This window comes from Sorex araneus, chromosome 3 (genome assembly GCF_027595985.1).
Source record: "Sorex araneus isolate mSorAra2 chromosome 3, mSorAra2.pri, whole genome shotgun sequence".
NCBI classification, from domain to species: Eukaryota; Metazoa; Chordata; class Mammalia; order Eulipotyphla; family Soricidae; genus Sorex; species Sorex araneus.
In genome coordinates this window covers 214239630-214308870 of record NC_073304.1, presented here as the reverse complement: position 1 = coordinate 214308870, position 69241 = coordinate 214239630, and the positions used below count along the sequence as shown (strand labels likewise).

Here is a 69241-nt window from a genome sequence, read left to right as displayed (position 1 = left end):
ACATGCTCAGGGGTGACGAGAGACCCAGGTGGCTGGCATGCAAAGAGCAAGAGTAGCACGTAGTGTGACAGGTGGGCAGAGACTGGCCACTGGAGTCCAGGAGGGCACATTGTGAACCTTGATCCGAGAGCAGAAGCAGGTACCGGGCAAATGGAGTTGTGCTGGGGGGTAAGAGGATGGTCTTACCGATTGGGGGTGGGGTGTGGATCCCATGAATGACCTCCAAGGCGAGTGACTGTCAGGTTTTGCACAGTTGCCCTGGTCCAGGGGGACGCCTGATGACTTGCTCCACTAACAGCCCCTGCCTTGGCCGGCTTCTCCCTTTTCCTCTTTTCGAGACTCAATCGGTGATTTGAGAGTGGCTTTGGGGCGGGGGTCTTTGTGCTTTCACCCGCGTTGATGGGGTTGATGGACTCGACGCTCTCCCCCACATGACACAGGCTCAGCCTCCCTGGCATACTTGTCCCGACACGCGTTTGAGGGTGTCTTGAGCCTTGTTTTATTGAGAACCCGATTTGTCACGGGTCTGCTTCCCGGGTGCCAAGGCCTGCGTAGATTTGGCCAGACTCAAGGGCAGGACTCGGGAGTACTCCAGTGCTCCCCTTAACCCATCTTGGCCCTGTGCTCACGCCCACTGCTGCTCCAGCTCACAGGGCAGTGGGCAAAGGTACCACCTGCCATTTTCTGTGGTTCTGAGGGTCAGGGGTCGGCAGCAGTCGGGCCCCAGAAACTGGGCAGGAGCAGCCATGCCTTTGCCCTCTGGCCAAGGTTTCACTTGGAAGATGGGCAGGTCAGAGCAAGTCCCCGGATCCAGCCTGGATGTTGCCCCCAACCCGTTGGGTGCCACCTTTAGGGTCCTTCGGATCAGAAAGGTGGGGGTTCTGCTGTTCAGTAGAGCCATCTCTCGACTTGGCTTCCTGAGAATGGACAATGGGTAACTGAGATTTGTTCTTTGATTTGCTGGAATCCTGCAGCCCCTTTGTGCAGGGAGGCGATCTCTGGGTTCACTTTGGGAGGGACTGGAAACTCCATCCCCCTGCGCCCCAGGCTAGGTTTAAATGGAGTCCAACCCCCCAGCCACCCCTCGCTTTAGAGCTAGCCCACAGACAGGTGGGTTGTCTAGCTGGAGGTGGGACCAGGTCGCTACCCTATTTAACAACCATCAGGGGTTCTCTGTTGGTGCCAGGATGAAATCCTTCCTCCCCATCGCCTCTCAGCCTCTGTCCACTCCATGCTGCTGACTCCAGCCCCCTAATTCTCCCTGCGACCACCCTCCACACTCCTGTCTTCCACCCGCTGTGCCTGGCACATGCTTGACGTTTTGCTTTTGTTGCTTTGAACTGTTTGAAACCGTTTCCTCTTGCTGGTTTACCCGACAGATTCAGCTCTAACTTCAGGTCCAGGCCGCCCAGTCAAGGCTGGCCTGTGTTCTGAGCTGCCACTGGGGGTGTCCCGTGCTGTGCCCTGCCGTCTTTCTCAGGTTCCCTGACCCCTTCTCACAGGCCCCAAGGTAAGCGTCTTTTCCCTGCCTGCTAGAACTGGAAGCCAAGACCTGGAACGGAGAGGAGGAGCTGCTGGCTCTGGTCACTCTGCCGTTGGCTGGCAGTTCCGGAAACCCCCGCTAAGTCATGGTGGCATTCTGCCTGACCATCACCTTCTCAGAGGCAGGCACTGGGACTGTTAAGGAGGTTCGAGGTTGGGTGGGCGGGTGGCTCAGTGGTAGAGTGTCTCTGGGTCCAAGTCCTAGCACTACGATGGAAAGTAGGGAGGAGGGGTGGAGAAGGAACCCGTAATACCTCTATTAAAAGTGCAGATTAGGGGCTGGAGCGATAGCACAGCGGGTAGGGCGTTTGCCTTGCACTCGGCCAACCCGGATTAGATTCCCAGCATCCCATATGGTCCCCTGAGCACCGCCAGGGGTAATTCTTGAGTGCGAGTGCAGAGCCAAGAGTGACCCCTGTGCATCGCCTGGTGTGACCCAAAAAGCGAAAAAAAAAAGTGCAGTTTAGAGGGCTGGGGAGAGAGTACAGCAGGAAAGGAGCTTGCCTTGCCTGTGACCAGCCAAGTTGAGTCCCCAGTGCCCCAGACGATCCCCTGAGTTTCTCCAGAAGTGATCCTTGAGCACAGAGCCAGGAATAACTCCTGAGCACCGCTGTGTGTGGCCCCAGACAAACAGGCAAACAAACAAAAAGCCAATACCTTCTCTTACTGACTGAAGTCTGATTTATTTGTTCAGCTTTGCTAAGGTGGGTTTTTTTTTTTTTTTTTTTTTGCTTTTTGGGTCCCATCCAGCAATGCTCAGGGGTCATTCCTGGCTCTGCACTCAGGAATTACCCCTGGCCGTGCTCAGGGGACCATATGGGATGCTGGGAATCGAACCCGGGTCGGCCGCATGCAAGGCAAACGCCCTGCCCTCTGTGCTATCACTCCAGCCCCGTGGGTTGTTTTTTTTTAACCTTATGTCCCATTTCTCATCTAGGCTCTGAGCTCAGGGACTCCCTGGGTGGCCTCAGCTGACAGATCTCAGAAAAAAAAAAAAAGATTGAATTTGCATTCAGATCTTTCTGGGGAAAGTTTGAGAATTTATATATTTTAAAAATTTTTTTGTGTGGGGATGAAGCGATAGCACAGCGGGTAGGGCGTTTGCCTTGCACTTGGCCAACCCGGGTTCGATCCCCAGCATCCCATATGGTCCCCTGAGCACCTCCAGGGGTAATTCCTGAGTGTAGAGCCAGGAGTGACCCCTGTGCATTGCCGGGTTTGACGCAAAAAAAAAAAAATTGTGTGTGTTGGGGCCACACCAGGCTTTATTTTGTTTTTGCTTTTTTGGTTTTGGGATGATATCTGGCAGTGCTCAGGGTTACTCCTGACTCTGCACTCAGGAATCACTCCTGGCGGTGCTCAGGGGGACTGGGTGGGATGCCAGAGACTGAACCCAGGTTGGCAGCATGCAAGGCAAATGCCCCAGCCGCTGTACTATCTCTCTAGCCCCTGTGCTCAGGACTTACTCTTGGCTCTGAGCTCAGGCTTTATTCCTGGCCAGGCGCAGAGGACCATGCATGGTGCCAGAGATCAAACGGCATTAGATGCATTTGAGGCAAGTGCCTTACCCCGGTACTATCTCTCCAACCCCAGGAGTTTGATCTTTCCAGGGGTAGCACCCGGCAGTACTCCGGGGATCAAGCAGTGCCAGGGATCAAACTGAGGGCCTCGAACAGGCTCACTTTATGCTCTACTATTTGGGGTACCTGCCCAGCCCCCAGAGCCGTTTGACTGGCCCCTGTTACAAGTGGTCACTGAACTGGGCGAGAGAATGTTCTTACGTGGGAGAGGCTGGAAAGGGGGTGTTGAATTCCACCTTGGCCGTATCTGGTGGAACAGAACTGGAGAATCCATCGAGGAGCCGCCACCGAGAGGAAACCGGAAGAAGCCAAGCTGGGGTCTGTGCCGGGACCACCGGGCCTCACGGAGGGACTGAGGGAGAAAGCAGGCATGGGGGGTCCGGTGGTGAAGGGCCAGTCTGGCTTGAACGCGGCCGGGGAAGGGCCCGGGAGATGTCCCGCAGGCTCCCTCGGACCAGCTGCTCCCTCCTGCCCCCACCAGCTCTTCCTCTCCCGAGCACTAACCGGGCCCTCGTGTGAGAGCAGCAGATGTTTCCAGATGAGGCAGATGCCAGATGCGGGTCCCTTTGGGCTTGGAGGGGAGGGAGATGAGGCAGGACAGGAAATGAGTACGCAGGGTGTGTGTTCCGGAGCCAGCCCTCTTTCCCTCCCCTACACTCCCGCAAGGGGGGCAGCAGGTGTGGGGTCTTTTCTCCCTTGTTCTTTCGTTAGGGTTCTGGGTCCCACGCAGTGGTGCTCAGGAGCTAGTCCTAGTGTGGTGGTTGCTCAAAGGGTCTCTCTGCGGTGCTCAGGGCGTATTGGGATTCGAACCCAGGCCGCCTCCCGCTTGCTGAGTACGGTTCAGCCCACTGAGCCACTCCACTGTTGGCTAACCTTTTTTTTTGTTTGCTTGTTTGTTTTTCGGCCGCACCTGGCATTGCTCAGGGCTTACTCCTGACTCTGTGCTCAGGGATCACTCCTGGAGGGACTTGGGGGACCAAATGGTGGTGAGAGAGATTGATTTGAGTCAGCCATGGTTTTTTTGGTTTTTTTTTGTTTTTTTGCTTTGTGGGTCACACCTGATGATGCACAGGGGTTACTCCTGGCTCATGCACTCAGAAATCACTCCTGGCGGTGCTCAGGGGACCATATGGGATGCTGGGAATCGAACCCGGGTTGGCCACCTGCAAGGCAAACACCCTACCCACTGTGCTATTGCTCCAGCCCCTCGGGTCAGCTGTGCGCAAGGCAAATGCTTTACTCACTGTAGATGGGTCCGGCTCCTGCCAGCCCTTTCATACTAGGAACGAGCTGAGACTCTCGGCGCTGTCCCAGTCCACCTGCCCTCCCACCCTCCCTGTGTCCCTATGTTCTTTTCACAGTCTCCCCCGAGACACCATTATGCACGTGCATGCATGCGGGAGGGGTGGGGGACCAAGTCACAGCTGTCTTCAGGGCTTACTCCTGGCTCCGTGCTCAGGGATCACTCCTGGCAGTGCTCAGGGGACCATAAGTAGTGCTAGGGATTAAACCCGGGTCAGCCGCATACGAAGCCTCACCCACTGGACTATCTCTCCCAACCCACCATCATTCCTTTAGCTTCGCTCCACTTCTCTCCTTGCTGCCTCCTCCGAGAAGCCTGCCTGAGTCCTCCTTCTCACAGTTCTGTCCTGCTGGCCTGGCCTGTCGGCTTCTTCCATCTGTCAGCCCGGGAGCCCCTGGGAGCTCTGACTACTCCTTCCCTTAGATCCCCTAACGACTGCTCACTTACAGTCCTCGTGGAGGGGGCCCCACAAGACAGACGCCGGGCATGGGGAGAAGTACAAAGGCAGCCGCTGGGCCCCAGATGAGGTGAGAGTCTTGGCTGCCTCCCTTGGCCTGTAAAGGATGTTAACGGCCTCTTAGGGAGCAGGCGAGGAGCGATCAAAGGGGCAGCCAGGGGCTCCCTGCCCAGGAACGGGCCCACGCCAGCACCTCCTGCCTGCCCTGCCACGTGCAGCATTGCATTCTGGGGGCTGTACCCCCGCAACCCTCCGAGTCCTCTGCCCACCAAGTAGGCTGGGCTGGGGAAGGGGGCAGAGTGAGCTGGAAGATGAGGGGCACAGGGTGGCAAGGCCAGGCTGATCTTCAGCTCTGCTGCCCGTAGCCTCATTCTGCTGGGTAACTCTGCTGCCAGCCGACAGATTCCAAACCGGGGTCTCATTGAGGCTGGAGGTGAGAAGGAGGGGAGCGGAGGGGCTGTAAGAAAAGGCCCCTTTGGAAAGGGGCCCTGAAAAGTTATCAGGCAGGGAAGGAGCCCCGGGCTTGAGGGGATTACACCTGGGTGGATGGTGGGGGGCAGTGAATACCTGGGGGCTTGGGCGGGAGGGGTAAACAGAGGCTGATGAATCCTGGAAGGAATGGGTACTGTGCCCGGCTCCTGGCCCTTCGTGATGGGTAAGAGTTGGTAAAACAAAGGCTCAAAGGTCAAAAATGGACTAGCTCCTCAAATCACATGTTCACCCGTGGCGGGCAGAGGAAGGACTGGAACCCAGGTCTGGATTTGGGGGGCATGGGGACTTGTTGCCAGCATCATGTGCCTATTTAAATGTGCCTCAAAATGTATTCTCGTTTATTGAAGGCCAGGGGCTCCCCGCCCAGGAACTGGCCCGCACTGGCACCTCCTGCAAAGTGATGCTTTGTATGTGTCTGTATTTGGGGCTCAGCCCTTACTCCTGGCTCTGTGCTCAGGTATCACCACCCGGGGTACCCGGGATCCAACTGGAGTCAGCTGCGAGCAAGGCAAGAGCCCTCCCTGCTGAAGCACCTCTCCAGTGCACGGGTGATGAATATTTCCATTGCACTCAAATTGTGCCTGACCTTTTCCCGCCCATAGTAGGCCCGCCTGCTGGAATCTCTCCACCTCTCACCTTCCTGCACTTTGTCTGTGTAAGCCCTGCACCAGCCGAGCCAGGGAAGAAGACACGACAGGTGTCTCCTGTTTCCACCCCCCCACCCCAAGCTCAGGCTGGCCGACCATCGGAGTGTCACAGTTAACCAGATCACAAGAGCTAGAGCCATCCTCAGCCTGTGCGGGCCCTGCCCTCCTCCCCTACCCGCTAGCCCCTCTCACCAGCCGCTGCCTCCTCTAGGACCTCTGCTTGTCTGCGCGGGCCAGCCCTCAGCATGCACCTCTGGTTTCTCCCTCGAGTTCTGTCCCACATCAGGGCCATCTTCCAGCCTTGGATCATGAAGCTATGAGCTCCTCAGAGCTGGACAGGACCTTAGAAGTGTCACCTGGCTTCCCCATCAGGCCCACCCTCGGCAGACAGACAGGACCCATGAGGCCCACCCGCAAGAGGTGACTTGCTCAGGGTCTCACCTTGCAGCCGAGCATCCAGACTCCCTGATTCCATTGTTTTCCGACTTCCGAGGTTGTCCAGCTCAGCTCCTTGCCATTCCAGACATCACAGAGGGCAGGGCCCAGGACCCGCAGGAGGGCTTTCCCGCCAGCCTCCTCTCCCTGCCTGGCTTCGACTCAGAGTGACTTGGGAAGCCCAGGAGGTGGCATCGAGAAAGTGGAGCGAGGACAGCTCATCGAGCCGTCAGACCTTGATGGAACATCTCGAATGCACTACACACTGTTAGGAAAGTGAGGCTGAGCAAACTCGTGGCTCTCGGGCTCTCGTGCCACGAGAGGGGGTGGGGGTGGGGTGCAGAGGGGAGCTGAAGCCCCTGTAAGCGAGCTACCACCAAGCGTGGAAAATGCCGAGTTAGCAGCTTGAGCAAAGTGCTATGGGAGCACAGAGGAGGGAGTAATTCATCTGCCTGCGCAGGGCAGGGCCATCCGGGGAAGCCTCATCTGACAGATGTTGGAAAGGGTACAAGCTGACAGGGTGGAGGGAGGGAAAGCATATTCCTGGCAGCTACACAGCAGGAGCAGCGGGGTGGGGGGCAAGTACCTGCCCAGCAAGGCTCGCTACCCAGGTGGGCATTAACTCCCCAGGTGTGGGAGGGAGGGAAGCAGCCAGAGGCTGCTTTAGAAAGGGGTGCTGGGGACCAAAGAGATAGTACAGCGGGCAGGGCGCTTGCCTTGCGTGTGGTCAACCCGGGTTTAATCCCTGACATCCCATAATGTCCCCCCGAGCCCGCCAGGAGTGACCCCTGAGTGCAAAGCCAGGAGTATGCCCTGAGCTCAGCCAGGTGTGGCCTAAAAACAAACAAACAAACAAACAGAAAGACCTGCTGGGGAGACTCCCGAGTGCTTTGTCTTGAGGCAGGGGAGCCCACATTTTGTATGGGGGCCACACCCATTGAGCTCAGTCATCGAGGGGGTGAGCTTGGAGCTCAGGAGACCATCTGGTGCCAGGGCTCAAGCTTGGGCTGCCAGTGTACAGAACCTGCTCTCTGGCCCGCTGAGCATCTCTGGAGAGCAGGAGCCAAGACTGCCAGGGCAGGAAGGGAGGATGCGACTGCCTCCGAGGAAGCACGGTGTGGCGGCGTGCTGGGAGAAGGAAGCACGAGAGAAGCGGAGGGTGCAGAGGAGGCCAAGCAGGCGGCGCAGGGCCTCGGCCACTGACCACGCCTGGGAGGGGGCGCCCGAGGGAGGGCTGGTGCCGGGCAGGGCGGACCAGATCCCACACTGCTTGCCTGCTTGCCTGGTAGGGTGCGGAGCAAGGGCGGGAGGATGCATTTCTGGGTGGCTGGCGTGGGCGGCCAGTGGTGGTGCCATTTGCAGGAGCGAGGACTGGGCTGGGAAAGACAGGGAGCGTGAACTTAGAGTTCTGGACCCCACTGGGTTCGAGGTCCCAGCAGGATGTCCGGTGGGGGAGCGGAATAAAGAAGGCTTCATCCAGGACACGTTCAGAGTCTTCTGTGCTCTAGCACTGAAGTCAGCCGGCCTCTGCGGGGTTGGACTCAGTCCCCGCGCTCTCTTGCTATGGGAGCCTGGACACATCCCTTCCTTCACCTTAGTCATCTCATCTGTAAAATGGAGCATGTCATTGTCAGGGTCACCTGAGCCGGGCCTTTGGCAGTCCTGGTCACAAGCATCTGCCCTCCGGCTCTTTCTGCCTCGGCAGTCTGACTCCCTCCCTGCAGCTCGCCCTGGACCCAGGCAGAGGACGCGTCCTTCCCCCGCTGTCTGGACGCCTGTCCCTGAACCAGGCAGCAGAGTCCAGCTGCGGGGCTTCAGGCTGCTGCAGAGAACACGGACGCAGAGACGCCCCCAAGGGCTGAGGGAGGTGTCCTGGGCACGGGCTCTGCCGGCCGCCGTGCGGGGTCACTGCCTGCCTGCTAGAACGCCGGTAAGGCTCTTAACCTTCCCTGGGCTGCTTCCTGCCCTCCTCCCTCAGACTGCCAGGGCCAGAGGACCAGGAACGACCTGGCTGATCCTTGAAGGCAGGTCCAGGGCTCGTGTTTCATACCCCCCTGGCCCCAGAGGATGGGAGAAAGGGTCATTCAGGCCAAAGGGTCACGCACCAGGTCTTAGGTTGAACCGTCTGATCGAGGGGTGGGGTGGGTGGGACGGCAGGAGGGCTCGTGCCTGAGAACATCCAGTGTCCTGTTCATGCAAATGCCATGCAAAGGATGCGAGCACCCTCCACCCTCACGGTGCACACACGGCTAGGGTCTTCTCAGAGGGAGGGGCTCTGCAGAGAAGACCATCAGGAGGTGGGGGGAGGACACCCCAACCCCCCACCCTGGCCCAGACCCCACTGGGTGGGGGAGGGGCGAGCTGGTCCCACTAATGGGCTCATGATTCATCGCTGGGCTCTTGTCTGTGCTAATTGGCTCTGCCGGGCCGCCTGATTCATGGCAGGGAGCCGGGCTCTGGGGGACCCCGGTGTCCCTCCCCCTCCTCCCACCCAGGATGGCTGCGTGAGGCTTTTAGATCCAGGATCTGTTCCAAGGGACCGCTGCCCAGCATCCATCACTGCTGACAGAGAGGGGCTGAGGGGTGGGGGCAGGGCTGCGGCAAAGTAGTGCTCTCTGAGGCTGCTGACCCCCCGCCCTACCCCCGTCACTAAGGGGCTGGGGTCGGGGCTGGGGCCCCTCGCTGGACCTCCAGGCTAGGCATCCCAGAGGAGGGGGCTGGGTGCGGATGGAAAGGGGAGGAACCCTACAGCAGGGGAAGGGTCCGGCAAAGGCCCGCGAGGGTCTGCGGGGAGGGAAGGCTGTGGGGAGGCAGGAGTCTGGACAGACAGACAGGGCTCAGTTGTCTGCAGCGTGTCTTTGGCTGCCCAGAACAAAAGAGGCCTGTCTGAGGAAGTGCTGTGTGGCCTTGGTCAGTCTTCACCAGCCGGAGCTGCCGCCGCATCTCGGGACCCTTCATGGCAGGTGCTCTGACCCCCAGATGCCCCACAGTGGCAAAAGTGTCTGCCGACACTGGGCCTTCTGGATACAGCGACCGACCGGTGGGGGCTCGGCTCCCTGGGCAGAGACCCCCACACACCCCGCCCCTCGCCCCCCCATCCTGCTCTCCCCTCCTCCAGAGCTTCTCACCCTTCAGAGAGATTTTTCAAGATCTCCAGGGCCACTAATGTCTCTGCCTGAGGGCATCAGTCCCCCTCTCCCGCCGGGAGCAGGGCAGGAGCTGGGCAGGGCAGGATCGGGCTGGCCGGGGCTGGCCAGAGCTCAGGAAATGCCTCCTGTGGGAATCCTTGAATGAACAACAGTCCGGCCGCTTCCTCCGAAGGCCTCACAGCGGGAGATGAATGGACAGAGCCAGCCGGGCCCCAGCAGCCTCCCGACTGACTGCTCCGGCCAAGAGCCCCGGCACCCTCTCTCCATTCGTCCCTGTGACCCCCAGCCACCTCCAGTCGTCAGCAAGGCCTGCTGGCTCGAATTCGAAACCAAACTCAGAATCAGCTCTTCTCTCTGTCTCCACTGCCGCCAGCAGTGGCTGGCTGGACACTGCAGCAGCCCTGGCCGGGCTGACCTCGCCTCCCAGCCTCCGCCCTGGCCCCGAGTCCTCTCTCCTCGTGGCACCCAACAGCACCTTCTCTTCTTTCTTTGGCGGGGCTGGGGACAGAATTCGGGTCCTGTGCACGCAAAGCTTGTTCTCCGGCCGCGGAGCTCCAGTCCCCGGCAGTGAGAGCTTTATATTTTTCATTTTGTTGTTGTTGTCGTTGTTTTGAATTTTTTTTTGAGGGGGGGCACACCCAGTGGTGCTCCTGGCTCTGTGCTCACTCCTGGCGGGATGGCGGAATTCAGGGGACAATAGGCGGTGCTGGGAATTGAGCCCAGATTAGCCACATGCAAGACAAGCGCCCTGCATGCAGTACTATCTCTCTGGCCCCTGTAGCTTTTTTTTTTTTTGCATTTTGGGTCACACCTGGCGATGCACAGGGGTCACTCCTGCCTCTGCACTCAGGAATCACTCCTGGCGGTGCTCAGGGGACCATATGGGATGCTGGGAATCGAACCTGGGAATTGAACCTCCAGCCTCGCCCCTGTAGCTTTTTTTTTTTTTTTTTGCTTTTTGGGTCACACCCAGCGATGCTCAGGGGTTACTCCTGGCTTTGCACTCAGGAATTACTCCTGGCAGTGCTTGGGGGACCATATGGGATGCCGGGGATCGAACCCGGGTCGACCGCGTGCAAGGCAAATGCCCTACCCGCTGTGCTATCGCTCCAGCCTCGCCCCTGTAGCTTTTAAAGGTGTAAAACAGAGCTCAGGGGCTGCAGCGATAGCACAGCGGGTAGGGCAATTGCCTTGTACGTGGCCGACCCGAGTTCGATCCCCAGCATGTCATGTGGTCCCCCAAGCACCGCCAGGAGTAATTCCTGAGTGCAGAGCTGGGGGAGTAACCCCTGAGCCTGGGCATGACCCCAAAAGCAAAAACAAACAAAAAAACCCTAGAGTTCAGCAGCCCCTCACCCCGAACCCTCACCCCAAACCCTCACGTGGTTTTCTATCGCTCTCGCAGAAACCCCCGTCTCCTTGGCATGCTTATATAGGCCACCCCTGGCTCCTGTCTGCCCCACACCAGCCCATCTCACCCACACCACCTCCAAACTCGCCCTGCCCATTCCCAGCTCGGGGCGTTCTCACGGCGTTTTCTCTGTCTCCCCCCGCGGTTCTGCCCATAGATGCCGCCTTCTTGGCTCACAGGCCGCCTCCTTAGAGAGCCCTCCCGGACCCCTCCATCTGTTTCCGCTCCTAAGCGCTCTGTCCCATTAATCTACTTTATTGGCTCCAACCCCTTAGGACTACCAAATAAATTCTTCTTTATTTGTTTAAAAATCTGCTCTCCCGGGGATGGGGAGATAGATGCCCGGAGGCCTGGTGCACATGCTTTGCATGACGGAGGCCCAGGTTTCACCCTGGGCACCCTGTGGCCCTCAGCAGCCCCAGGGCAGTTGGGAGTTGTCCCTGAGCACCACCAGGTGTGACCTGGAAACAAAAACAAAACAAACAGACAAATGATCTCCGCCCCCTCCCCCCCAACACACACACACACACACACACACACACACACACACACACACACACACACACACACACACACACACCTTCCATTACTGAGTCTTCCCTCTACTGGCCACTGTCTGTCAGGGAGGTGGGTCTGGCTTTCAGGAGACAACCAGTGTTCCTCACATTCTCCTCACAGAGTATCTTTTCTTGCTTCCTTGGAAATGTTTGCTTCTCCTTGTCCTTCGCCTGCCGTGTGAGGAACCTTGGATGCTCTCTGAGATGCGTCCTCTGCTCCCTTCACTGTCCCCTCCCTTCACTGTCCCCTCCCCACCCCCCATCACTGTCCCCGATGTCTCCTGGGGCTGAGGTGGGGAGGGGCAGCATGCCAGCAGTGTCCAGGTTCTAGCACCCTCCCTCCACACCCCTTCCCTACCCCAAAAGGAGGCCCTGAGGGTGGCGGCACCCCACAGGCTGGAGACCGTCCTACCCGGCTTCCATCACTTCGCTCACTAGACAGGGACCTCTCAGGCGACCCTGGCGACCCTGACCCTCCCAAAGGATTTATTTCCGGCCCTGCTTCCACCACAGAGGAAACTGGGGTCAAGGGTGAGGGGAGTGAGCCCAAGTTCACGTGCGCTCTCTCAGAGGAAGGCCACCAGGGAAGGGCTCGGCTGTGACCCAGGAGGGCCATGCCAGCTGTGGGGGAGGGGCTGCTGTCTCTGTGGCTTGCTCAGTGGCCCCCAGCCCCCTCCTTCCTCCTGGAGCTGGCAGGCGGGCAGGCCCCCCTCCCCCACAATGAATGTCTCAAAGTACTTTCTTGGGGCTGGAGCGATAGCACAGCGGGTAGGGCGTTTGCCTTGCACGTGGCCCACTGGGTTCAATTCCCAGCATCCCATATAGTCCCCTGAGCACCGCCAGGGGTGATTCCTGAGTGCAGAGCCAGGAGTAACCCCTGTGCATCGCTAGGTGTGACCCCCCCAAAAAAAACACAAAAAAGCAAAAAATAAATAAATTAAAATTTTTTTTAAAAGTACTTTTTTGATGGAACTCCTCGTCACCAGCCCTGAAGCAGCGCCTCCCCCACTCCCTCACCCTCCCCTCCACCCCTAACCCCCCCACCTCGGCATGAAGGCGGCAGCCCTCTGCAGAGTCAGAGTCTGAGGCGTCCCAGGGGAGGGAGGACGCCGGCAGGAAAGGAGAAGCTCTCAGAGGGACAGGACTGTGAGGAGGACATGAGAGAACCACCGAGAAGGCACACCAGCCTCTGCCCGGGACATCGCCCTGGCGAGCCTCTCCCTGGAGGGGCAGTTTGCGTAAACCCCATAAAACCAACGTTACAGGCGAGCAGCAAGCAGTGCCTGTCCGAGGGTCACATCTCAATGTGACGAGCACATCCTTTCTCCCACCTGGGGGAGTCCCCTTGGCACAGCTGTCCCCTCCGGAGAGACCCCCTCCCTCCTTCCCTAAATAAAATGGTTTTACTTCCCCTCCTTACCTCCTCCCGGAGCTCCGTGAGGGCAGAGACTTGGGCGGATGTCAGGTCTGACGGCGTTTCCCGCCAAGTGCAACCCCTCGCTCCATGAAATGACGGCTCCCCGAGAACTCGGCTGGTGGGGACCAGTGCCCCAGCCCTGCGCACGAGCAGCGAGCCTCAGGGGAATCCTGACCGCCGCCCTGTGGGGCTGGGGAGCCTCCTGGGAGACAGAGGGGTCGGCAGGAAGGCGGGGCTCCCCGTCTACACTCACCCAGTGCCCACAGCCCTGGAGGCTGTATCACCTGGGGGGGCCTGAGCTCAGTGGGCCCAGAGTTCCTCCAGATCCGAAACCTTTTGCTTGAAAAAGTCCATCTACTTGGGGATCTGGGGTGGGGGTGGGGCCTTCCACACCCTTCCAGGGAATGGGGGGTGCTCCAAAGGGGGCCGGTGGAGGCCATGGGCGCATCCCGAGGCTTCAAACTATTCCCACGGCCATGCTCCACTCCTCTAAGTTCCTTCCTTCCTTCATTACTGCCCTCCCCTCCCCTCTCTCTCCTCTCCTCCCTTCCCCTCCCCTTCCTTCCTTCCTTCCTCGATACCTTCCACTTCCCTCCCTCCCTCCCTCCCTCCCTTCCTCCCTCCCTCCCTCCCTTCCTTCCTTCCTTCCTTCCTTCCTTCCTTCCTTCCTTCCTTCCTTCCTTCCTTCCTTCCTTCCTTCCTTCCTTCCTTCCTTCCTTCCTTCCCCTTCTCTCTTCTTCCTTCCTTCCCCCCTCCCTTATTCCTTACTTTTGTCCTTCCTTTCTTCCTTCCTCCTTCTTTCCTTCCTTTCTTTCTTTCATCTTTCCTTTCTTTCATCTTTCCTTTCTTCCTTCTTTCCTTCCTTCCTTTCTTCCTTCCTTCCTTCCCTCCTTCCTTCCTTCCTTCCTTCCTTCCTTCCTTCCTTCCTTCCTTCCTTCCTCCCTTCCTCCTTCCTCCCCTCCTCCCCTCCTCCCCTCCTCCCCTCCTCCCCTCATTCCTCCTTCCCTCTTTCCCCTTTCCCCCCTTTCCCCTTCCCCCTTCCTTCCTTCCTTCCTTCCTTCCTTCCTTCCTTCCTTCCTTCCTTCCTTCCTTCCTTCCTTCCTTCCTTCCTTCCTTCCTTCCTTCCTTCCTTTTTCCCTTTTGGTTTTTGGCAATGCTCAGGGCTCACTCCCGTGTCTGCACTCAGAGGTCACTCCTCAGTCTCAGGGAACCACAGAGGTCGCCAGGAATCAAACCTGGGTCAGCCGTGCGCGAGGCAAGCCCCTTACCTGCTATGCTGTCTCTCTGACCCCTCTCCTCTGAATTTTTTACTCACTTCCTTCCCCTCTGTGCAGGCCCAACCTGGGAGACTGAAATAAGAGAAACCGGGGTAAGGGCCAGGGTTGAGAGCTGCAGACAGCAGACCCCTGGCCCACCAAACCACCTCCCCATCCTGCTCTAGCTGTCCGCCACTGACCATCTGACCCCACTCGCCCATCTTGCCGATGATGAAGGGGAGGGGCCCCCGCTTGGGGGATGACCCTGAGGAGCGGGGGTCTCCTTGGTCCCAGGCAATGTTCCCCCCGAATCTGCCGGCACGGAGATGCAGAGGCCGATACTCCTCCCGCACCAGGACAGACTTGGCAGCCGCCCCAGCCCCTGGGGCTCCGAGAGGGTGAGACAGGGGTCTGGGACCACCCTGGAGTGAGCCACTAAGGCTGGGGCAGGGGGGATAGGCCCGCTCCTGGGAGGGCACTGGGAAAGGGGCAAGAAACCCAACAGGTTGAATTTCCGCAAACGGCACCAGGATCCCGCAGTTTCCCAGGCACCCCCAGTGTGGTTTTAAATGGAAAACACAGCCCACGGGCCGGAGCCTGTTTGGAGGGGGGACCCCTCCCTCCCGCCCTCCTGGAAGCCTGTTTTCTGCTGAGACAAACATGTGATTATATTTATTTCACAGGCCTGGGAGGCCTGATTGTCACCCCTCCCCTCCTCCCAGCTGGGGGCACACAGATTTGGGGCTCACCACCGGCGGTTTCTTCTCACGGGGCCCGGGGAGGGGGGTGGGACGCTGCTGGGCTCACAGGCAGGGGAGTCTGGGTTCAGCCTCAGCTTTGGGTGATTGGGGGGGGGTGTTCCGAGGGACACCCCCCTGTAATCAGGCCTCTCAGCGTAGCCCATCCCCAGTGAGGTGCCCCCCTACCCCAGTCACCTTCTGATATTCATGTTGAGTCAGGCCAAGAGAGAAAGCCGAGGAATATCGCTGAGACGACGGTGTGACTTCTGAGGAGAGCTCATCACAGACCATGTCGGGGCTGGGGAGAAAGCTCAGCGGCCAGGGACCCGAGTTCAAATCCTGCCACCACATGCTCCCATTCCGCCCCTGCCCCCCTGTCCCCAGCATCACCAGTGATAGCCCGGGAGGCCCCCGAGCACCACCAAGTGTGGGCCTAGTGACCCTCAGACACTCTAGGGTGGTTCTGGTGGCCCCTCGAGTGCCAGCCCAAACAGCACCCCATTGCCTGACCCAAACACTGGACCATCAGTGGAGCTGGCCTTGTCTTAGGAGGCACCAGGTCTCCTGAGCACAGTTTGGGAGCACCCCTACCCGCCCCACCCAATACAAAATCTCCCTGTGTCCTCCTGGACCTCTAGCTGGGAGGGTGCTGGGAGGCAGATGCCAGTAGGCTGTGCTGTGAGCCGCTCGAGCAGCCTGGTGGGGGGTCCAGGGGCTGAGGGTGGAGGGCGCCCTCTCGGGTGTGGATCCCTGCACTCAAGCTTCAGCAGACTGGAGCCCCAGGGCCTTCTGGGAGAATCACCCAACAGCCATCCTGCCTCAAAGAAACTGCCAGAGGTAACCAAGAATTGGATGTGTTTCAACTCTTACCAGCAGCAGGTAAGAAATACACCCCACTCGGGGCCTGGAGCAATAGCACAGCGGGTAGGGCGTTTGCCTTGCACGTGGCCAACCTGGGTTCGAATCCCAGCATCCCATATGGTCCCCTGAGCACTGCCAGTAGTGATTACTGAGTGAAGAGCCAGGAGTTACCCCTGTGCATCGCCGAGTGTGACTCAAAAACCAAAAAAAAAAAAAAATACATCCCACTCAGCCCCCTCCTTCTGCCTCAGACGGCACCAGCAGTGCCTCCGCCCTGGGAACTTTGGGTGTCTGTATGTTTGCTGTCCTCTTCATGCTACGGCTCTCCTTTAGCCTTTGTCACCTGTCACTGACTCCCACACTCACCTGGTACCCTGTTCTAACATGTGGACCCCTTAGGGAGTTCACGTCTCCCCCAGCACTCAGGAATTACTCCTGATGGTGCTCGGGGGACCATGCAGGATGCTGGGAATCAACCTGGGTCGGCTGTGTGCAAGGCAAACGTCCTACCCGCTGTACTATGGCTCCAGCCCCATCCCCCAGCAGATCTTATGATCTAGCATCTCTGGAATATTCCAATCTCCATAGAAGATGCTTGTGCAGCGCCTGGCACACTGTCGTTACTCAACAAATATTTGGCCGTCAAAGTTCACCTTCTCGCCTCCTCTTCTCGGGGCCCTCCTGGGCACTGTGGTCAGCGTGAGTCTGTTCCTTCCTCATTCCTTTGTGGTGGGGGATGCTGGGAAGGCGGGCAGCTGAGCTTTGAAGCCAGCCTCTTCCCCTCCAAAGCTCACTCTGCTTCTCCACAATGCTTCCCACGGAAAGACACCTTTGCCGGCTGTGACTGGTGTCCCCAAAGCTCACTCTGCTTCTCCACAATGCCTCCCACGGAAAGACACCTTTGCCGGCTGTGACTGGTGTCCCCAAGGGACATTGTCATCCAGCTCTCCCCACTGGGCTCATTCGGATCCAACACTTAGTCCTGGGCCTTTCCATGTGCCAAACAAGCTCTCTCTGTCTCCGGCCACTACCTTCACCGCATTTCACCCCTGCTTACTCCCCACCCACACCCCTTCTCTGCATCCCAACAAAGCCGGTGGCTCCCTCAGTCAGGCTCCTGCTGCAGCTTCCCCTCTCATCCCTGGGTCTCTGTTCCCAAGTCTAGGCTGGGATGCCAGGAGTCTGACCACAGACCCCACCCACCACTGTCTGGCAAAGTCAGGGCTCAGTTCTCACTTTGGAAGCAGGCATGTGACTGGGGGTGGCCAATCATTGGGTTTCTCCGAGCATCAGCTCTTTCCTACACTGGACACCTTCAGAACCTGCTTCCGTAGATTGTGGTGAAGGTCAGATGAGCCTGTGACTCCGAGAAGCAACTTATGAACTGTAAAAGGCTGTGGAGGGAGTGTGAGGTAGCATTATGGCTAGGTAGCATTATGATCCTGGCACCACATGATTCTCCCAAGCATTGCTGGGTGCAGCTGGAGATGCCCAGCACCTGAGTTGGTCCAGGTGTCCCTGGCACTGCAGAGTTCAAGCTCTGAACTGGTGGTCCTATTGGCTAAGATTCACCCGGTGGCTGGGGGCCCCCCCGGATCTCCTGGGCACCAATTGGAAGCCTCCCTCCCCCTTAAAAAGATTGTACAGATGTAAAGGGTTTGTACATAGAAACTTAAAAATATGGGGGCTGGAGAGATAGCACAGCGGGTAGGGCGTTTGCCTTGCATGCGGCCGACCAGGGTTCAAATCCCAGCATCCCATATGGTCCCCTGAGCACGGCCAGGGGTGATTCCTGAGTGCAGAGCCAGGAGTAACCCCTGTGCATTGCCAGGTGTGACCCAAAAAGCCAAAAAAAAAAAAAAGAAAAGAAACTTAAAAATATGCTTTTACTCAGTATCAGGATCTCAAACTCAGAATGGAAGGAACAAAGTTAATGCTCTGCCACTAAGTCACATCCTCGGCAAAGAGAGCTTGAAAAATATTCTGCCTTTGCCTACCCTTCCCATACGCAAACACACTCTGGCACCCTATACTCTGGTTCAGAAGTTACATTAATTCTGCCCCAAAGTAGCCCCGGGTCTGGGCTTATGCTTTACTACCTGAAAAGTTCTTTCCTTTCCTCTCCACCTGGCTGACTCTTATTCACTCATCTCAGTCCAGTTCAAGTGTCCCTGCCTCCAGGAAGCCCTCCTGTGATGAAGCTAGTGACTCCCACCCCCTCACCCCCCCCTGCCCTGTGGGTGTTCTGGACTGTCCCTGCCACCTTGCTCATGTCTGTTTCTAGACTGACCTCCCCCGGTGCGCTATCTTATGTCCTCTGCATGTATGTACACAGCAGGCACTCCATAAATGCACAGTAGCTTTGCCTTCCTTGCCGCCACACGTGAGCCTGACATGTCAGACACGTCTGTAGATCTTCCTTGCTATCCACTAACACTTCTTCTTCCACATAGGTCTTCAGGGTTCACTCCCCGCCTCCCTGAAAAAAATCTCCATCAATTACCTGCCCTTTGCAAAAAAAAAGAACCAAAAATGAGGCGTGACTGTGGTCTGGCACTCGGCCTCCCTCCTAGGGCCTGGGACAGACAAGAAAGGCATGGGGAGGGTGCAGGAGGGTGAGGGGCTCCAGGCCCCCATCCCCCATTCACGGGGAATTGGCTTTGGCTCCAGTGTTGTGGGGAGGGGTTTCGGGGGTAGGGGGGGTCAGTGTTTGGTTTTCTGGCATTTCATTTATGCCTTGGAAGTTGGCTGGGGCTGTCAGAGGCTCTGGGGAGGGGAGCCGGGCTGGTGGCAGGGGGTGTCTCCACCAGCAGTCTCTGCCATCTCATTGGCTTCCTCCCAGCGCCGAGGGCAAGATCAAACATCAAACGAGGCCCCGGCTGGTGCCTGGGCTAATGGAGCTGGGCAAGCGTCTTCCAGATGTGCGCAGCTGTTTTCTCCCACTCCCCACCCGGAGCCGGGGGCTCTGAGACCCTCGGCAGCTGCTCTCAGGGATGGGGGTGTCCTAGCTTTGAGGTTGAGAGGGCTGACCTCCCCTCCCCCCGCCCTTGACCTCTGCTCTGTACCGAGAGAGACACACTCTGCTTCCAGGCGCATTCGTCTAGTGGCGTCCCCAGGGGGGTTTCCTTCCCGCACACAACCCTGCCCAAACAGCCCGTCTCCGGGGGCTGCAGGGAGACAGACAAGGAGAAAGTCCGGCAGAGAGGAAGGAAAGAAAGAGAGAGGCTTGGGAGGATCCAACAGGGGGAAATGTGGGCAGATAATGAAATATGTGAAGCTCAAGTTAATTTGAAAATGGGAGCACTCCACTTCCGGGCACTCAGCCGTGCGCGAGGATATCAGCCTCTCAGCCGCCCGAGTCCTTCTTCCCAAATGCTATAAGCTTCCAATAAGGATGGAACACAATTGAATTTAGTGCAAACTTAATTGTTTACAGAAATGGACCCAGTCGCAGACATGGGCCGGGAGCATTGACCCAGTAGGAAGATGGGAGAGCTGGAGAAATAGAGGAGGAGGTGAGGGATAGGGGACGCAGGAGGGAGGGAAGAGGAAAGGGGACCCGAGGAAGCGGACACAGCTGAGGAAAAGGACTTGGGCCAGAGCTTTTCAGAGAGAAGAACAGAGGAAGGCAGAGGCGGGAGAGGAGAGGTGGGGAGAGCAGCAGAGCCTCTGTGGAGAGCAGGGGATGATGTCCCGTGCTCCCTGCCACCCTCAGAGACGGGGGACATGGAAGGACAGGGGCGTTGCTGGGAGTCTCAGCTTAGCTAGGGGCTGGGGCCAGAAGAGAGGCAGGTCCCACCCTCTCTCGGTGCACGATGAGACCCAAACTCCTGAGCCCCTCCTCCCTGACAGTGCCCCAGGTTTGGGGGTCCAACATCTCCCCAGGCCTGTGGAACCTGCACTCAAGCCCCTGCCTCTGTCGTGAGACTGGGGGAGGATGCCACCACCTCTCCCTCCAACAGTGCGGGGTGTGGCACAGAAGCCCAGAGTCCGCGGTGGGAGGCAAGAGGTGGGTGGGGCAGAGCAGTGGCGTTTCCAAGATCACTGGGTGAAAAGGTGGCAAGGGTCAGAGGAGGGCTCAGGGAGTCCCACTCCCAGTCCAGTGCTCATGCGGCCACACCATGTCCTAGGAGCTAGAGGAGATAGTCCAGTGGTTAGGGCACTTGCCTTGTACACGGCTGACCTGTGTTACATCCCCGGCACCCCATGTGTCCCCCTAACCCGCCAGGGGTAATTCCTGAGCACAAAGCCAGGAGTAACCGTTGAGTAGCTACTGTGTGTGGCCCCAAAACAAACAAAAAAGATGCCCATGTCCCGAACTAGTGGGCGGGAAAGCTGAGTTCCCACTTCCCTGCGGGCGCTGGGGCAGCCAGGCCCTGGACTTCCGGCAGGTCAGACCACGCCCCGTTCCCATATAGGCATTGGTGCTATGTGAAGAACAGTCATCATCAGCTCCCACCACACCCAGGTCCAGGGAGTGGCCAGGTGGACAGAGGGACCAGGCTGAGGGAAGGGCAGAACTTGTAGGGTTGGCGCGGAGATGAGGGTGTCTGCGGTGTGGGGAGTGTTTCTTCCAAAAGGCCGCTGAGCTGGGTCAGAGCAGTGCCAAATTTTCTTTTCTTTTCTTTCTTTCTTTTTTTTTTCTTTTTGGGTCACACCCAGTGATGCTCAGGGGTTACTCTTGGCTCTGCACTCAGGAATTACCCCTGGCAGTGCTCAGGGGACCATATGGGATGCTGGGAGTCGAACCCGGGTCGGCCGCGTGCAAAGCAAATGCCCTGCCCGCTGTGCTACCGCTCCAGCCCCAACAGTACCAAATTTTCTATTTTCTATTTGAGGACCCATGTCCTCACTGGGTCAAGAACCGCTTAGGCGCCGCATTTCTACATCCTATTGTCCAGTGCCTCGCTCCAACACACGGACACACATCTTCACTCAACAGACTCAAGCACGTGGTTCAGGCGCCATCCCAGGCATCAGAAATTCAACAACAGGGTGCCGGTTGCCAGGGCTCATGGAGGGAGACACAGAGGTGGGGACAGATGCAGACAGCCTGCCACAGTGAGTTGACACGAGGAACTCAAGGGCCGGGGGTGCAGTGGGTGGCCAATGTTGAATAAGCAATGTGATGCCCCTTTGGGCTGTGGGGGCAGCGCCTGGACAAAGCTCAGGTGATTGCAACCCTCGAGTCAGATCTGTGCCTTTCCCTCCTCCACCCAGCCCCTCCCCCCGGGCCGGGCAGGAGCACAGCAAGTGTCTGATGAACAATTGACGCATTTGCCAGGAACAGGCGGGTGGTCAGTGACAGAAAGTCATCTCAAGAATGTTTACACACAGGAAGAGAATTTGGGGTTCAACATAACTGAAATCGACTGGAGCAGAGCGAGGGTCAAGGTCTGGCAAAGCTCAGGGCTGGCACTAGGTGCTGCCATTGGGCACCCCTGGGCCGTACCCTATTTGATTGTATTTGGGGGCCCTCCTGGCAGTGCTTAAGGCTTACTCCTGGCTCTGTGCTCAGTAGTCATTCCTTTCGGTGGTGTTTGGGGAACCATACGCAGTGGATACCCAGGGATAAAAAAACTGGCTTGGCTGCATGCAAGGCAAGTGCCTTACCTGGTGTACTGTCTCTGTTTCCTTCTTGTGTTGCTTTCACCCTCAGTCAGGTTCTGCCCTGGGGGTGGTGAGTGTTTTAGCTTAGTTCCCCCGTCCTCATTCCCCAGAGCTGACGCTTACAGAAGGAATGAGTGATATGCCCATCCTCGGAGCCCTGTATGGCTGGTGGTATACTCTTATTTACTAGGCTGCAGGTACCCGGCCATCCCCAGACGGGGCAGAGCAGCGAAACCAGAGACACAAAGGTTTCTTCTTGTATGGAGAAGAGATTGTCTTCCATCAGGAAAAAAATGAGGTGGTATTGGGAACAGATGTCCATGACAAGTGACAACATAAATGACAGCATGGATAATGAACTGGGTCTTGAAGGGTGAATAGGAGTTTACCAGGGAGAGGATGAGGAGGGCCACCTTCGAGGCATGGTGCAACAGTGAGAGTCTGATTTGATGGTCTGTTTCATTTTTGTGCCGGACTACCCATCCAGTGCTTCTGGACCAGCCTGGAAGCCCAACGTCTGCCACATTCCCTCTGGGCACTGCCCAGGCCTGTCCATTTAGATACTGAATCATGACAGTCAGGGCCCTGCAGTCACCTCCCCTGCAAGCAGGCCACTCTCTCCTTTCTCCAGATCTGGGTTAAGCCAGGTCGCTGTCCAGTGCTGGAGGAGGGTGGGAGCTGTGAGGAGCCAGGGACTTCACTCAGGGATGACGGAGACTTCGGATGGGGATGATGGGAACTTCACTCAGGGATGATGGGGACTTCAGATGGGGATGACGGCGACTTCAGACAGGGAGGACAGGGACTTCAGACAGGGATGAAGGGGAAGCCATGCTGCTCAGGTCCTGTGTGCACCACCAGGACCACATGATGGTGTCTGGGGACCCCCCTGGGCCATACCCTGTGATGCTTGGTGGATCATGTGCTGCCAGAGATGGAGCCAAGACCGGCCGTGTGCAAGGCCAGCAACTCACCCCCTGACTGTCACTCTAGTGCCCCCCAATAAGGTTTCTTCTCAAAGGAAAAGGCAGGCACAATTGCTCCCTCTGGTTCGAGAGCGACTAGATACGGAATTTAGATAGACATGCAAGTCTACTTTTTTGTCTTTATTACTCTCCCCATAATGCCCCCGGCTTCCTAATATGTAGCTTTTAATAGCTACATAAAGTTGGCCCGCCTTCTTTGATTTCTCTGGCCTCTCACCAGTGACTGATTAGGCTACTGTTGGCTCCATGGTGCCTCCCGTCCCTTCCCCACTCCTCCCCCACCCCCTCGTCCTCTCCTCTCCCTCAGACACGAGTACGTACCTTCACCACAGGTCTCCTGAAGGACACCCCGAGAGACAACGCACACAGTCCCACGGCTCTCCACAGCCTGAGCACCCAGACAGACAGTCACCTCACACCATGCCATAGGGAGGGAGAGGGGTTTGCCCGGGTGGGAGGGGAAATAGAGGGCTTCCTGGAGGAGGCAAAGTCTGGGCTGGGGGGTGTGTGTGTGTGTGTGTGTGTGTGTGTGTGTGTGTCCGACCAGGTGAAGTGACAAGGCCCTAGGAATAGAGTGTCAGGCGCTCATCCCCCTGGCTGAGCTCTCTCCTCTCCCGGCTTCCTGTCCTCCTTCACTTGCCCCTCTGGGCTACTCTCTCCCTCTCTTTGCTTCTTCGAGTGCCAGGCTCCAGGCTGGGCTCTGGGGAGCTCAGGGTGGGACCTCGAGTTGGGATGTGTCCGAGAAGTCAGCAGCTCGCTCTCGGAGACTCTGGGGGTGCCTGCTGGAAGGGCGGCGGGAGAGGGAGAGATTTTATCCGTGAGGCAGGAGAGGGAGCGATTTTATCTTTGAGGGAAGATGGCTTTCAGGCCCCTGAGATCCAGAGCTGGCCCAAGCTTGAGCCTCCGTGAAGCTTCGGCAACCCTGTCTGTCGCGCGCCGCTTCGTCCAGCGAAGAAACACGCAACTTGGAGATTCTTTTGGCTGCGATTTATTCAGGAACTTTCTCATGCGTTAGAGAAGAAATCAGGAACGGGGACGAGGAGGAAAGGGGGACGCATGAGGGAGAACCCACTAGCTAGGTGACTTCCCCCCTTATATACCTCTCGCTGCCTGCTTACGCCCACGTGTCTGCATCTGATAGGTTAGTTACAGCTTTTGGGCGTGGCAAGACATCCTGTTTCCTTATTAGGAGTTGTTTTCGGAGCACACAGGTGTTGATTAAGAAGAACGCTACAAAGCATGGTCCCGTGGAGGCTCTCCACAGTTCCCCCTTTTTGTTTTAGAACAGCAAGTCTGCGTAGCGACCTCGGCCCCCTTGGCCTTACCCGTCATTGGGAGCCCTCTCGCTTGTAGGTCCCTGTCTTAGGTTGGTCCAAGGGTCAGGTGGGGTATAGTGCACCCTTTCAAACTCCTCAACTACAGGAGGTTCCCTGCAGTTAAGGGCTCTCAGCTGCATAATACCTTTGCTACATCCAGCTAGACCTGATTGTTCTAAGCGAGATTATTGTTTCCAAGTTGCAAGCCAAAGCTGCGGGGATTGCTGTGCTTCCAGGACCGCAAATGCCTGTAAATACCACGCCTTTGTAAGTAGTTGTTCTTGCTGCATTTTGTATAGACACCAGGCAAAAAACCAAAGCAGCGAGAAGCAATAAGGATAGTACTACTCCCACCTTCACCCACTCTTTGATAAAATAGAGGGGACTTCTACTCTGGTCTTATTATTAAGGTGGGTAAGGAAGGGATTAAAGCAGGCCATGGTGTAGCAATGGCCCAAAAAGCTGCTTCTTCAGCTCCTATCATCACAGGAACCAGGCTGAACAGGAGCACCAGTTTCCACCTCTTGATCTACTGGAGGCGTGGTCTTCCGTGTCAGACGTTCGGGAATCCACACTGGTTCTGCCCTGTCCTGTGGAAAAACACAAACAGAACCCCTGGCCCAGGTTAACACGGGGTCCAGACCGTGCCATTCACCAGAAAGGATATCCTTCCATTTAACATATCCTTGGCACACAGGGATCTTTGAAGAATGCCTGTCTGCAGGGGAGGTGCCCTTATCATCAATAATCAAAAAATATAGAGTAAAAAGTGCAATAGAGGTTCTTTCTCGAGGGGGCCGTCCCAGGCCAACTCCCCCTTTTTGTTTTATCAAGCATGCTTTAAGGGTGGAATGGGCACGCTCAACGATGCCCTGTCCTTGTGGGTTATATGGGAGGCCATGAGATAAAGAGACTCCCATCTGGGCACAAAATGCGGTGAATTTTGCAGAGGTGTATGCCGGACCGTTATCTGTTTTCAGTTGGGCTGGGATGCCCCAGGCTGCCCATGCTTCAAGGCAATGAGAGATAACATTTGTGGACCGCTCTCCAGAAAGGGGAGTGGCATGAATGATACCGGAACACGTGTCCACAGATACATGGAGATATTTGAGCCTGCCAAATTCCGAGAAATGTGTAACATCCATTTGCCAAATGCATAAAGGCACAAGACCACGAGGGTTTATGCCCATGGAGGGGGCAGGAAGAAAAGGGACACAGTGTGGACAATGTAAAACAATTGCCCGAGCTTCAGCTCGAGGGATTTGAAATCTATGTTGAAGGATCCGAGAAGAAACATGGAAACGGTCATGAAAATTTTTTGCTAATTGTAAAGGAGACTGAATAACAAAACAAGATGGTCTAGTGAGTGCATCAACACAAGCATTGCCTTCTGCTAAGGGACCCGGAAGGCCTGTGTGAGAGTGGATATGTGTGATAAAAAGTGGTTTTTCATGGGTCCAAAGAATTTGCTGTAAAGCAGATAACAAGGAGGTTATCGAGCTGGAGGCCTTTATGGGTCCTGCTACCTCGAGTGAGCAAAGAGCATTTACAACGTATCGTGAATCAGAGATCAAATTGAAAGCAAAGGGGCAATGCTCAAACACTGTCAAGACAATGCGGAGTTCCACAACTTGAGGAGACATAGTTGGAAATTGCATACGAATAGGATCTTGACCCTCTATCATATAAGCCCCCCAGCCTGTACTTGAACCATCAGTATAAATGTTTGGAACATCCCGAAGGGGTACATAAGAGGTGACTTTGGGGAAAATTACCGGATGGGTTTTAAAGAAGGTCATTAGTGGATGTTTGGGATAATGATTATCAATAACATTGGGAAAATAAAATCGGAGAATCGCCCAATCATCATGTAAGTTACACAAAGAAACTATTTGAGTGGAATTATAGGGGGTTATAAGAGTATCTGGAAGTTTTCCACAGTATTGCAAGCAGTCCTGAATACCAATCATAGCCAAACGGGCTACAGCTGCAGGGTATAATTCCACGGCTTTTGCCGGATAGACCCTAGGATGAATCCACAGAAGGGGTCCCTCTTGCCATAGGACTACAGTAGGTTGCCCATATGTTGGAAGCACACAAAGTAAAATGGGAAACTCAGGCTGCACGCATGTATTGCCAGCAGCAGTAAGAGCTTGCTCAATTTTGCAAATTCCATTAAGAAGGTATGCCAGTCTAAGTATTGTCTGGGCGTCAACACCGCTCTAGCCACCTGTTGCCAATCATTTGGGGTCATACAATATCTGAATAAGCCTTCTACTTGGGTTATAGTAAATGCGGCGTTGGCTCCATAAGTCTTTACTGATTCTTCCAAGGACTTAATTATTTTAAAATCTAGGGGCTCATGATATCGCTGTTGATTATTATCTTCAAAAACAGGATAAGTTAACTGTAGCTCTCGCCTAACTTCTGCCCAGAGCCCGGGTTTTGCAAAAGAAAGTCCGCCTCCCGCTTTGTTAAGATAAGGGGGCGGATCATCCTCAGAGCCCTTTAGCGGTAAGTATCGGTCACTATCATGTGTCGCAGCTTCCTCCTCAAGAGGGGGGTCAGAATCCCCGTTAGCCCGTCCCTGCTGAAATTGACGTAGCGAGGGATAAAGAGACTGACGGGTCATGGATGGTTCTTGGGGCCTTCCTTTCTTTTTTGGGGCACGTCCCTCCATCAGTGGAGTTCCCCCAGAGGCCTCGCTTTCCACGTCTGAACCCTCCTCTGGCTCAGAGGCTACAATGCCATGACCGCTGCCTCTGTCCAACAGTTCCTTCTTTGTCTCTTCTAACGCTACTTGTCCTGGTTGTACGGCCTTATCGCACTTCTGATCCTCCAACCAACTTCTAACTAACTTACTAAACGCGAAAGGGAGGCGCAGCTCCTCAATACAGCCACAGAAAGCAAAAACGAAAAAACAAAGGGAAAGACAAACAAACATCCAACCAACAAACAAAACATACACATCCATGGATATTATAGTCCTGACTCACCACAGGAACTTCATTGTCACGACTTCTCGTGAACCTTAGTCCTGACTTACCACAGGAACTTCATCGTCATGACTTCTCGTGAACCTTAGTCCTGACTTACCACAGGAACTTCATCGTCACGACTTCTCGTGAACCTTAGTCCTGAATAAATCGCAGCAAGTTCTGAATCCACCGGGGGGGGGGGGGGGGTACTGGAGGTCGGGTTCCCCGTACGGGCCACCAGCTGTTGCGCGCCGCTTCGTCCAGCGAAGAAACACGCAACTTGGAGATTCTTTTGGCTGCGATTTATTCAGGAACTTTCTCATGCGTTAGAGAAGAAATCAGGAATGGGGACGAGGAGGAAGGAGGAAAGGGGGACGCATGAGGGAGAACCCACTAGCTAGGTGACTTCCCCCCTTATATACCTCTCGCTGCCTGCTTACGCCCACGTGTCTGCATCTGATAGGTTAGTTACAGCTTATGGGCGTGGCAAGACATCCTGTTTCCTTATTAGGAGTTTTTTTCGAAGCACACAGGTGTTGATTACGAAGAACGCTACAAAGCATGGTCCCGTGGGGGCTCTCCACACCTGTCCCCATGGTGGCTCCACTGGAGGGAGCCCCCAGGGAGGGCTGGCCTGGGAGGGGACCTCCAAAGGCCGGGGAAGGAGAGAAGCGCTGGGAAATGACACGCTTCCGGAGTGGCCTGGGTTGCAGTAATGTGGAGCGGAGAAGGGGCTGATGGAGGTCAGGCTCCAGGGGTGGGGGAGGTGGGTCAGGTAGATTGCAACAGCAAGTGGGGAGAGGGCCCCTGGCCATGAGCTCAGCAGGTGTTCACTCAGCCTGTCCACACTGTGAGCCTCTAGCCATGAAGGGTCGGGGTGGGCATCCACAGGAAGAAGGGAGTGATGAGGGGCAAGGCCTTTGGAAATTCCCAACCAACTAGAAAGGACTTATTTTCCAGGAGGCCCCAGTCCTGGGTGAGGGCACTCCCGGGTCCTTGGGGGAGCCCCATAGATTAGGTGACTGGAACCCAGGGGCCCTGCCCGGGGAGAGGGGACACTGTATCCTTCCGAGAGATGCCCACCAAGGAAGGACAGAGATGCGGATGACCGCCAGGCCAGCCTCCCCAACTCTACTGCCTGGAGTGCTGGTCTCTGGCCCAGGCCCTGGCGCCTTCTATTCTTTCCACCTCATTCAGCCCGTAGGCAGAGAGGACCAAAGCCTGCCACTTTGGGCTTCCCGCTGGCAGGTGTCCACCCTGCGCTGGTTCCCAGCCCAGCCCTGTGAGCTGAACTTCCAGCATGAGGCCCCAGGACCAGAGCCCGAGCCATGCCTGCCTCCTGCCTTCCTCTTGCCTTTTCACTGGTCTGCCGCTTCCTCCTCCCACCATCTCCTCTCCTCTGACTGCAGCCCCTTCCCCTCTTTCCCTCATTCTACTCTGTCCCCGTTCTCCTTTTCTTGTCTCTCTCATCAGCCTCCATCCCCTCCTCGCCTCCCCTGGGCTGGTGTCCTGCAGGGCACACGATCGGAAGATGAGGAGCAGGTCCCAGGGCAGGGGCCCGTTTGCTTTGGGTCTGGGTCGCTGGGAGCCAGGAGCCAGCACTGAGTGCTGGGCATGGTTGGGCATCTGCCATCTCAAAGGAGCTGGGCACTCTGGGGCACTCTGAGACCGCTCCCTGGGACTCTGGGGAGGCTGCAGAATGAGATGGGACAGAGGGGATGTCCCCCACCTCTCAGCAGCACTCTATTCTCTCCCTCCCTCTCTTCTTCCATCTTCCGGTCTTCCTCTCCTCTTCTCTCGTTCTTTCTCCCTCTTTCTCCACCTCTCCCTGTACATACCCTAGACTGGCATTCTCTTTCTCTCTCTCCTCCCTCCTTCCCTCCTCCTCCTCCTCTCTATCGATCAGTCTCCCCAGCTCTAGCCAACAAGGAGGCCTTGAACGGTGCTCACAGTCTTGCTTTAAATTTATTGCCCAGTAAAGGAGGTGGCAGATGGATGCCTCCCCCCACCCCCCCCAGACCTCCTCATCCCAACAAAAGCCAATCTCCACAGAGTGCCCTACATCAAATGCACCAAGATGGGGTTATTTATAAGTTATGCCCTTCCAAGAGAGCCGTGTTTTGCCTCTCTCCCCCACCCCCCCTCTTCGCTCTTAACGTTTCTCAGGTCTCAGGAGTGAGGGGAATGCTAAAGGAGCCGCACAATGTGGTTCCCATTCCTCAGATTCTGGGGTAGGGGGGCGTAGAAGTGTCTTGATTGGAAATGAATTAATTAGAAGTGAGCCTCTTCAAGTCTCTGAGTTGGGTTATTTATAGTATTTGGTTAATTTTGATAATTAACACTGGGGAGGAAAATCGAGTTCTGGGCAACACGACACCCCCGCAACAGAGACCCCGCTTCCCACGCCCCGGTGGCTCCCCCTCCTCATGCTGCTCCATTTGGACTTAGACAAAATAGGCCACTCCCTGCCGGGAGTCCCTGGTTTTTCTAAAAGTAGAACAAGGAGGGAAGGCCAGCGCATGGGGCTTTTGGCGGAGACAGAGACTCAGACCTCCACGGGCCAAGTGGCACCTCTCTCAACTACGTAGCCAGCACCCTCTGGCCAAACGGCCTTCTTCAGGGAAGCCCATCCAGGTCGCTGGACTGGGCAGCATCCTGCATGTAGCCCATGGAACGGGGACACTCTCTGGAGACTCCCAGACGTGGTGGCTTGGGGGAGCCAGCTGTGATTCCCATCATTCCAGACTCCTGTCTGGATCCCTAGGGCCAAACAAGTAGGAAGCTTTGACTTAGAGGGCCTGGGGGGGCAGATGGGCACTTGACGACGAGAGAAATGCATCGCCCACAAGGAGGGGGTCTTGCTGAGTTCCCCCCACATAAGGCTGTGGCACAGGCACAGGAAGTGCTGGGAAGCGCTGCTGTCTGCTCTGTCACCAAGGGGAGCACGGAGGCTATGGAGGGGCCCTTCAGAAGCGACCGTCTGTCCTCTCCCTCTAGGGAGGGAGGCTCTGATCCAGGTTTGCCAAGGGCGGGAAAGGGGATGGGAACCAAAAGCCAAGGCCTCCTCTTTCTCCAGCCCGCAGGTGCCAGCGCCCACGCCCTCCCCCTTCTCTCCTCCACCTGCGGATGTTCTCAGGTGTCTCAACCAAATCCCTTCCCCATCTCTCTGAGCTCCAGCTGGCCAGATGGGAGAAGGGAGGGATTAGAGCCCCTTTCCTGACAGCTCTCCCAGCGCCCTCCTCACCAACTTGGTCACAAAACCCTGTCTCACCACCCTCCTCCGGGGTCTTCCTTCCGCTGTCCTGACTCAGCTGCCCTCCTAAGAATTTTGTATCCCTTGGCGTTAGGAACTGAATGCCTCTTGCAGGAAGCCTGCTTTTCCCCAAGGGCCTCTATCCAGGAAGCCCCTCCCCCAGAAGCCCCGCCCCCAGGACCACACCACAGGTCCCGCCCACAGAAACCCCGCCCCAAACGTCCCACCCACTGGAGTCCCGCCTAAGCATCACTCCCACATAAGCCCCGCCCTCGTGCCAGACACGCAAAGAAGCCCCGCCTAAGGCCCCACCCACAGAAGCCCCGCCCCAAATGCCCCACCCACAGGAGCCCCGCCTAAGCACCACTCCCACAAAGCCCCGCCCACAAGAGCCCCGCCCCAAACGCCCCACCCACAGAAGCCCCGCCCACGCATCCATCCTTCCACAGAAGCCCCGTCCACAGACGCCCCACTCCAAGTGCCGCTCCCATAGGCGTCCCGCCCACAGAAGCCCCGCCCGCACGGGCACGCCCACCGATGCCCCCACTATCCCACAGAAGCTCCGCCCTCATGCGTCACGCCCACAGGCACCGCGCCCTCGTTTTCCATTTTTTTTTTTCTCTCTCCAGTCTCCTCCCTCTGTAGGGACACTGGATCACACTCTTGTTTTGTTTTGGCCTACATCCACCCAGGCTCAGGGCTAACTCCTGGCTCTGCGCACTTCGATCATTCCTGGAGGGCCCAGAGAACTATAAGTGTTGCAGGGTGAGCACCCTACTCGCTGGATATCTCTCGGGCTCCAAAGACCACACCTGTACATAAGAGTATTCCAAGTACTCTTATGTTGGCTTCTGAACGTTATTTATTCATTTCTAAGTTGTTCTGGACATTGACCTATTCATTTCTCATTTTCTATTTTGAACACTAGGTCAGACCTCAGCTTATTCTTGAGGGCAACAATCTGTTGACTCCAGTAGTGAAGCACTGCGTCTCACCTTCCTGGCTGGAATTTTGTCCCCAGTGCTCCTGCAACCTTCTGCGGGCAGGGCTGGTGGACAATTTGGCAGCTTCCAGGCCTGGTTCTTGACCCCAGGCCATCACAGGCCAACCCTCAAACATCTCTGACTGTTTCCCCCACTTTTCAGCCCAGGGGACTTTGGGAGCCGCTATTCGGCCTCCAACTTCCTCTGAACAGAGAGCCCATTTTTAATTAAAGTGGAAAAAGAGCTGAAAATCTGTTCGCATTTAATCATCTTGACGACCTTTTTGCTTAAGAGTTTCCAGCTGAGGGGGGAGTCGGTGGGAGTGGGAGGAGGCATTTCTGGAGCCCGGGCCTGGGTCTGGGAGGAGGGAGAGCCTTTTACTGGGATGAATAATGGAACAGGAGCGGAGGTGGCTCTGAGTGCCGACTCAGCGCTTTCCTGGCAGCTGGCTCATCCAGGAGGCGCCCCGCCCGCACCTACCTCCCCTCCCTGGGGTACCCCATGGGCTGGATAGGGCTGGGGCTGGGCAGGAACGTGCCCTGGGACTCTCTGGGGAGCAGAAGTGGGGCCATTGGGGAAGGTCCTTAGGAAATCGGCCTGGGGAGGCAGTGAACAGTACTAGGTCACTCTCCTAATTGGGGGCAATGTTGGGGGGACCCCCTCCTATCTCTAGCCTTCCAGCCAGAGCAACCCTGTGCTGGAATGCTGAAACCTGCTGCTAGCTCTATTTCCTTCCTTCCCAACTCACCCTGTGTGTGACTTAGATCATGTCCTGTACGTTTCCGAGCCTCAGTTTCCCTTCCTGGAGAGGACCTCTGGAAGGTGGCTTCCATTCTGAAATGCAAGTCATCCTGCTTATACGGTGTCATCGAGAATGACAGGTATGAAGTCCTCCTTGGAATTCGGGGAGCCCCTTAAACTAGGAGTTCCCCAAGGCCCTCACTACCCCCACCCTGCCCTGAAAGTAGAGAAGATAAAGAGATTGGTGCACCCCCCACCCCCATGGTCCAGAATCCCCCTCACATGCTCCTTGAAAGAGAAAACTGCGGGCCTGAGTGATAGCACAGCAGGTAGGGCATTTGCCTTGTATGCAGCCAACCTAGGTTCGATCCCCGGAATCCCATATGTTCCCCCGAGCACCACCAGAAGTAATTCCTGGGTGCATGAGCCAGGAAGTAACTCCTAGCATTGCTGGGAGAAGAAGAAGAAGAAGGAGGAGGAGGAGGAGGAGGAGGAGGAAGAGGAAGAGGGAGAAGAAGAGGAAGAGGGAGGAGGAGGAGGAAGAGGGAGAGGGAGAAGAGAAAGAGGGAGAAGAAGAGGAAGAGGAAGGAGGAGGAGGAGGAGGAAGAGGAAGAGAGGAAGAGAGAAAAAGAAAGAATGAGAAGACTGCAATTCCTTCCTCCGAGTAGGTGGACAGTCCAGGGAAAAGTCTTGATACTAGAAGGTTCCCTAGAGCAAGGTCTTCTCCCCTCTCCTTGGAGGGGGCGTTCAGGTTGCAGGAGAAGCAGACAGGACTAAGAATATTAGCGTAGGATGTTTTGGCAACTCAGAACTGTCCTTGCCTCTCCACCCCTGCCACAGGCTGCCCTAGTCCAGCAGATGGGGCCTGGGGGCTGGGGGGTGTTGAGAAGTGATCCTCCTCCTTCCATTCCTATCCCCCCTCAGCCCCCCTTGAGGATCTTCCCTAGACGTGGAGACTTACAGACTGAGCATCCTTGCCCTTTACCCTCCTCCATAGCAACCAGCCCAGACAATTGCACTTGACCCCACTTTTTAAGAGCGCCGAGTAAAGATAAGCCTGGGTCTGGGATATCTCCTCCCTGTCCCGTTTCCCGCACCCCGACCGTGGGAACTGTGCTGCAGCCCGAAACCTGTCTCACTTCTGGTTCTTATCAGCAGCAGGAAAGCCTCTAGACTAGGTGTCCAGTGCTTACGTGTCCTCTCAACCTGTCATCTGGTCTTTAGCCTACAGGTCAGATGCCACCAAAAGTGGCAACATCACGAGAACAGGAATAATTGACATCTCTCCAGCTCTCTCGGCTTGCCAAGCATACTTACACTCAACAACTCTTTGACATGTCCCGGTAACTGGCTGAGATTTGCTGTCACATGCCAATTTTAGAGATGAGAAAACTGAGGCCCAGTGCAGGAAACAGATGAACTCAAGGGCCCAGAGCAAAGAAATGGTGAGAGGGCACCTATCCTCTTCTCTTCCCACCTGTTGATTTAATGCTGATTCTGCCAAGATAGGGCTGGAGTGATAGCACAGCGGTAGGGCGTTCACCTTTCACGCAGCCGATCCGTGTTTGATTCCTCCGCCCCTCTCAAAGATCCCGGCAAGCTACCCATGGCGTATTGGATATGCCAAAAACAGTAACAATAAGTCTCTCAATGAGAGACGTTACTGGTGCCCGCTCGAGCAAATCGATGAACAACAGGATGACATGACAGTGAGTCTTACTCTTTTCTTGGAAGCATCTTAACTGAAGTCTTCATTCAAAGAGCTACATGCATGCTCTATAGGAGTGAGGCTCAAGTTAATCCCCAACACTACATGGGTGTCTCCCAAACACCCCTGGGAGCAACACCCCAGCATTACACGTGGAGCAGTCCCTGAGTACCACTAGGTGTGGCCCAGAAAACAAAGTTTACCCTGCCTGTGACTGCAGAATGGAAAGAGAGATAACAGAGGCCTCTGCAGCCAGCTCCACTTGTGGGTTGGTGAGGATCAAAACTGAGAGGCAGCAGGAACTTTGCAGAGGAAGGTTCCTGGGGGGGAATGAGGGGCAGAGAAGAGGGTAGAGCTGGACCATAGACGGAAGGTTCCCTGCATCAGCTATGGTTCTCTGAACATCCCTCCTGTGCCCATGGCACAGGACCCGGAATGTGCCACTCAAGCCCTCCGTCAGAGCATCGCCCTCTCGTCCCTTCTCCGGGACAGCTGGGCCAGTAAAGTCCCTGTGGCCTTGGTTAGTGGTGGCGGTTTTTGAGCCACACCTGGCAGTGCTCAGGGCTTACTCCTTCCTGTCTCTGTGCTTAGGGATCGCTGCTCCTGAGACTTGGGTGCATGTAGAGGGTGCTGGGAATCAAAGCCAGGATGGCCGTGTGCAAGGCAAGAGCCTCACCTGCTATGCTATCGTGCTGGCTCCTGCTGCTGCCTTTGAGTGACTCCCGTGGACACAGCAAGAGGCTGGGAGCAGAGTGAGCTCAGGGCGGGAGGCGAGGAGGGGGCCTCGGGAGGGAGAGACTGCAGGTGGGAAGGTGGAAACCTCAGCCAATTTTAGAGTTAGGGGAAGGAAGGGATTAGACAACTCTCCCAGGGCTTAACCCGGCACTGGCGCGGCAACATCACAACATCACCACTGGACTGGAGATGGAAGAGCTGAGGAAGGGGGACTGATGGTCCGGAGAGGGGGGAGACAGGAAGGGGGCAAGGCTTTGAAGCTGGATCAAAACGGGGGTGTGCACGGGGGAAGAGACCCACTTGGATGTTCCCATGACTCACTGGACTCCGGGATTGACTCACTCCCCCTCCCCTTCCACTTCTCACGGAGTTCCTGCATCAAAGCATGTGGACCCCCCTCCCGGCCACACCCTGCCTCCCATTGGACAGGCCCTGGCAGCACACAAGAATCAACTCGGAGGTAATCACTGCCTTACGTTTCAAAGCCATGAGCCTGCCCTAATGGGGGGTCCCCGACTCCACTTACCTTGCCTGGCTGCCTGCCCAGGGCAGATGGGATGCAGCTGGGGAGGCCCCGGCACCTTCCTCCCTCCCCCCCACTCACTTCACCTGCTTAGACATGGAAACTGGGGGAGAGGGGAGGTGATTCCGGTGCGGGCAGAGGCAGTAAGTGAGTAAAGCACTTGGGTTCCATCTCCCAGGGCTCTGCTAGGAGTGATCCCTCCACACAGAGCCAGGAGTGAGCCCTGGACACCACTGGGTATGGCCCAATGCCCCTGACCCCCACAGCAGAGAACTTAGAAAATCAGGCGTTGGGTCAAAAAGCAAAGATCAGGGCTGGAGGGAGAGGGCAGTGGGTAGGGCATTTGCCTTGCACGCAGCCGACCCGGGTTTGATCCCTGACATCCCATATGGTCCCCGAGCATTGCCAGGAGTGATTCCTGAGTACAGAACCAGGAGTAACCCCTGAGCATCACTGGGCGTGGCCTCCAAAACTGAACAAAGCGAAGACCTGGCTGGTCTCTGTCTGACCCTGTCCCCCAACTCTGAAGCCCTGTCAGGATTGGGGGAAGATTGTGAGTGCAAGGGGCCTCAGCCTCTCTGTGGCTGCTCCTCCACTGCTCCCCAGTGCTCAGCTGAAGAGGTGGGGGTGGAGGAGAGATGTGGCCAGGCTTGGGGATTAAGAAGTCTGAGGGACTATGGAGGGCCTTAAGCAGGGCAGGGACTGTTTATGGGATCACTGCGTCCAATTGGTGGCCTTGGTAGCCTGGCTCAACCTTTTCAAGCCTCAGTTTCTTCCTCTGTGAAATGGGTTCCCAGCACAGGATGGCCATGGGGATTGAATAGAAGCTGTGCTTGTCCCAAGAAATAGGAGTTCTCATCTTCTGCCGTGAGCAGTGTCCTGCTGCCTGGTCAAGGGGCCCAGTGGAGAAGGAAGCCAGCCGGTGCATGGTGCATATTTGTTGCGCTCCCTGCTGGATGGTGGGAAGAAACAGTGGTGTGGAAAGCGCTCCCACTGGACCCCTGAAGTTGCCATCTGGCTTCCCCACCCCAGGCCCGGTTTCGTGCAGAATCGCATTGATCATCTGTTACGGGAGATAGTTCAGGGAGACTCTCCAGTGAAGAGCACCAGAGTGGGTACCAGAGTGGGTACCTTGGTACTGCTTATCTGACCCACTTGCTGATCAAAGGATCCTCTCACTCGGTCCCCCTCCTACCACAGCTATGGCTGAAACTGCTGAGAAGTGGGGTGCTGGGGTGAGGAACTAGCCCAGGGAGTCATTTTTGGTTTGGGGGCCACACCCAGCGGTGCTCAGAGGACCCTGCACTGCCAGGGCTGGAAGCTGGGTCAGGGAGCCAGTTTTGATGGTCAGGTGTCCCAACCGTCTGAAGAGGGGTGCGGGTCGGCAGTGGCTCCTTTGGAATCCTGATACTGTTCAAAGGAAAACGGCCAGAGCCACGGATCCAGCACTGGTGTGTAACAGGAGACACCCCCCCCCCGCCCCCCAAGCTCGGGCCCGGGTGGAGGTGGGGGTGGGGACAGAGGTTAGGATCAGGGTGGATGTGGTGATGGGAAATGGCCATGGAGCCGGGGGCCCGGTGTGAGGCTGGGGTGGGGGGGAGCAGAGCGGGGCTGGCAGTGATGGAGCCCCTGGTGATAGTGGTCAGGGTTGCCAGGAGGGGGCCCTGAGGAGCTGGGGTTATCATGGGAGGTTGCCATGACGATTGCGGTGGTCTCAGCAAAGGAGACTCCTCATTGCTGCTCTGCCCCCTATGACCTGGTGCAGCCACATTATAAAGAATCCTTCACGTGGAGCAGCTCGTACGCTAGAAACGTCTGCTCCCGCTGCCTGTGGACCCACAGCGCCTCCGGCACCAGCGGGCCCTAGACGGGGGCATGCCTGGTGGGTGCTTCCAACCAAGGGAAGAAAGGGAGTCGTCTTTGGGATGAGCACCACTTCTTTCTTCTTCTTTTTTTTTTTTTGCCATTCCCATTCATTTAAAACACAGCATCTTTGTTAACATCCCTGCTTCCTAGATGAGGAAACTAAGGCTGGAAGTGATGATGGAACCTGCCCGAGACCACCCAGGAGTGAGCGGTGGGGACGACCCGGGGGTGTGTTGGCATTTCGAGCGGGGGCCTGCCAGACAATGCTTTTGCTGCGAGGCACTTTGCAGCCCCCCTCCAGGCCAGCACTCAGCATTACCTCGCTGACTTGTGCTCTGGCTTAATCATAGAAATAATGCTAATAATAGTAACAATTGCTGTTTGTAATTGTTGGAGTAAGGCTTAAATGACCAAGACCATGGAAATTATTAATAAGCCAGGCCCAGCAATGGTAGCGTGGGTCATATTAAATTGTGTTGAGATGGATAACCTTGGCAATAATAGTAACCGGGATCATAAATTAGTAACAGCAGTATTTAAATTAATGCCACACTGTCAATACCCTCAGTAGTAAGCAGCTCAGATGCTCCTGTTAGTACTAATGTCCCTTCCTGCCTTCCATGCACACAGCTGAGAGGCAAGGCAGTTCTCTAAGCAGGGGGCGGAGAAGACAGCAAAGGCGGCACTCGTGTCCTAGAGGGAGAGGTCCCTGAGATTTCTGGCTCTTTCTGCCCCGGCATGGAGGTGGTGGCTCACCGGTAGTCACGCTCTGAAATAATAGTGTTGTCTACCTGTTCTCTCTGGGGCCAAGACCTGCTCTTTGATAGTTACACAAGAAAGAAATTCACAGCCCAGACTCCCTCCCCCCTCACTCACCCATGAAAAGAATGAATTGTCAGCTGATCTAGGAAGTTCTATACCAACTGCTAGTGTGCCCTCTTCCCAGGAGCTCCTCACCCCCCTCTTCCTGGAGTGTCGGAGGGGAGTCCTCTTACTTTTCAAAGTCGGCGCTGAGGTTCATTCACACACGGCCAAGATCAGGGCACGGGGTGAACCTTCTACACATGTCCCCCACAGCTCTGTGCTCCGGGCCCTTTGTGCCTGGGAAGTAAGAAAGAACGGGGACAGGTAGTGGGGCGAGCACAAAGGTGGAATGGGGGGTGTGTACCAGGCCTCTGGTGGGAAGCACCAACAGTACATGCTCCCTGCCTGGAGATCTGGCCCTGCCAGGGGCTCCAGGACACGGTGGCTGTGACACGGCAAGTGTGCAAGAACGTGGACGGGCATGTGACTGTCAGGTCTTCTGACCTCTGTTTCCATTATTCCTTTCCACAGACCTTATCTAACACCTACTGCACGCCAGGCACTCAGGTAGGAAACTCTAGTGTTGCCTGGAATGAAACACGGACTAGTGAAGAACATCTTGCTGAAGATGCGACTCTCTCTCTCTCTCTCTCTCTCTCTCTCTCTGAATAAATGTCTGTTCGTAAATGCATGCATGCCATTGTTGAGAAACCTTTCGTGTGAATTTGTGGCAGGTGGCTGGATTTGCATGCATGCACTTGTTTTTTTTTTTTTTTTTTTTTGCTTTTTGGGTCACACCCGGCGATGCACAGGGGTCACTCCTGGCTCATGAACTCAGGAATCTTCCCTGGCGGTGCTCAGGGGACCATATGGGATGCTGGGATTCGAACCAGGGTTGGCCGCGTGCAAGGCAAACGCCCTACCCGCTGTGCTATTGCTCCAGCCCCTTGCATGCATGCACTTGTGCCCGTGTAGGTGTATGTGTGAGTGTGAGTGCGCACATGTGCATGTGCGAGCCCCAGTGTATCACTACACCTGTAAGACATGTGCTGTGCATGAGTTGGGAGGTGCACACGCAAGTAGAAGCACATACCTTGCATGAGTTGGGAGGTGCACACGCAAGTAGAAGCACATACCTACACTTCTGCAGGATTGTGGAGGTATAGGGGCACTTATATAGACATCTAAACTTGAAGGTATTTTCGCTGTGTTTAGTGTGCCCGCCGGTAAACCTTTTCAAACCCATCTTTTGAGAATTCAGACGATGTCGGGATGGTGTCCACCTTGAATGTCCCAGCACTCCGTCAGGGTCAAGCCACCTGCTCCCACTCTCCTTCCCTCCTGTCCCTCTAGGCGAGCGCTGAGAGAAGCCCCAGTCCCGGGTAGAGATGCAGAACGGATGCAGATCGGGAGATGGAGGGCGGGGCGGACAGGGGACCTTCTTGCCGATCACGACTGCGTCGGGGGCAGGGCACCGGCAAGAAGCTGAAACCAAGAAGATGGATAAGAGGGAGAATCCTGCCGGGGAGTCCGGCCGCACCCCAAGTAAAGCGAGAGCGCCCAAGTGGGGATGCTCGGGGTTCTGAGCGCCCAGCATCCGGGACCGACGCGCAAGAGCTGGAGCTGGCCACTGGGTGCCGGGGTGGGAGTCCCCGGGGAGAGTGTGCCGCGGTTCCGAGGCGCGGGGACGCGGCAGCCCGGCGCGCGGGCGACTCCCCGCACGCCCTCCCTTCCCCGAGGCGGGCGCGGTTCCGGGGGTGGGCGGGCTGGGCGGGGAGGAGGCGGGGCCACCGCACAGGCTTCTCGCGGCCCCGCCCGCCCGCGGCCAGAGCGAGCGGAGCCGCGGCCAGCTCCGAGGGGCGGGCGCCCGAGCGCGGCTCAGCCCGATCTGTCCGCCGAGCGGACCGAGCTGCCAGGCGAGCGCGGCCGCGGGAGGCGGGCGATGGGGGCAGGTGCCGCCGGCTGCGCCATGGACGGGCCGCGCCTGCTGCTCCTGCTGCTCCTGGGGGTGAGTGCTCAGCCGCGGGGAGCCTGCTCCCCTTCCCGGGGTCGGAGCCCCGATGCATTCAGGTGGCCCCGAGGGAAACCGGGACCGAGCGCTGGAGTCCCAGCTGCGGGGGGCAATGGCTGGTGGGAGGGAAGCAGCTCCGCTGACAGGGTCCGCCGCAGAGCATCTGGGGCTCTCGGAGCGCAGAGGAGACCCGAAGGTCCAAGCGGACCAGGGGGGCGCGCGGATGCCGGTCCCGGGGATGCCGCGAGGGGTGTGTGTGTGGCCGAGCCGAGAGGGTGCCGGCAGGAGCCGGCCGCTGGGCTCCCGGGTGCCTGGGTCCTTCGGAAGAGGGCGCTTGAATGCCGGGCTCTCCAGGAGATTTTTTTTATTCCGCCCGAGCATTCCCAATCTCTTGGTGCGCCGTGGGATGGGACTCGGACCAGGGAAAGAGGAATTGGGACGGGGACCAGAGGCGAGAGGGTGGCGCGGGGATTTGAGCGCAACTGGGGCGGGGAGCCCTAGAAGAAGGGATGGAACAATGGGGCAGAAGGTTGGAGGGACGAAAGGCAGAGGGGACCCGGCATCGGACAATGGGGACCGGCCAGACAATGGTGGGGGAGGGGCGTCGGAGGGAGAGGTTGGGGGCGGCGGTTGAAGAGAGAAGTGGGTTAGGCAGGGCAGGAAAGGGACGACGGCCAGGGAGGTAGCGAGATGGACGCAAGTGAGAGAGGACGGAGGACAGCGAGCGGACCCTAAAGTGGTCGGACCTCGCCTGCTAGCCGAGGGACAGGCAGGAGCGTTTCCCGCGCCTGTCGCTCACGGTCTCGCCCTAGAGGAGCACTGCGGTCCAGGGACCCGCGGCTGGGCGGGGGGCGACCGCTTCACTGCGGCAAACCCCCTCTCCGGTGCCCCCGCGCCCCCGGGCGTCCTCCGACGCACTTTTCCCCGCGGGTTGAAGCCGAGCCGCTGAAGGGAAGGACTGGAGCCGGCGGCGTCCGACGCGGTCGCGCCGCAGCTGGGTCTCGGGGACGGTCCCGGCCGCGCGCAGCCCCAGGACGCGCGAGCCGCGGCGTCCCGCAGGGGTCGCTGCGGAGCGACGGACGGTCCAGCCCCTCTCCTCACCCACCCCCTAGGAAGTTTAGCGCCCCGAGCGCCCCGCCCGGGCTTCCCTAGCGCGCCGCGTTGGGGGAGATGGGACTGTGCGCGCGCGCGCGCGCGCGCGGTCCAGCTTTTAGCGCACGCCGCCGAGCGCCGTCGGACCTGTCCCCGCAAGGGGCCACTCCCTTGCAAGCATCTGGGCCGTGGGGACCAGATAGTCAGACGTGGCCTGATGTGGGGCTAGGGATCAGAGTGTCCTGGAAGGGTTAACCCTCAAGTCCCTCACCCCCTCCCCGCCCTGCCCTCTCCGTCTCTTAGCTAAGTGCTGCGCCCCCCTAAGTCCCCGCCTTATAAATAGAGACGAGGGCCCTGGACGCGGACGGCTTGGCCGGATTTCCAGCCCGTTGAGTCAGTCCCAGGCAGACTGCCCCTCACTTGCTCCCCAGCTCAGGACGCTTCATTCCTTTTAAGGGGGCAGCCCGGCGTCGCAGAGCTGCGTTTCTTGTCGAGGGCGGGGATGGGCAGAGACTTTCTCTGGCCGCCGGCCACCTCTTCCCCCCCACCCCACCCCCCAACCCCTGCCGCCCCAAGCTCAAATCCGGGGAGCTGTCAGTACCTGTGGCTTCTTCCGGGGAATTGGGAGGGACCGCGGGCACGTTTGCTGACTAACGCCGCGGCTTAGAGATGCTTCTGGTCCCGGGAGTGGGCAGGGTGTGCGTTGGGGGGCGGGGTGCGATTGGAGCGGCCCGACGGCGCGGACTCCGGAGGGGTTGGAGAGAGGAGAGAGGAGGGGAAGGGGAGGTGGGGAAGGTGGGCGCGGAGAGCCCGAGGGTTCGGACGGCGGACCCGGTGCAGGGGCGGCCGCCCGGGGGTCGGCGGTGCGCCCCGCGGGCGCGCGTATCTCCCGGGGCCGCGGCGCGAGAGCTGAAACCGGAGCGCGCGGAGGCGGCGGGGCCGGCGGCCGCGCCGGTAATGGAGGCACTTTGTCATTCAGACGTCTGTAACCGGAGCCGCCGGCTGGCTAATGCGCCTAATAGGGATGCAGCGAGCACAGCAACTGCGAGGACGCGCGCGGCCCGGGCGGCGGGGGGCAGCGGGGGCGCCGCTCCGGGGGGCTCCCGGCCCGGCCCGCGCCCGCACCCCAGGTCTCAGCGGGCGCGGGGATGCGAGCGTGGGGAGGTGGCGAGGATCAAGTGCAGGGGGCTCTTCCTAGTGCCCTGCGCCGCCTTGGGTAACTGTGACCCCGCGATGAGGTCGCAGCTCTGGGAATCTAGGAAGCTTCCCACGTACAGTACAGCCGAGGCGGCCCAACCCGCCCGACTTTCAGGCAAGAAACAGGGTTTCCCGGTTAGTAGGTGGCGGCTCACCCCTGCTCCTAGAATGCGTGGCTTGGAGGCGCTTCCTCCCTATCCCCAGCTCTCTTCCTACCTCAGTTCCCACAGAGGGGTGGGGACCTGCATCCCCCCACCCTCCTGGACCTTAGGTCTCTGCCCTGTGTCCTTGCCTTCTCAAATTTGTTTTTCTATATTCTTTTCTCTTTTCTTTCTTTTTTTTTCTTTTTGGGTCACACCCGGCAATGCTCAGGGGTTCCTCCTGGCTCTGCACTCAGGAATTAATCCTGGAGGTGCTCAGGGGACCATATGGGATGCTGGGAATCGAACCCAGGTTAGCCTCGTGCAAGGCAAACGCCCTACCCGCTGTGCTATCACTTCAGCTCCGGTTTCTCAAATTTGGAGCTGAGAACTGAGCGGCTCCCCCACTTCGAGGACCCTCTGCCCTCTGCTCCCCCCTCCCCCATACAGCAGCAGCTTCAGTAATTAGCTCTTGTCTCCCTGAACTCAGCCTCTGTCTAAAGAGCTGAGAGTGGAGGGTCAGGGCCTCCTTGAGTTTGCATCAGCCTGGAGAGACTCACTGGAAACGCTTCTGCTCAGGCGGTGGCTGACAGGTCCTTCCACTCGCCAGGCCCTTTGCTGCGGAAACTCTCCTGAACGGTTTGTCATCGGACCATTCATGGGCTTTCACGCTCCATCCTTTCATCTCACGGGTCCTCTCTGGCCCATTTTTAAATTGGTTTGAAGATTCTTTAGAGGCTGGGCCAGAGAGATGGCTCAATGGGTAGAGCATCTACCTCGCATGCAGGAGGTCCAGGTTTGATCCCCTGCAACATAACATGTGGGAAGTTGCTCCTGAGCACTGCTGGGTGTGACTCCCCAAATAAAAACAAAATTCACAAAAACATCATAAAAGTCAATTCATCTCGGGGCTGGAGCAATAGTACAGCGGTTAAGGAGATTATCTTCCACGCCACTGATCTCAGTGTGATCTCCATATGGTCCCCCGACCACCTCCAAGGGTGATTCCTGAGAACTGCTGGGTGTGGCTCTAAAGCAAACAAAACAACCCCCCAAAAAAGACTATTAATCTTTAGTTTCTTTGAAGTTTCAAAGTAGCAACAATTAAAAGATTGAAAACATTCTCCAAAAGGGGATAAATTCATCTATCAAAGTGGAAATGAGTAAGTGTAATCAATGTAAATTTCAGATAAACGCATCTATCATTTTGGCGAATTGGTAATGTTGGAGTATTTTGCCTGCATCCCCATCCATTCTGTTTCCCCAGATGGCCTTGCCTTGGACCAGGAGGGGCTCAAAGAGGCTATCGTCAGGCTGAGTGACTTTGGCGGGCCTCGGTTTCCCCATCTGGCAGAGTGTGAAGGCATCCCCTCAATATCTTGGTCTCTGGAGCAGTACCTGGGAGTGACATTTCCTCCCCCTCAGGAAATAATGAAGGCCCTAAGGAGGTCTCAGAGGAGAGCAAGTCCCCATCCTCCTTCGTTCCTATGACGCTCTTCAGATTCGAAGAAGTTTTATTTCACGTCTACCCTGCCTCCCGCTCTTCAGGGGCTGTTTCTCTTTGGGGCTGACTCAGGGCTCGCCTTCCTCACCCTCCTGTCCAGGATACATCTTTGGCCACTAAGGTCACTGAACTCCTATAACCCCAGCAGAATTACATCCTTATTGCATTCAGTTGTCACAGCTACTCTGAGCCTCTTTCCAGCCCAGATTTCAGGGACAGACTTGATCCCAAGTAACTAATACTCTTAAGTAGCAGATCTGGGGTGTTTGGAAATAGGAAACATGAAACAAGCACAGGAAACACATGGTTACTAATAATGACTCCAAGACTTCAAGCCTTCGAAAGCAAGGCTGAGGAAGGGAGCAAGAGGGGTCCTGGAGGGCGGCAGGGAGAGCAGGCGTGGGGAGAAGGCTTTCCTCTCCCACTCCTCTCCCTCTCCGGAGCCCTGGCGGCAGTATACCTCAACTATCTGGGACACAGAAGTTAAGGGCCAGAAAGAACTCAGAGATGAGAAAGAGCATCCCCGGGTGTAGGCACGCCTTACTCTTTGATTTAATACTTACCACACCCTAGAGGCAGGTAGTCATGATTGCCTAGTGGAGGGGAAACTGAGGCACAGCCAGATAAGTGCTGATCTGGGATTCACAGCTATGGAAGCAACTGAGTGGGGAGATGGTTACGCTCATGCCTGGGACTCAGAATTACCTGCTGGCTACTCACATCCCATTTCCGGTCACAGACACCTGTTTGACAAGGCTGGTTGAAATTGTTTCTAGAGACCCAGTTAGAACTAACACGTTTGGATGGAAGGGCAGAAGGGGTCAGCTCACACTCTGGCAGCAGCAGGAACTGACAGCTGATGATCTTGACAGAAATGGAGAAGGCACAAAAATGGATACACACACCTCCACATAGAGCACTGTAGCACTGTCGTCCCACTGTTCATTGATTTGCCTGAGCGGGCACCAGTAACGTCTCCATTGTGAGACTTGTTGTTACTGTCTTTGGCATATCGAGTATGCCACGGGTAGCCTGCCAGGCTCTGCCGTGAGGGCGGGATACTCTCGGTAGCTTGCTGGGCTCTCTGAGAGGGATGGAGGAATAGAACCCGGGTCGGCTGCATGCAAACGCCCTACCCGCTGTTCTGTCATATATATATGAAAAGCTGACAGATGAACTCAGGGATACACAGTGGTGGTCAGTTGGGATCAGGAGGACAGGCAGAGCTTTACTGCATCGTGGCCCATAATAATCACAGTGCAAACATCGCGTCCCCAGGTCGCAGGAGGCTCTGTGGGTCCATGCTGGAGACAGGGAGGGGGCAGCCACCGTGGTTCTAGTGAAAATACTTGGCAATTGAGAACTGCCAATCTTTGACTCAACTGCCTGGACAGCCACCCTGCGTTTGGTTGCTAGCCATCATGTAGCCTTTAAAAAACTTTGTGTTTTCTTTTATTTGGACATACCCAGTAGTGCTCAGGGCTTACTCCTGGCTCTGTGCTCAGGGATCATGCCTAGTGGTGCTCAGGAGAACCAGTTGTGGTGCCAGGGAAGGGATTGAACCTGGCTCAGCCACAGGTGAGACAGGCGCCTTACTCGCTGTACTGTTTCTCTGGCCCCATCACTTAGCCCTTTATTAGTGGTTTTTGTAGCCGCCCAAAGGGGGCTACTCCTGCTGGGGGCGGGGGCCGGGGGCTGGTCAGTGGGGATCGTTCCTGGTAGTGTTTGGGGACCTCTGTGGTGCTGGAACCTGGGTGTTCCCCATGCAAAACACGTGCTCAGCACATGGAGCTACCCCCTGGCCCCCACATGTCCTTATACTCCACAAAGAGGGGGCCAAGTCTGGGGCTTGGTGGTAGAGCCTCGCCTTGCCTGTGTGCGACTCTGGGTTCGAGTCCCACCTCCACACTGCAGACTCTATGAATCTGTACCCCCTAGTCTGTGCCGGGTCCTGTGATGTGCTGGAGGCCTGCCCTTGGGACGTTGACAGCCCGGTGAGGGCTCTGTCAAGTGTCAGGTCAGGCAAGAAGAGGGACCCCAGGGGGCTGGAATGGCAGTTTCATCTGGGAGGGCTCGGGGCTGCAGGACCACCTTGTTGGGAGAGTGCCTTTGAAGCAGAGCCCTAAGGGAGGGGGGGAACCCTAACAGGCCCACTGGCCTCTCCCTGGGTTCCCCATCATCTCAGGCTGCCACCCACAAGGCTCTGCCTCTCCACCCGCAGCCTCCACCACACGCTGGGGGGATTGGGCCAGACTGACCTTGGTACACCCCTCCCCCCTCCCCTCCACCCCCCAGCCATACTTCCTCTTGGCCTCCAATGCAAGCCGCCTGGGCAGAGGCCAGGCAAACAGGCTTTGGAGTTTTATTGGACATTAAGATTGTTTTTTAAAGAACAGAAATATAAAGCAAGCTGCCGGCAGCCCCTCCCTCAGGGAATCTGGTGCTAAATCGTTCCATCCACGAGCAAAGATGCCTTGGCGGCAGGAGTCTGAGTCTCAGGCCTGTCCCAGCCCCGTTCCCACTGGCTGCACAGGGAGGGGGGTTGGAAATCAACCCCGGGTGGGGCAGGGCTGCAGGCTGGCGAAAGCAGCGACTCTCCCTCATCCCTGATCACAGGTACCCACCCTCTTTCCCCAGCCCAGTGCCACCAGTATGCTCGGGCCTCAGCTGGGCGGCCTCCAGCCTGGCAGAGAGAGGAAGGCTAGGAGGAGTAGGTCAGAACTTCCCATGTCGGGGCTGGAGCGATAGCACAGCAGGTAGGGCGTTTGCCTTGCACGCGGCCAACCCGGGTTCGATCCCCAGCATCCCATATGGTCCCCCAAGCACCGCCAGAAGTAATCTCTGAGTGCAGAGCCAGGAGTAATCCCTGAGCATCGCCGGGTGTGGCCCGAAAAGCAAAAGAACTTCCCGTGTCAAGGTAGGACCCAAACCAAGAGCCGCGCCCCTCTGCCTTGTGATCTGGGGCACAGCACCCCTGCCTGGTATGACGCGTGCACCTGGCTGAGGGCTCTGCTGGCCCTGTGGGGCCTGGACTCTCGCAGGTGTGCACGGAACTTGGGGCCCGATTCCATCTCCCCATCGGCCGGCCCCCCTTGGCAGGGCGCCCTGGTCGAGCTGTGACCCGTCCTTTCCAGACACCTTCCCCAGGTGGCATGCCCTCAGGACACCAGGAGTGGCTGTAACCCCAGGATGAACCTTCCAGAAGGTCAGCCTGGGACTCTGCCCTCATTCCCCTGCAGCCTGCTGGGCCCAGGCCCCGGCCCTTCTCCTGCTCCCTTTGAAGCCCAGAAGCCTAGAACGCCTCCCGCTGAGCTCATCTGGCCCCAGATGCTTCTTCGGATAGAAGTCTGGGGCGCAGGGGAGGGGGGCCGAGTCCTGGAAGCCACCCCTGCTTCTCTTGCCAGTCTGACCGGCTGATCTCCCCCCAGCAGGTGGCCCTCGGAGGGGCTGACGATGAGGCGTGTTCCACGGGCCTCTACACCCACAGCGGCGAGTGCTGCAGAGCCTGCAACCTGGGCGAGGGCGTGGCCCAACCGTGTGGCGCCAACCAGACCGTGTGTGAGCCCTGCCTGGACAGTGAGTGGAGGGTGCAGGGGAGTGGTGAGGGGGGGCAGGGGGTGCTGTGCAGAGGGGGAGGGATATGCCCCCCTAGAAGCCTGCTGAGCCTCCCCCCTGCCCCCCGCCTCCTGGCCAGGTCTCTGCTGTCCATTCCCCAGAAGAGGTCCCAAAGGGGACAAGCTGAAAGAGGAGGGGCCCTGGTGGGGGATCCCCAGGGGGTGCCCCTTTACAGCCCCCCCCAAGCAGAGAGGCCTGGGGGAAGCGTGTGGCCAGGTAGGGAGGAGCTGCTGATGTAAAGACCAGCTAAAAATATCTGCGCTGCAAAATCAATGGTGGCACTTACCCTCTGTCCGTTCCGGCGGGGAGGAGGAATCTATCCAGCCGCCTGGACACTGACCTTGGGGGAGCCCGGAGGGTCTGGCTCCCCCTCCCCCAGGCCAGCTATTCTGCTCTGTCCTAGGAAGCAGCTTTCCCTGGGGTGGGGGAGCCTGACCTGGCTATCGGGCTGGGGGCGAGTGTGGAGGGAGTGCCAGGCCCCCCTGCCATCTGCAGGGGTGTGGGGTAGTGGGGCCTGGAGGCCGACTGCGCTGGCATCCCTGGGGAAAGGGGAGGGAAATAGGAGGGCGTGGAGTTAGCACTGGGCAGGAACACCCCCCCCCTTCCCCGGCCCAGCCGTTAACAGGCCACCTTTACAAGTCCACTTTATGGGATGGAGACCCCAGCGGAGTTTCTCGCTTTCCTCAAAACGTTTCCACAAGGAAACCCATTAAGCTCCTGCCTTCATTCTCTGCCAAAAAGAGACCACAGTTCCCCCGGCCCTGAAAACCCACTCCGGGAGTTTCCTGCTAGCTTTCTGCTGCTTCTCGTTCCCATCTGCTGTGATGAAGCCCCTCCCTGCCACATGCCAGCTAGATAGACCCTTCCTCTCTGTACGAGTCAGGTGTCCTTCTGGCTCTTGAGGTTTACAGTGCTCCCCACGGTCAGTTATTTTGGCCCACCCTGGAGGCCCGGCCTTTACAGACTTTTGCATGGGGATGCACTTTGGTGGGATGCCCTGGATTCCTCAGCCTGGGCTTGTGCACGGAGAGCTTAGTCCCTGGTTTACAGGGGCGGAGAGAGCTCAGAGAGGTGATACCCAAGGCACACAGCTTGCGGTCCTGGACACAGGTTTGAGGCCAGCAAGAGAACCGGGGGTCCTGCTGTCAGAACCGAGTGAGAACCCATCTCTCTCCAGCCTGTCGCTGTCTGTCCTCTTTTCTCCATGTTTTGGCCCCTTTGACTTCTTCCTGGTTTTACTCTGTTTCTCCAACCAAAGCCCCAGACTCCGCCTCACCTCTGGGTGCCCTTCAGCGCCCCCCCACCCAGCAGGCCTCAGTTTACCTCCCGGAGCACCCCAGTCTCCACTTTAGCTCCCGTCTCCTTAGCAAGCCCACTGCCCTCAGTTTCCAGGCTCCGACTCTGCATTCTCCAGACCCCGGGAATGAGTCTCTGGGATGCGGGTCGGCACAGATGTCTCCACCCTGGGCTGGGAGGGGTGAAGATCGGGCTCTGTGCCTTCCCCCCTCCCTGCTCAAGGAAGCGAGAACCCTGGCACCCCCTCATTTGCTCCCTTTATTCGGAAGCTCACATCCAGCAATGAAAGCAAGCATGAGCCAAGCTTGAGCTTGGAAATCTCTCCTTTATGCCATTGGGAAGGGCAAAGGGCTGGGGGCTCAAAAAAAAAGGCTGAAGAACATCCTTGGCATGTGGAAACCCAGGGTTCGATCCTTGACACCGCATGATCCCCCAAGCAAAAGCGGCTTCTGCCTTCCTAGCAGGCTGTGGGCTTAGGGACTGTTCCCAGTACGGTGCTTGGGAGGAGACAGTGCTGGCCGTGGACCCAGGGCTTCCTGTATGCAGGCCCTGAGCTCTAGCGGGTCAGCTAGGGCTCTAGATTTTGAAGGTTTATTTATTTATTTATCTATTTTTTGATTTTTGGGTCACACCTGGCAAGGCACAGGGGTTACTCCTGGCTCTGCACTCAGGAATCACCCCCAGCAGTGCTCAGAGGACCATATGGGATGCTGGGAATCGAACCCGGGTCGGCCGCGTGCAAGGCAAACGCCTTACCGGCTGTGCTATCGCTCCAGCCCCTGCCTTCCTAGCTTTCATTCCTCCCGCTGAGCTGAGTCTTCTTGCCCGGAGCCCCAGCCCACCCTCAGAGAACCAAGCCCTTCAGCTGCCGTGGGGTAGCGCCGTGGGTGGGACTTTCTGCTGTCTCACTGCAGCCACTCCCAGGCGCCACACCTGAGCCCTGGCCTGTGTGGGGAGAGCACTGGAAGGGCAGCAGAAGTGCCGGAGCTCCCCACTGAGGACTGGCCGTGCCTGGACAGGGATCACAGCCCTGATCTGGCCTGCGGGGAAGGCTGGGTGGGAACCGCACGCTTTATTCCTTAATCACACTGGGAACGAGGCGACAGGTCTGGAAAATGCTCACATCATTTGCCAAGAAATTACGGGCACCAGCTGGGTAACCCCAGAAAGCCTCAGGACCAGCCCTTTGGGGCCTGGGGCCTGGCCCCCTCCCACCTGGGAAGGTTGCAGTTGGGGAACCTTCCATCGGGACAGGAGGTGGTGTGGTTCGGAGAGGGCGAGAGCCAATGAGGGGCTGCGGCTAGAGGGGCGTGGGGACCCGTGCCCAGCAAGGGCTGGGGCGCCTCTGGGTGTGGTGTCCGGAAGAGCAGGGACTCGGTTCTGAGCCTGCCTCCCCCGCGTCCCCTGCTCCCCCCTCCCCCCCTTAGGCGTGACGTTCTCGGACGTGGTGAGCGCCACGGAGCGGTGCAAGCCGTGCACGGAGTGCGTGGGGCTGCAGAGCATGTTGGCGCCGTGCGTGGAGGCGGACGACGCCGTGTGCCGCTGCGCCTACGGCTACTACCAGGACGAGGCGACGGGCCTCTGCGAGGCGTGCCGCGTGTGCGAGGTGGGCTCGGGCCTCGTGTTCTCGTGCCAGGACAAGCAGAACACCGTGTGCGAGGAGTGTCCCGACGGCACGTACTCGGACGAGGCCAACCACGTGGACCCGTGCCTGCCGTGCACGGTGTGCGAGGACACGGAGCGGCAGCTGCGCGAGTGCACGCGCTGGGCGGACGCCGAGTGCGAGGGTGAGTGGCCGGGGAGGGACGGGGCGGGCGGGGTGGCGCCGGCCGGGACTCAGGCCTGCTGCCCCAGAACCGAGGCCGCCGTTTCCTTCTTTGGGCCGAGCCTTTACCAAGCCCACGCCTGTCACACCCCCCGCTGGGCGCCCCCGCGTCTGCGTCTGCGCCTGCGCTCTAACACATTTCCCAGGGCTTCATTCACCCATGGCTTCCTGCCAGGGAGCCCATCGGCTGCAGAGCAGCAAAGCCCCGTGGGCCCCCCCTCCCACGCCCGCCTGTGGTCCGCTGCGGGGGGGACAGGTGTGTCCACTCCAGTCGGCCTAGGGGGCCGTGCATGCGGGGCTGGACCATTTTGGCTGGGGAGGCCCCAAATCCGTGAGTCAGTCTGAGCGGCGGTGAGGCTGGGCATTCCTGCCTCTGGACCTCAGTGTCCTCACTGGCCCTCTGGTACTGTTTGTTGGCTTGAGACGTGGCTGGCCCACTTCCGCAGGGCGGGGTCAGCAGGGTAGGGCTTCGTTGAGGGTGAGGGGAGGTAGGATGGGCATGAAGGAGGTCAGGCTTTGGGGTGCAGCAGGCCTGGGGCTCCAAACTCAAGGACAAGGAAGGTGCCCAGGGAGGGCTTGGCTCCAGGGCGGATGGGAGCCAGGCGTGCCCCCCCTTAGCTGGGTACAGGACCCCTAGGACACGGAGCACCTCCCGGGCTGGGAGGAGGAAGCTCTGGCTGTCAGGGTGCAGCTGTGGGGGTCTGGTGGGTGGCGTCCTCCTCCAGGGAGATGGGCGGGCTCCTCTGCCACAGAGAGAGGGGAACTGTGCCTTCACTTTCTGGAAAGTTCCCCATTGGGATAAAAATCCTCAGGTGCCCTCACACGGTGCAGCCCAGACAGCAGCTCCTGCAGGAAGAGACTCTGATGCTGAGACTCTGGCACTTCTATTGTTTTTTTTTTTCTATTTTGGGTCACACCCAGCGATGCTCAGGGGTTCCTTCTGGCTCTGCTACTCAGGAGTTACTCCTGGTGGTGCTCAGGGGCTCAGAGGACTATATGGGATGCTGGGGATTGAACCCGAGTCGGCCACATACGAGGCGAACACCATCACTCTGGCCCCGACTCCGGCACTTCTGAGGAGAGGACATGACCTTGGCCAGGGTGCCCAGCTGGCTGGGGGATAGGGCACCCCCGCCGTGGGGAGCCTCCAGTCTGGAGGGCCTCCGCCTGCCGTCTGGGGCAGTTCTGGTTCAGGCAGCCGGGGTGGAGAGGGCTGTTGAAGGGGGCTGAGGCCAGGTACTGGTGCAGGTGGGGTGGGGAGTGCAGGACACGGAGGTTCCCGAGACCCTTGCCCCAGGCTGGGAGACAGGCAAGTGGTGTCAGACACGGGTGGCCGAGAAAGGTGGGAGTTTCAGCTGCTGGCATCAGGCGGGCGGGCATCGAAGCTCCCTGGGCAAGTCCAGGCCAGCTGATGTGTGTGTGTGTGTGTGTGTGTGTGTGTGTGTGTGTGTGTGTGTGTGTGGTGGGGGGCGGAGGGGCGGGTAACTTAGTCCAGGGAGTGGTTAGAGAGAAAGAAAGGGAAGTTGGCTGGGGGAGGGGTAGGCTCTGGGTTTTGGGGTGCTCAGAGATTCCTCTCAGCTACCGCCCTGCTTTCCAGCCACCCTAAAGGGGGAGAGCACTCCCTCGGGGCCGTTTTCCCTGCCCCCCCCCTTCCTGCATGGGTCTCTGAAGGGTGAACTGCCTGCTGGGGACTGGCTTGGAACTGGAGTCTGATTGGTGGCTGGGCTGCCCCTCCCTCCAGCTCCCTGGCATGTAGATTTTAGGTGTCAACGTGGTGACTCACCCAGTACACGGGGCGGGCGGCCCACCCCCTCCACTCCCCCGGGCCTGGGGGGACTTTGGCTTTAGGAAGGGAAACCTGGTCCCTCTTTCCACCCCCAAGTCGGCCGACTCCCATTCCGGAAACGGCTGTCAGGACCCACCAGAGGCTTAGTGGTTGGAATGCTGGTGGACATGCCACATCTGGATCTCATCCCTCACCCCCCCAATCAGCGTGGCCCGGGGTGGGGTGGGAGAGCACCCTGTCTCCAGTCACCTCTGTCCCTCACCGCCTGCTCTAGCCCACTGCTCCCCAGTCTGATGCACTAGAGCCCTCCACCCTGTCCCCACTAAACCCTCAGGGGAACCCCGTTGGTTCCTCTGAGCTGCCTGTCAGCCTCGGGGCTCAGGCTTCCCCTCCCACTCTCCTGGTCCCCTAGCAGAGCCAAGGAAGACCCTCCTGACATTCCCCCCCTGAGAGGTCCGACCCCTAGTCTGGGGCTGTGTCTCCCCCACTTCCTGTCACGCCCTGCCACCCCTCCCTGGAGCCGAGGTGGGGGAGGGGCAGCAGATGGCAGCCCCCTCCTCCCGCCAGACAGATGGACTCCAGACTCACATCTGGGGGCCTTGTCCCTCCGAAGGTGCTGAAAACGGGGACCTTTGAAGCGTCTCGGGCTTGAACCTTGGGGGCCCGGGAGACTGGAGGGCCTTCGGGGAGGGCAAGGTTGGGGAGCCGAGTACCCTCCCCTTCACCCCACTGGCATGTCCTGTCCGCTCCCCTCGCCTGCCCCCCGGCGTGGGAAGCGAGGATGGATGGAATGGGCGACGTTGCTGGGACAGGTACCCCCAGGCCACCCCAGCCCACAGCCCCAGCTACTGGCCCGACCTGGGTGGCAGAATGGAAAATCCCACCCACCGGTGCCAGGAGAGGCTGGCAGTGCCCAGCTGGCAGGAGAGAGCCTCAGTGGGTGGCACGGCAGCCTCTCGCCTGGCGGCAGTGGGCAGTGCCTGCCGTGGGGGCCTTCCCTCCACCACAGCCTCCTGCACAAGTGGGGTCTAGCGACCTGACGCCAGTGTGGGCAGATCTGGGTGGTGCCGGGTGGGGGCCGGGGGCCCGACAGGAACCAGCCACAGTCTGAGACCTCATTAGGAGAGCAGGTCAGCCGGGCACCCCCGGCTTGCTGTGCCCAAGCCAGACGGGAAGGAGCAGGGCTCCAAGGGAAGAGACCCCGGAGCCCAGGCCCGCGTGCCCTCACTCAGCCTTCCTCGGTTCACGTGGCTGGGGCCTTGGGGGGCACCCTGCGAGGTCTCCACATTTGCCCAGGGATGCCAGCTGCCAGCTGCCTGGTGCTCCTGTGCTCTCCCTTGTGGACTCACCTCCGTCCCAGCGTCTGGTATCCAGGGAAGCAAAAATAGGATTCCAGCCGCACCCGAGATGTAAGGCGGCTGAGAGAGCAAGTGTGCGGACGGGCGCGAGGAAGGGAGGCCAGGAGCCATCGGGCTGACGCCAGGGCACACAGCCAGCCCCAGGCAGAGTTGGGAAGGGTCCCGTGCCCTGATTGCCAGGCTCTGGCTCAGCTCCATCGGAATGTGATCGACCCGCACAATCCCAGTCCTCGCCTCTGAGCAGAACATCTGAGCGGGCGTATTTGGCGGCTGCCCCCTCACCTCTGTGGCCCTTTCCCCAGAGATCCCTGGCCGCTGGATTACAAGGTCCACGCCCGCTGAGGGCCCCGACAGCACGGCCCCCAGCACTCAGGAGCCGGAGCTGCCTGCAGACCCCGACCTCACCGGCAGCACAGTGGCAGACGTGGTGACCACCGTGATGGGCAGCTCTCAGCCTGTGGCCCCCCGGGGCACCGCGGACAACCTCATCCCGGTCTATTGCTCCATCCTGGCCGCTGTGGTGGTGGGGCTCGTGGCCTACATTGCCTTCAAGAGGTGAGAGGGCCCAAAGGGGCTGGGTGTGCGCCGTAGGTGGGAGGCTCAGATTCCCACTTATATGGGATGTTGGGAATTAAACCCGGGTTGGCCGCATGCAAGGCAAACGCCCTACCTGCTGTGCTATCACTCCAGCCCCTGTCGTTGGTTTTTGAGGACCACTCCTGGCTAGACTCAGAGGTCCATGGGCAATGCTGGGGATCAAAGCTAGGTTGACTGTGCAAGGCAAATGCCCTACCCTCTGAACTATGTTTCCAGCCCTCATTGCCTTTTTTTTTTTTTTTTTTTTTTGCTTTTTGGGTCACACCTGGCTCTGCACAGGGGTTAGTCCTGGCTCTGCACTCAGGAATTATCCCTGGCAGTGCTCAGGGGACCATATGGGATGCTGGGAATCGAACCCGGGTCGGTGGCATGCAAGGCAAATGCCCTACCCGCTGTGCTATCGCTCCAGCCCCCCTCATTGCCTATTCTTATTTTTAAAAAAAATCAGAGCTGGAGCAATATTACTGAGGATATTGCCTTGCACACTGCCGACCCAGGTTCGATCACTGGTTCTCTCGGTATAATCCCCCAAACCCGCCAGGAGCAATCCCTGAGCACCTCTGGGTGTGGCTCAAAGCATCACGGGGGCCAGGGACCGGGCTCAAGCAGCACAGCACGTGCCTGGCGTGCAGGAGATCAGGGTTCGGTCCCTGGTACCCACCCATCATCAAAGTAGCACTTTGGTAAAATGGAAACAAGACCAGTATTTTTAAAAGCAAAAGAGGAAGCAAGCCAAATAAAAAACAATAAAAAACGCTGGGGACTGAAGAGATAGCTCGTTGGGCTGAGTGAGCACTCGGCATGTGGGAGGCCCCAGTCCGATCCTTGGCACCACGTGATTCCCTGAGAAGTGCTGGCAGTGACCCGTGAGCCCCTTCTCCTCTGGGTGTGGCCCCCAAATAAAAATAAATAAATGCAGACACATCCCAGCCCCCTTTGATGTCTTCTCAACCCCTGTCCCGCTCCTCGCTGGAATCTGGGATGGATCCTTTCCAGCCACGTCCCCGGCCTTTATAAACACGTACAGGAACCTTTATGGCGTTTCACATAAACACATTCTTGGACGCGCCCTGGGCTCCCGCGACCTCTCCTACACCTCTCCTGCTTTCACTGAATCTCCCTCAGGAGAACATTCCATAGGACGTACGGATTATCTGGTCCTTTGTAACCGCTCACTCAATAATACAGACAGATCATAACTGATTTAGCTAATCTGCCAGTGATGGGTGTTGGGCTGTTTCCTGGTCCTTCTCATTGCCTGTAATAATCCTTCTTGCACCGCAGCCCTGCACACATGTGGGAGTAGTTTAGAAGGGCAGACTGGGGAAAAGTGAAGTCTCTGGCAAGTTCCAGATTTATTTGTGCCCCATTCATTCCACGGGCCCATGTGGCAGGCTTGTAGGGACACCACCAGCTGTCCTTGGGTGGCAGAAGCTAAAGTCTGGGCACACCCTGGGCCCTGGGCCCCCTCCCCGCGCCCCCCCGCCCCCCCCCCGCAAACGCTAAGAGCTTTGGGGCAGGGCCGGTGCCCCCCTCCCCAGCTCAGGCTGCCCCCTGGGTCCAGGTGGAACAGCTGTAAGCAGAACAAGCAAGGGGCCAACAGCCGGCCGGCGGACCAGACGCCCCCGCCCGAGGGGGAGAAGCTCCACAGCGACAGTGGCATCTCCGTGGACAGCCAGAGCCTGCACGACCAGCAGCCCCACACGCAGACAGCCGCGGGCCAGGGTGAGCCGGGCACGGGGCAGAGGGGACAGCCGGGAGGGCCTGGCCGACGGGAGGGTGGAGCAAGGCTGCGTGTGGGCACAGACAAATAGGAGCGTCCAGGCTCATCAGCAAATTGTGCCCCCCCTGGGGCTAATTAGTCCCCAAAGTGGCTGCAATTAGCCTCCTGCCCCGACTTCTGGGGAAACAAGTAGTTAATGAAGCCCCTAATTAGGGCCCACAGCCTGGCTCCAGGCCACTGGCGGCTGGGGAGTCTGGAGGCCAGGCTCCTCCTCAGCCTTGATTAATGGGGGGGGGGCGGCAGAGTGGGGCCACCGTGAGTCAGCATCCCCCACCCTGGCCCTCTGCGGGGCCATCCCTCGGCCTCGGGGCCCTCGGGGTCTCAGGGCTCGGGAGGAGAAAAGCCGGGGCTCCTCTGGGGTCGTACTCCGCATGGCGGTGGGGGCCGGGGTGGTCCTCCTCGGGTGGCCGCTGACCCCTCGCTGGGTTCTCGGCAGCTCTCAAGGGGGACAGCGGCCTGTACAGCAGCCTGCCCCCGGCCAAGCGGGAGGAGGTGGAGAAGCTGCTCAACGGCTCGGCCGGGGACACCTGGAGGCACCTGGCGGGCGAGCTGGGCTACCAGCCGGAGCACATAGACTCCTTCACCCGAGAGGCCTGCCCCGTGCGTGCCCTGCTCGCCAGCTGGGCCACCCAGGACAGCGCCACGCTGGACGCCCTCCTGGCCGCCCTGCGCCGCCTGCAGAGAGCCGACATCGTGGAGAGCCTGTGCAGCGAGTCCACGGCCACGTCCCCGGTGTGAGCCCCCGGCCCCAGCCCCGCCCCCACGTTCCGACCACGACCACCACCGCCGCCGAGGCTCCCGCCAGCGCCCACGGGCCCGGCCCGAGACCACAACCCTGTCCCCGATCCCGAGTGGTCACCCCCGCCCCCAGCACCGGAAGTGCCCCTGACACCCCCTCCCACCTCCGCCCCCCACCACCTCAGGCCTTCGGCTCCCAGCTCCCTTCTCGGTGGGCCAGCCCCTCCCACAGCGGCAGGGGACACCAGGGATGATTAGGGGGGACCCCTCCCCCCGACAAGGCCCCAGAGACTCAGAGGGAGCCACTGAGGCCCCAGAGACATGGACTCTACACTGTGAACTGCGGGAGCAGGGGGCGTCTCCCCCCTGAACCCCACTCCCCGCTCTCCTCTGGCCTAAGGTGGGAAGGACCAGCTCCTTGCCAGCCGGAAGGCGCCTTGAAATCTGTCGCCCTCGTTTTGAACCAGGACAGCGAGGCCCCAAGAGGGGCAGTGCCTATTCAGAGCCGCACAGCCGTGGGCTGGCCCCCCTCAGCACCGGGGGGCACAGACCTCAGGTTTGCTTCAGGTCCAGGAGAGGGGGATGCCAGGCCCCCACCCCCGCCCTCGCCCTCACCCCCGGGTCTGTCCAAGCCGGTGGAGAGGAGAGGCTTTATCTGAGACCTGGCCCGCGGGTCTCTCGTGGCCTGGGTCCGGCCGAGGCAGATCTGCGGGGGTGTCCTACGGCATCTCTGGTGGTTGGTGCCCGTCACCCCGGTGCTGGCCGGGAACCAACAGAGGCTGCAGCTAAAGGACCCCCCACCTGGAACACAGAACACACGCAGACACGATGAGGAATCTGCCTTTCTCCACGAGTTCCTCCCCAGGCTGGACCGGATCCTGCCTGGGGCAGCTGCCAGAGGCGCATCGGAGGGGCTTCGCGATGTCTTCCTCGCCCCCGGTTTGGCGGGCCGAGGGCCACGGAGGCCGGCCGGGGCTGTCTGCCAGAGGCCTGCGCGTGGAGGACTGCTCCCCCCACCCCGCCCCTTCCCTGCAAGCCTGGGTTTGGCTGGGCCCCCAAGGTTCCGATGGAGGAGAAGGGGTGCAGGAGGGAACGGGGCCAGAAGGAGCTGAGGCAGCCGGTGGCCCGGCCAGGGCCTCTCACACCTTCAGAGGACTCTGTGAAGGACTCACTTTCCCCTAGCTTGGGGCCAGGAATCGGCTTCGAGGCCCCGCCCTGGCCCCTTCTGTATTGCTCGATGTTGGAATGAGAGCAGCTCCCCTTCTATTTAGCATGATTCAGCCCGGGCAGGGGGTGCACGGGGCAGCCGCCCCTCCTGCCCCATGGAAGGCACGGGGAGCCTTTTGTGTAGCCCGTGTGTCTTTGACCTCAGCTGTGGGGGGGAAACAAGGACACTCAACCTTACGCCGGAGGGGTGGCCCAGAGTGGGCCGATTTCTTTCCCTCCCTGGCAGCTGGGGATGGGGTGGGGGGGTGCCGGGAGCTTGCAAGTACGTTTTCGCATGTGTTTGGTTCTGGGGCCCCTCCTGGCACCTTTTTGGGTTGAGATGGAACCCTTCCCCCCTGCTCCCGGCTGTGTCTCCTCAGCTGGGGGCTGTGTGAGCCCCACACTCCCTGTCAGACCCCCCCCCCCATCACCTGCCCCTGCATCCTGTGTAATCTTTCCCTGGGCCCTTCTGAAACCTCCACATAAAACATAAGTGATGAACATTAAATAGCAAAGAAAGAAGAAGGTGTGTGGTTCGCTGGGGGCGGTGGGTGCAGCCCCGAGAGTCCCTGTCCCAGTTCCCGCCCTGGGCAGCAAGGGTGTCTGTGTAGAAACTCAGCAAACAAGCAGGCATTGCAACGGCGGGGGTATGTGAGCTGATGGGGAAGGAGAAGGGGGGGCGGTGCCCCCAGTTCTTGGAAAGGGAAAATGGAAACAGTCATGGCAGGAAGCCGGCCAGCTGTGAACTGGACCAGATGTCAAAAGTGAAACTGACCACAAGGGAGCCAGGGTTTCGCTAGGAGGGCTGGGTCACCACCCAGCAACTCACAGCCACCCACATAGACTGGGAGACACCACACACGTGCACACACGCACACATGCACGATCTGTCTCCGGGCCTCCTCCATTCTCCTGGGCGGGCCCCCTGCTCCCACCTGCCCGGCTCTGGCCTAGGAGCTACTGGCACTGCAGGGTCCTGGGCCCCAGGACTGTGCCCGCTCGGAAGTCACCCAGCAGCTGCTCAGAGCTGCTCAGCCCCCGCGGGTCACCGGGCCGGGCCCTCGAGTGAGTGGCTGCTGGGGAAGCCGGTGCAGACCAACTCTTCCCGGAAAGAACAGCAGACAAGCCCCCCTGAGCGCAGCACCCTGGGAGGGCCAGCAGAGCCCCAGCCAAGAGCCAGGCCTGGGGGCGGTGGGAGGGGGTTGTGCTGCCTTCCGGCTCCCCCGGAGGCTGAGGACCGTGAAGGCAGGGTGCGGGGCGGGATGTAGGAGCAGCAAGAGAAGAGCTCTTGGTGCCAGAGTCCCCCCTCTCCGGAGTGATGGAGGAGGCTGTCTCGGTCTCAGGGGGCCCTCCCAGCTGAGGGGAGCGGAGACTGGAGCCCAGACTGGAGGACGCCGCTAAGCAGATGAGAGAGGCCCGGCTTCTTCCGAGCACCCCCGTCTCACGGGGGGAGGGGGTGGGGAGGGTGGATATCAACTCTGTGGACAGGAAGGTGACCCAACCCTGCCCGCAGCAGCTCAGGTGCCCCAGAGGGTGGGGGGTGATCATGGAGGAAGGGGGTGAAGGGTGTCCCGGCCCAGCCCCGGCCCAGGGCAGCCCGGTGGGGTGAGAAGGTTGTCAGCCAGGCTCTGGAAGCAGTTACGGAGTGAGGGGAAGCCGCGCTGGCAGAGGACTCGGCTCAGCTGGGGCCCAGAGAAGGGGGGAGGTCGGCGGGAGGATGGGGAAGCTTCAGAAGGGGTACACGACACTGTCTGGATTACGTGCTTAGAACATTGGGGCGTCCCCACGGGTTTGAACAGGGGACACAGGCACATTTGCTTCTTGGGCAGCTCTGGCTGCCCTGGGGAGGGTATAAACCCAGGGGTCCCCCTCTGGGGGAGGGACCCCTGCCTGGTAAGAGGGGGCTGTTCTAAGGGGCTCCGGAGAGCATGAGGGAGTGGGGTGGAAGGTGGCTGGGGACACAACAAGCCCTAAAGGCTCCTCAACAGGCCGGGCCGGAGCAATAGCATAGCGAGCTGGGCGCTTGCCTTGCATGCAGCTGGCCCGGTTCTGGTCCCCGGTACCTCGTATGGGTCCAAGAGTGATCCCGAAGCACAGAGCCAGGAGTAAGCCCTGAGCGCTGCGGGGTGTGGCCCAGACAGAGACGGCACCAGAGGAGCCAGGAGGCCTGACTGGCACGAGAGCTGCACGGTGGCCCAGGGTGACCCCAATACTCTGAGCACCTCCGGGTGCGGCCAAATCCCTCCCTGCACCGGGTTCTGGAGGTGTGCACCCCACCCAGCTGTCTAGAGTGAGACCCCTTTTGCTCCCCGCTGAGCCTCCTGCAAGGCGGAGCCTGAGGCCTCTGCTGGCCCCTTCAGACTGCCCGGTCCCGGTCACCCTCTTCCGAGCTGTCCACGGGCCCCCAGGGCAGCCGGCTCACACCACCTCTGGCACCTTCCTTCCTGCAGCCCCCACCCCTCAATCCCTGCAGACATCCCCCCCCCCGGGCTCCCTCTGCCCCTTTCCTCCCCAGCCCCCTCCCGGGGCACAGCTGACAGGCCCGAGTTCTCGGCCCCGGTGTCCCAGCCCCCGTGTCCCACACCCCCCTTTCCCCAGGTCACTTATCTCCTGGTGTAGGAAGCACCGTCTGAGTGATTATTTGATTACTGCCAACTCCAGGAAACCCGAGACGAGGCCTGGCTTTGCTCACCTTCTAATCCCCGGCACCTTGCCTGGCATGGAGCTGGCAACCAGGTCACACGGTGCGGAAGGAGCGGATGTGACAAGCAGCGCGGCCCCACAGGCCCGGCGTGCGGGGATGCGCCAGACTCTGCTCTTCAGAAGTGGGACAGAGCCGGTGATGTGCACTTAACATGCCTGCGGCTGGGGAAACGACACGGGGGCCAGGGCCCGGCTGTGACTGCTGCTCCTGACCCGGGTTCAATCCCTGGCACCGCGCACTGCCGAGCACTGGGGCCAGCGCCCCGGGCCCTGGCATGGAACTGCTGGCCTGGTTGGCCGAGAGTCCCCGAGGGTGACCCCTGGGCCCCGAGCACTGCTTGGGAGCCCCCCCCTTAAACTATAGATCCTCTTAAAATTTAATCATGTAATATATCCAAAGTAGTCTAGAATCCAGATTTCTTCATCATCAGTGAGATGGCCCAAGCCCCCAGCGTGCCCCCCGCCCCCTGCAGCCCGTCCCGGTCTGTCCCAGCCCTGCCTCAGGTGCCTGGATGTGGCTGCTGCGGGTCCATCAAGCCACCCCACCCTGGATCCTCACGGTCCCCAATCAGACCCCCGTGCAGAGCTCCGGGCGGGCTCAGGGGACAGAGAAGTGCCCAGGCTTCTTCCTGTGCCAGCCGTCCCCTGGGGCCCGAGACCCCCGGCTTGCCCCACCTGCTCTCGCCTCTTTGTCTCTTTCATTCTCCAGGCGGGAGGCCGAGACCCTTCATCCCTGCAGCCTTCCCCGCCCGGCCTCCCTGTCCCTTTCATCTGGGGCAGCAGAGCTGAGCCCAGACCTGGATGGTCTGAAAGGCCTCCTCCTCCCCGCGGGGACGGTGACGGTGGACGGGGCACCGCGCCCCGGAGCGGGGGTCAGGACCAGACATTTCCCGTGATGCTCCTGGCTGGGGAGGTGGGGGTGGGGGGTCTGTTGACCATATGCCCGGAGGAGGCGGCTCCTCTGATAATGCAAAGCAGATCTGCTCAGCTCCGTGGCAGCTGGTGGGCAGGAGGCCAGGGGACAAGGCTCCGACCCCAGGCGTCTGGATACGGAAAACTGCCGAGGCCAGGAGGGCCCCGGCCCCCTCCTCCCCGCTCGCTGACTCCCTGCCCCGGTGCTGACCTCTCCTCGGCCATCAGCCTGTGGGGCCCCGGCCCAGGCTCCAGGCAGCTCCTCAGCTCCATCGCGGACCCCACATCCTTGCAGGCGTCCGTGAGACGCGCTCTTCCAATGCACGCCCCCCAGAGTCCTTCCCCCACGCCAACCCCGAGTCACCCTCTTTGGCCCGACACACAGGACGGTTGATCCAAATACCGACATATCCCTCCAAAGCCCCCATTCCCACAGCCCAGCGCTCCTTATCCCAGTTACTCCCGCCATCTCAGGAGGGAGGACAGGAACGCTTTCCCAAGACTCCATCCTGAAGAACGTTCAGGAACATTCCAGCTCTCACGCCTCTCACCCCCACCCCTCCACTAGAGCGCTGGGTCCTGCCCTCTTCCCACAGCATCCGGGCATTTTCCAATCCCTGTGCTCTCTTCCCAGCATTCCCGGCCCCGGCTGTTTCCAGCAACATTCCCAGGGGAAGGTGGTTCGGGGCTGCCCACTTTGGGACAGACGGGGAATGCTCCCAGCCCCCTCCCATCTTGTCGTGGCTCAAAGAGCCTGGGGTCCTTTTGCATCTCTCTGACAACCCCACCTTCACCCCACCCCGAGAAGTCCGACACTCTGACCTGGACCTGGCTCAGTGTCCAGGGGCCTGGCCCTACCCCGGGGCCTAAGGTTTCAATCAGTCAGCCAGATGGTTCTCATTCTGCTCCCGGGGACTCCACAATGCCAGGGGTCTGCACCGGATGCGCGGGCCAGGGGCACGGGGCCGCCAGGCAGCCATTCATCAACCTGGAAGCTGAGGGAGGTCACCCCCCGACCTGGAAGATGATACAGAGAGCCCAGAAGCAAGACCCCTGGGAGCCCCCTCTCCTGACCCTGCAAAACGCAGCTCAGATGCTCGGCGGTACATGAGGGGAGAGCGCTGAGCCCAGGGGCTAAGGGAATCTCGTGCATCAGGAGTGAAAGGCCCAGGGCAGGGCCGACTCGAGGTTTGCCCCAGGACTCAGGTTCTCCCTGCATCACCCGCCTCCTCTGAGACGCTTCCCTCTCAGACTGGAGGCCCTGGGGAGGAGGAGAGCGTCTCCCTCCTGAAGCCTCTGACGGCCCCTCCCGGCCTTCCCCGCTGGTCTAGGATGAAAGTCATGTGCTCCGTCCCTACCCAAAAAAGGGGGTCTGAGGATGGGGAAACCGAGGTACAAGTTATGGAAAGGGGCACTTCCCACTGGAGAGCATCAGCCAGACGGTGGGAGAGCTGCCTGTGGGATACGGGGGCTGGGGGTGACAGAGAGAGAGAGACAGAGACAGAGACAGAGACAGAGAGGCAGAGAGAAACAGAGACAGAGAGACAGGGAGAAACAGACAGAGACAGAAACAGAGATAGAGAGACAGACAGAGAGACAGGGAGACAGAGACAGAGAGAGAGAGAGACCTGGACACTTACCTCACATGTGCCTGAGCCAGGTTTTTGTTTTTGTTTTGCTTTTTTTTGGGTCACACCCGGCGATGCACAGGGGTTACTCCTGGCCTTGCACTCAGGAATTACCCCTGGCGGTGCTCAGGGGACCATATGGAATGCTGGGATTCGAACCCGGGTCAGCGGCGTGCAAGGCAAATGCCCTACCCGCTGTGCTATCGCTCCAGCCCCCTGACCCAGGTTTGATACGGTCCCCTGAGCCCACTGGGCATGAGCCCTGAGCACAGCTGGATGTGACCCCACCACACACACACACACACACACACACACACACACACACACACACACACACACACACGAGAAGACGGACGGGTGGGTCAGTGAGTGAGCCGCCTGGAATTTGCAGCATCGGGAATCCTGAGAGAGGAGCAATTTGGGGGGCCCGTCTGCCTGGTGTGTGCGAGGACCTAGTTCAATCCCGGGTCCCCCTGGTCCGTGTGTGCCATGGCTGGGCCCGAGCACTGACCCTGCTGGTCCAGAATGCCCAGGGGGGCCTGCAGGAGTCCCCAAGCACCTATAAAAGGAGGAGGGATCTGGGTGTGTGCCCCGAGGAAGCCCCCTACTCGGCTTCCTCTCCTTCTCGATGCCCTGGAGGCTGTGATCTGGACCCATTAGGCAGCCTCTGTGCCAAGGAGTCCTCGGGGGCTGTCTGGGCTTGTCCACAGAGCCCCCTTACCCCTCCTGCACCCCCCATCCCTTGCTCCCCTCCCCTCACCGCCCCTTGTTGCCACTGGCAGGATTCATTAGCAAGCGCCAGAGCCTGTCGCCCTGGAGCGCCATGTCCAGCCCACAGGAGGGGGAGACGGTCTGGGCACCAGGGCAGGGTTAGGATCTGAGGGACTTGCGGCCAGTGGGCCCAGCCTCTGCCGTTCCTCAGCCCCCACGAGGGCCCAGGGCTCAGCCCTTACTCCAGCCCTCGGGGAACGGTTGGCCGAGGCCTGGGCCGGGCTCACGGCGCCCCCAGCACCACACAGCTGCTGCCCTTCTCTTCCCCGGTGGCACACGGGTGGGCACGGGCCCAGAGAGTGCCACATGGCTGGCACGCCGGGGCCTGCCTCATTCCTCCGCAGAAGGCTGCCAGAACCCCAAAGCCGGGCAACCCGGAGGAGCGGCTCAGGTGGGGCCGAGGGAAGGGGCGATCCAGGCCTGAATGTGTCCCACCAGCCAGAGGACTCGGTCCCGAGCACTGGGCAGTGTCTCTCGGGAGGAGGAGGAGGAGTCTCCCGGTACACTGGCACAGAGGTGACTCAGGCCCCCTGAAGTCTGAGCGAATGGCCTGGCGAGGGGCAGCCTCCGTCAGCGCAGTCTAGGCTGGGGGCACGTGCCCACCAGCAGCGATGGGGAGGGGCACGTGCCCACCAGCACCGGGGGGGGGCAGGTGTCTACCAGGAGGGGGAGGGGCATGTGCCCACCAGCAGCGAGGGGGGCACATGTCCACCAGGAGTGAGGGGTGGCCACCAGCAGTGAGGGGGAGGGGCACGTGCCCACCAGCAGCAGGGGGGAGGGGCACGTGTCTACCAGGAGTGAGGGGTGGGGCATGTGCCCACCAGCAGCGAGGGGGAGGGGCATGTGCCCACCAGCAGTGAGGGTTGGGGGCACATGCCCGGCAGCAGTGAGGGGGTAGGGAGCGTCCTGTGAGTGAAGCTGTGCCAATTCCCTGGACTCGGGCCGCACACGTCCGGCTGCCCAGGACCCCTGAACCAGCTCTCGGGGCCCTGAGCACAGCCGTGGGGCACGAAGGGCACGACGACCAGCTTTCAGGAGTGGCTCGTGAGTCCTGCCAGGAAAGGACAACTGTCCCCACTTCCCAGGGGGAATCCTGAGCCCCACCCACGCCTGCCCCGGCCCCTGGAGAGTGAGCGCAGTGCTAGCTGGGGGGCCACGGCTGCCCCACCCCCCTGCCCTCCACACCTGCTCTCAGCTGCTGGGGGGGGGGTGTGGAGGTGGGGATGAAGGTGGTTCCGGGGAGCCGGGGCCTCGGAGGGGCTGGAGGGAGGAGAGCAGTGACACTCGGGGTAGGGGGTTCCAAAGCTCCGTCTCCTCACAGGGAGCAGCAGGGCCAGAGGGACCCCGAGCGGGAGAAGAAAGAGGACCCCGTTTAAAGCCTGGTTAGAGAGGGGCTCCGGCACCCCCCTGGCCCCAGCCTCATGCCAGCGGGGCACCCGACTCAGACCCAAAGAGCAGCCCAGCACCCCAAGGCCCCCAGGCCTGGGCCCTGACCCACCATGGGGACCCCAGACAAGCCCACCCTGACTCCCCAGCCAGAGACCCTTCCCCAGCCTGCCAGCCCCACTGCTGGGGACGTGGCTCCATCACTGCTGGTCCCTGTCCTCTCCCCTCACCCCCCAGTAATGCTCAGCTGAGAAGGGGACAGTAGCTGTGAACCGGAGGCCAGGCCCAGCCATGTCCTGTGCACCGGAGCCACCACCAGCCCCTCCCTGGCTTTATGGTGGGGGGGCGACTCTCATTGTCCAGCCCACACTTCCCACAGGGACCCTCCTGGCTGTGCCTCCTGCCTGTGGGGTCCTTGGCCCAGTCCTCCTTGTACCCACAGCCCTCCGCCTGCTCCTCCAGGAAGTCCTCCCAGATCTCCCTCCCACACAGCCTCAGGGATCTCAGCACTTTACATAGACGGGAACTGAACATTCTGGGTGCTCACTTTCTTCTTATATGGGAATTTTAAATTTTATTTTGTTGTGTTCTTGTTTGGGGGCCACACCTGGCAGTGCTCAGGGCTTACTCCTGGCTCTGCACTCAGTGATTACTCCTGGCAGTGCTCAGGGGAGCTGAGGAACAAACCTGGGTTGGCCTTGAGAAGGCAATGCCCTCCCCTCTGCTATCATCGCTCTGCCCCAGTAATACCTTTATTAAATCTTGTACTCGTCCGGGGCTAGAGCGATAGCACAACCGTTGGGCGTTTGCCTTGCATGCGGCCGACCCGGGTTCGATTCCTCCGCCCCTCTTGGAGAGCCCGGCAAGCTACTGAGAGTATCTCACCCACATGGCAGAGCCTGGCAAGCTACCCGTGGCGTACTCAATATGCCAAAAACAGTAACAACAAGTCTCAAAAAAAAAAAAAAAAAGGAGGCGTTACTGGTACCCGCTCGAGCAAATCGATGAGCAACGGGATGACAGCAACAGTGACAGTGACAGTACTCGTCCGGGAAACACTGAAACACTTCCATCACCTCCTGCTCCTCAGGTGCTGAGTGCCCTCCTCTTCCACCCCCCCGGAGGAGACCCTGATGGATGGCGCCTTGTGAGAAAGACAAAGAGGGTGAGCTGGGGCCAGGGAGCAGCTCAAAGTGCTCGTGCCCACGTTTGACACGGAGGAGGTCTGCACCACACGGTCCCTGGAAGATCAGCTGGAAGTGGCTCCCAGACATACATAGTCGGGTGTGGCCTAAAAACCCAAACAAAGAAAATAGCAACCACAAAAGAGCAAGGGCAGAGGCTTAATCCAGCCTGGCAGGGTTTGGCAAAGACCTTCCCCGCCCGGCTGGGGGCTCCAGCCGCCTGCAGCTCGCTCAGTCCCCAGTGCCTCGCCTAGGAGAAGCCGCCCTCAGACACCAGTTCATGAGACGGACAGACTCCAGGCCTCCGGCTGGCGCTGGGGAAGGCTGAGGGGTGGAGGACATGAGGGGCACCTCTTCCTTCTGGGCCGCTTCCGGCCCCCAGGCCCAACCCCTTGCAGATGTCACTCCTCAGTGGAAGCTTCTGGCAAACAGAGACTGGCTCCTTACCTAGGCCCCCTCCCCGAGCACTGTGTGCGGTGAGCCCCTGCCAGCCCAGCCGCACTGCAGAGAGGAATTGGCCAGGCCAGCCTGGCATGGGCACAGAGAGAGAAGCCCGTGGGGAGACCCATATACCCCGGACTCTGCTCACAGTCCCCTTGGCTGGAGTGTCTCAAGGGCAAGAAAGTCCCGAAACATCTCCCCCAGCCCCCAAAAAGCCCCCTCCGTTCCCCTCCCCCCAGAAGCTTCAGGAGGACTCGGGAGCAGAAAACACCCCCGCTCTGTGCAGCCTAGATCACAGATTCTGACCACTGACTTGGGCCTCTTCTCTCTGGACTGGTTTCTGTTCACTTTATTTGTGGGGTTCTCCCAGGTGGGCAGGAAAGTCGTTTCCTGCCCACATGGGAGAGCCTCGCAAACTCCCTAAGGCGTATTCATATGCCAAAAACAGTAACAATGCTGGGTCTCATTCCCCTGATCCTGAAAGAGCCTCCAATGCGGCATTGTTGGGAAGGACGAGTAAAGAGAGGCTTCTAAAATCTCAGGGGTAGGACGAATGGAGACGTTACTGAGACTGCTTGAGAAATTCGACGATCAACGGGATGATGATGATGTTGATGATGATGATGATGATGATGATGATGATGATGATGATGATTGGGAGGGGGGGTAGTTAGGGTGGAGTCTTACACCCAGTGGTGCTTAGAACTTACTCCTGACTCTAAACTCAGGCATCACTCCTGGTGGGACCACACGGAGTACCAGGGATTCCACCCAGGTGGGCTGTGTGCAAGGCAAGCGCCCTACTTAGAGTGGTATCTCTCTGGGTTTTGAGACAAACTCCACTGCTCAATCTTTTTTTTTTGTTTGTTTCCTTTTTGGGTCACACCCGGTGATGCACAGGGGTTACTCCTGGTCTTGCACTCAGGAATTACTCCTGGCAGTGCTCAGGGGACCATATGGGACTCTGGGAATCAAACCCGAGTCGGCCAAGTGCAAGGCAAACGCCCTGCCCGCTGTGCTATCGCTCCAGCCCCTCCACCGCTCAATCTTTCACTGCAACTTGCCAAGTTCTCGGGTTCTCCGGGGAGAGCCCTGGGTTCTGGTGGTGCTGTGGGAGGCAACATGCAGAGTCCCAGGCCCTGGCCCAGGTCAGATCTTTCCAGCACGTGGAGCCCTCCGGCACTAACGCTCACACCCTGCAGTCCCACCCACTCGGTCTAACTCAGTGTCTGCCCTTGACTTCAGCTGCCACCAGGTTCTCAGACTTGGGGCCAGAGCAGTAGCACAGCGGGGAGGGTGCTGGCCTTGCACACGCAGCCGACCGGAGTTCCGTCCCCAGCATCTCGAGCACTGTCAGGAGCGAGTCCTGAGTGCTGAGCCAGCAGTTCCTGAGCGTGGCCGGGTGTGACCCAAAGACAAATAAAACAATGAAGCGCTCAGGAGGGCTGTAGCAGCAGAACAACAGGCGGGGCACTTGCTTGGCACATGGCCAACCTGGGTTCGATCCCCAGCACCCTGTATGGTCCCCCACACACCACCAGGAGTGATCCCTGGGTGCAGAACCAGAAGCAAGTCCTGAACACTGCTGGGTGTGGCTAAAAAACCAAAAAAGAATTTCCTAGGCTGAGGGGCAAGGCTCAATTTTAGTATATGTGCTGCAAAGCGAGCGAGGGCTGGAGCAATAGCACAGCATGTAGGGCGTTTGCCTTGCACACGGCCGACCCGGGTTCGATTCCTTTGTCCCTCTCGGAGAGCCCAGCAAGCTACCAAGAGTATCCCGCCCCCACGGCAGAGCCTGGCAAGCTACCCGTGGAGTATTCAATATGCCAAAAACAGTAAGAACATGGGGCTGGAGTGATAGCACAGCGGGTAGGGCATTTGCCTTGCACGTGGCTGACCCAGGTTCGATTCCCAGCATCCCATATGATCCCCTGAGCACTGCCAGGGGTAATTCCTGAGTGCAGAGCCAGAGTAACCCCTGAGCATTGCCGGGTGTGACCCAAAAAGAAAAAAATTAAAAATAAATAAATAGGGGCTGGAGAGATGGCACAGAGGGTAGGGTGTTTGCCTTGCACATGGCCGACCAGGGTTCGATTCCCAGCATCCCATATGATCCCCCAGCACTGCCAGGAGTAATTCCTGAGTGCAAAGTAAGGAGTAACCCCTGAGCATCGCTGGGTGTGACCCAAAAAGCAAACAAATAAATAAATAAATAAAAATAAAAACCAGTAAGAACAAGTCTCACAATGGAGACGTTACTGGTGCCCGCTCGAGCAAATCGATGAGCAACAGGACAACAGTGCTACAGAGCTACAGAGGGGCAAGTCACATGCCTTGTGTGAGACCTGGATTTGATCCCCGGTACTCACTCTCCTCTCTCTGTCTCTCTGCCTCATACACACACACACACACACACACACACACACACACACACACGAGAGAGAGAGAGAGAGAGAGAGAGAGAAGACAGAGACAGAGAGACATAGACTGCACAAAACAGAGAGCAAGAGAGAGGAGAGGAGAGAGAAAGAGAGAAGGGAGAGAGAAAAGAGAGGAGAAAGAGGAGAGGAGGGGAGAGGAGAGGAGAGGAGAGGAGAGGAGAGGAGAGGAGAGGAGAGGAGAGGAGAGGAGAGGAGAGGAGAGGAGAGGAGAGGAGAGGAAAGAGAACCCCAACATCCCCCCCCCACACTCATGTCTAATTCTCATCTCTGGTCCGCT

The 69241-nt window shown here is 58.8% G+C and overlaps 1 protein-coding gene across 2 annotated transcripts; it reads left to right on the top strand.

The window, feature by feature from the left end:
* The first annotated feature begins 39200 nt into the window (after positions 1-39200).
* NGFR (nerve growth factor receptor) lies at positions 39201-57973 on the top strand. 2 transcript variants are annotated; one of them, XM_055131919.1, is made up of 6 exons: positions 39201-39358; positions 46726-46870; positions 49633-49992; positions 53477-53729; positions 55336-55496; positions 55991-57973. In XM_055131919.1, the coding sequence occupies exons 1-6, from the start codon at positions 39293-39295 to the stop codon at positions 56290-56292; spliced, it is 1287 nt and encodes a 428-aa protein (XP_054987894.1). In that variant the 5' UTR covers positions 39201-39292; the 3' UTR covers positions 56293-57973. The 2 variants fall into 2 exon arrangements, with proteins under 2 accessions (XP_054987894.1, XP_054987893.1); XM_055131918.1 differs by having other exon boundaries at positions 46723-46870.
* The last annotated feature ends 11268 nt before the right edge of the window (positions 57974-69241 follow it).

Excerpts from the sequence above, each read along its gene's own strand:
- NGFR (XM_055131918.1), top strand. The coding sequence starts at position 39,293 with ATGGGGGCAGGTGCCGCCGGCTGCGCCATGGACGGGCCGCGCCTGCTG. Across the intron at positions 49,993-53,476 it reads GGCGGACGCCGAGTGCGAGG|AGATCCCTGGCCGCTGGATT; the intron begins GTGAGTGGCCGG and ends CCCTTTCCCCAG. Across the intron at positions 55,497-55,990 it reads GCAGACAGCCGCGGGCCAGG|CTCTCAAGGGGGACAGCGGC; the intron begins GTGAGCCGGGCA and ends GGTTCTCGGCAG.